The sequence below is a fragment of the Equus quagga genome, chromosome 11 (assembly GCF_021613505.1).
Source record: "Equus quagga isolate Etosha38 chromosome 11, UCLA_HA_Equagga_1.0, whole genome shotgun sequence".
Classification (NCBI taxonomy): Eukaryota; Metazoa; Chordata; class Mammalia; order Perissodactyla; family Equidae; genus Equus; species Equus quagga.
Window position 1 is genome coordinate 113336243 of NC_060277.1, and position 69912 is coordinate 113406154.

At 55.3% G+C, this 69912-nt stretch overlaps 1 protein-coding gene and 3 long non-coding RNA genes across 7 annotated transcripts; 1 reads left to right on the plus strand and 3 right to left on the minus strand.

Moving 5' to 3' along the window:
- Positions 1 to 11342: 11342 nt before the first annotated feature.
- Positions 11343 to 12551, minus strand: LOC124246401 (uncharacterized). Its single transcript, XR_006890492.1, has 3 exons — positions 12282 to 12551; positions 11852 to 11906; positions 11343 to 11592 (listed from the first exon to the last, which is right to left on the minus strand). It is a non-coding gene; the product is annotated as an uncharacterized LOC124246401 (long non-coding RNA).
- A 12294-nt stretch (positions 12552 to 24845) lies between these two features.
- Positions 24846 to 31505, minus strand: LOC124246400 (uncharacterized). The gene is made up of 4 exons (XR_006890491.1): positions 30925 to 31505; positions 30345 to 30465; positions 29712 to 29798; positions 24846 to 29600 (listed from the first exon to the last, which is right to left on the minus strand). It is a non-coding gene; the product is annotated as an uncharacterized LOC124246400 (long non-coding RNA).
- Positions 31506 to 33009: 1504 nt separating this feature from the next.
- ENPP7 (ectonucleotide pyrophosphatase/phosphodiesterase 7) lies at positions 33010 to 41818 on the plus strand. 4 transcript variants are annotated; one of them, XM_046676803.1, is made up of 8 exons: positions 33016 to 33058; positions 33754 to 34043; positions 34456 to 34635; positions 35328 to 35473; positions 36754 to 37380; positions 38088 to 38307; positions 38941 to 39039; positions 41316 to 41445. In XM_046676803.1, exons 1-7 carry the CDS (start codon positions 33054 to 33056, stop codon positions 39021 to 39023), a joined length of 1551 nt encoding a protein of 516 aa, XP_046532759.1. In that variant the 5' UTR covers positions 33016 to 33053; the 3' UTR covers positions 39024 to 39039; positions 41316 to 41445. The 4 variants fall into 4 exon arrangements, with proteins under 4 accessions (XP_046532761.1, XP_046532760.1, XP_046532759.1 ...); XM_046676804.1 differs by lacking the exon at positions 38941 to 39039 and having other exon boundaries at positions 33015 to 33058; positions 41316 to 41818; XM_046676807.1 differs by lacking the exon at positions 34456 to 34635 and having other exon boundaries at positions 33039 to 33058.
- Positions 41819 to 65672: 23854 nt separating this feature from the next.
- LOC124247379 (uncharacterized) lies at positions 65673 to 69536 on the minus strand. Its single transcript, XR_006890711.1, has 3 exons — positions 69471 to 69536; positions 68034 to 68285; positions 65673 to 66697 (listed from the first exon to the last, which is right to left on the minus strand). It is a non-coding gene; the product is annotated as an uncharacterized LOC124247379 (long non-coding RNA).
- Between the last annotated feature and the right edge of the window lie 376 nt (positions 69537 to 69912).

Sequence of the window (69912 nt, forward strand, 5' to 3'; positions counted from 1 at the left end):
TCCAGCAGACTCAAGGCCAAGCCCTTGTAAGTCAGGAAGCTGCTGAGAAAGGAGAAGAAGCAGAGGGACAGAGAGAAACAGAAAACAAGGGAACAAGACATCTCCAGAGAAGCTCTGGGAAGGGCCGACCAGCACGTGAGAGGATCCCCACTAGTCACTAGGAAAAAGCAATTCAAAGCCGCAAGGAGATACCACTTCATGCCCACCAGGGTCGATATGACGAGGGGGAAAAAAAGGAAATAACAAGCGTCAGTGAGGATGCAGAGAAACCGGAGCCCTCACGCACTGCTGGTGGGAATGCAGATGGTGCAGCCGCTGGGGAAAATAGTTTGGTGGGTCCTCAAAAAGTTAAACACAGAATTACCATATGACCCAGAAATTCCACTCCTAGGCATATACTCAAAATAATTGAACAGGTATTCAAACAGAAACTTGTACACAAATGTTCACAGCAGCATTATTCATGATTGCCAAAAGATGGAAACAATCACGGTGTCCATCAACAGAGAAACGGAGAAGCAAAATGTGCTCTATCCATACAATGGAGTATTAGGCAGCCATGAAAAGAAACAAAGCACTGACACGCTACAATGTGGATGAACCTCGAAAACATCAGGCTAAGTGAAAGAAGCCAGACACAGAGGGCCACATATTGTACAACTGCACTTACATGAAATGTCCAGAATGGTCAGATCCAAGGAGACAGAAAGCAGATCAGTGGTTGTCAGGGGCTGAGGGAGGGAGGAACGGCAGTTAGCAACTACTAATAGGTACGGGGTTTCCTTTTGGGGGGATGAAAATGTTCTGGAAATAGAGGTGGTGGTTGCACAACATTGTGAACATACGAAAAGCCACCGAACTGTTCACCTTAAAACGGTAAATTTTGTTATGTGAGTTTCATCTCAATAAAAAAATAATCCATCAGTGTATCAAATTTAAATACCTCATTCTGGATAGTGCCTATTAAAATTATGTTGACTTCAATCTTTTATTATTAGGAAGAGAAATTGCTCTCAGGTGGAAAAATAAAGTGAGCTGCCTCCGCCCCAGAGCCTTGGGGAGAAGAGCGGTCACAGACCAGGCGAAGGAGGGCAGGCTCGCCACCAGCGCAGGGCTGGCCCTCCCGGGCGTGGCGTGACCTACCTTCTCTCGCACCTGTCCGAGGGAGCCCTGGTTACTGGCAGCCATTTCTCAGCATTCAATCACAGTGACAATCGCTATCACTGTCACCCCTTCTTAAGAAACTCCCGGGGGGCCACGTGTGGCTGGGAGCCTCTCCAGTGACTGACCTGTGGGAGAACTGTCCATGAGAGGCACCTGCGGGCGTCTCCACGGGGTGGCCGAGGTGGGATGCCAAGGGAGGGCTCCCAGGGGAAGAGGCGAGGTAGGGGAGAACGAGGTGAGGCAGGGGAAAGGCTGAGCAAGGCCATGGTCAGCCGGAGGCCAGCCTCAGCCTGATCCCACGGGACCACAGAGCTGGTCCCAGCCCGGGGCCAGCACTGTGCACCTGCTGTTGCCTGGCTGGGACAAGAGTGAGCAGCACTAGGGTGGGGATGGGGGTCGGAATTCTCCCTAGCGGCGGGGGTGCTGCTGTGAGTTGGCAGAGCCGAGGAGGGGTGACTCCGATCTGGGTGGGGCATCAGCAGCATCCGGTCCAGCGGGGGACCCTTCTGATCGGCCCTCTCTCCCTCCCCCCTCCTTCGCCTCCCACCCATCAGCCTTGAAACCAGAGGACAGCAGGAGGAAGCTCAGCACAGTCCTCTGCTGGGCCTGAGAGCCAAACCTGAGCCCAGCTCTGCCCAGGCCCTGGGGCAGCCCCTCTGAAGTGGTGACGTCATCAGTGCTCAGGGGCTGCCCAGAACCCTTCGGAAGGCACCTTGATCGTGACAGGTTTAGTGGTGCGAATATGCATGATGATAATTAAAGGGCAGCCCGTCAAGGCTGCAGCGACTTCTTGTGTTTTGCTGCACGTGGAGTTCATCTCACAGCTAATATTTAAACGGGTAGGGCAGAAAGCAAGCGCATCCGTTTTTCCCCTCCAAACAGACCTTGACCTCATCTGGTGACACGAGCTCGGCAAGGGGCTTGGGTTACAGGCCCCGCCGTGACCCACTGTGACCCGGGAACGGCCGCCGTGAGCAGCTTGCAATTCTCGTAATTCATCACGGCCACTTTAGCTCACTGTCCTCTGGGATTTGCTGTGGTGATGGCGTCTCCCCTCGTGTCAACCATGCACACATCAGACCCCAGTGACCAAGTCACCGAGACAATAAGGCCCAGCAGGAGGGGGTGCAGGGCGTCCATGCAGGCTGAGGCAGCAGGCCAGGCAGCCTGGGCGGGGGCCAGCAGATGGGAGGCTGCTTGGGGTGCCAGGGGCAGACAGAAGGTTCCGGAGCAGTCCTCCCTCCCGGTTGTGCCTGCCTCCTCGGGCTGCGCGGGGCTGTGCGGGGCTCATTCCCGTTAATGAGGCCTAATTAACATGTTGATGGGGATGTGCGCTGTTTAAATTTGGAAGCTTTTTACTGTGTCAGTGGTTGTTTTGGTTGGATCAATGATGCTGAGGTTGGAACACGAGCCTGGGGAAACCGGTGGTAAGAGAAGCTGCTCTGCTTCCTGCCCCACCTCCCAGCCCTTTCCTCTTGTTTCCACGCTGTTCCTGCCGGGTGGGCCTCCTGCCCCAGCCCCTGTCCTCAGGCAGCCCTCCAACCCCAAAGACTTGCCCGGGGCACCATCCGATTGCATCCTCTGCTCTTCTCCCCACCCAACTCCGGTCCACAGGCCACCAGCCGAGTCCCAAGCCCGTCCCGCTCTCCTCCAGGCAGCTCATCGACCGGCTCCTGCCTCCGTGTTCACTGCCCTTTAGCGGGGCATCTGGAAGGAAGGCCCCAGGGGACCACTCGGAGTTGCCGAGGGCTGAGTCATGAGAACCAAGTAAAAGCCTGGACCCCTCTAGGGGTCAAGCTCCTCCTTGACACATCCCAGGTGTTTGACGGGGGCACAGTGGGCCCCTGTGGTCACCCCAGAGAAAATATTCATTTCCCAAGAACTATGGCAATTCAGGAGCAAGCTCGAATAAAAAGGTGTGATAAGGGGAGAGGAACCACGGAGGCAGAGTGTCTTCTCTGACGCCATCCCAGGCTTTCACAGCCTGCTTCCAAAGTGCCTTTCCTACTCTCCCCTCCTCGAACCCTCTCCAGCCTTCCTGCCCGCACACACACTCAGAGTCCAGATCTTCTTACTCTGCCCTCCACACCATCCCCCCTCTCCCCACCTCCTCACCACGCCCTCATCCTTCTCCCTGCATCAACCTCTCAGAACTCCAGCCCTCCTCTGGATCCAGTGCACCTGTCAGCTAGCTGACCGAATGCTGCATAACAAACTACCTCCCCCACCAGTTGGTGGCTTCCAAAGTATTCATCCTCACCCTGACCCGTCCGCAGGCAGACCGCCGTCTGCAGGCCGAAGAGGGGATCACAGGGCGGCTCTGCCTCAGGCCGTGTGTCGCAGGAGCCAGACTCCAGACTGAGCTGGGCTCAGGTCCGGTTCACACATGTTTATCCGAAGCCCAGGCTGAAGGGGCTCTGCTCGCGGCATCTCACGGGAGGACAGGATCCAAGCACGGGCTCTGCTCGTGCCCTGTCCACTGCCCCCCACTGGCCAACACAGGCCACCCCACCAAGCAGGTGTCCATGGGGAAGGGACACACGCTCTGCCCGCAGTGGGAGGGAGAGGCTGTGAATCGGTGCTAACAGCACCCCAGTTCTCTCCCCACTGCAGTCCTGCTGCCCCGAAGCTTCCCGGCTCCTGACCCGCCGGTCCTCCTCTCCCTCCTCCCCCCCCCCCCCCCCCCCCCACAGGCCTCCTCTGGCCCTGGCTCAGTGACGAGCTGTAAGCGTGTCCTGTGTCCTCCCTGGATTGCAAACGCCCTGCGGTTGGGCCACCTCTCGAGACCCTATTTACCCTGAACAGCCCAGCGCGTGGTTCCTGGCGCACGGTCGGTGCTCCGTAAACACTTTATAAATGACCGAATGAGTCAAGTTGTCCCTTTGAATAAAAGGAAAACTCCCCACCTGTAGGGCTTCCTCTTGTTCTCTCCACGGGGCGAGGAGCCTCCCCTGCCCTCTGGGAGGCCTCTGTGTGCTGGCCACACCCTGGGCCCCCCAGGGCAGAGACAGCTGGCTGGGGTCTTCTCCGGCCACCTAGTGTGAGCGTGGCAGGGTGCCCAGGCTCTGCACAGACTCCCGCCCTGTCGTTAGAGCTGACCAGACTCCTCCGTCCCCGTTGTTATTGCCAATGTCCCGCCCGCGGCTCAGTGCAGACCGGCTTTCCCAACGTGCAGAGACCTATACTCTCTAAAGGGGCAAACTGCCCAAACCAAAAAGTCCCAATTAAAACCCAGAAATGAGGTGGTTCTTATAACTCTTCTGCTGGTGAGACTGTGGTTTGCATGTCCCTGGCAGAGCCATCCGGAGGCAGGCAGGCCCCTGTCGCTGACCTAACACATCATGGGGCACGGAAGGTTGGTCAGACTCGCGCCAGCCATGGGCAGTGGGGCTGTGGGGTGGGGGCAGAGAAGGGCGCCGGGCTATAAGCGTTAAAGCAAGTGGAGGAAATTCCTGAGGGTGCTGTTGACACAGAACGGGCACTGAAGAAACACTTCTTGGATAGATGGACGGGTGATGGATGGATGGATGGATGGATGGATGGATGGACAGATGGATAAGGCATTGCTTCTACCGCACTGCGATGAAGTGAACCCGGGGGAACCACCATCATGGTTTGCCCAGCACGGAGGGGTTTCCTGGCATCCAGGAAACTCAGGAAAATTCTAGGCAAATCAGGATGAGCTGGTTGTTTTCTATGAACAAGAAGAGCCTTCCGCCCCTTCTGCGACGCTCTCCCGTGCCGGGCCTGAGGGAGAGGGGCGGAAACCAGGGCTGCAGTGGTGGCAGGCAGCCCAGGGACGGGCCTCAGCCACAGGCAAACGTCCCCGTGGAGGGAAGGACCAGTTCCTGGGGGGACAGACCATTCCTTCGGTGACTCCTGCTGATGCCACCAGCGAGCTGCTCCCGAGGGGAAACAGCGGGACCCCTGGGAGGCCAGGGAGCAGGCTCTGATTGGCCCCTTGATGCTAAGAACTTCTGTCCTGAGACGGGGTGGGCTCGTTTCTGGGGCAGCAGAGAGGCAGGGGACCAGGATGGCCTCCAGATCTGTGGCTTCTGCCTGGCAGGCGCTCGGAGAGGTCAGCTGGCCAGACCTCACCTTCAGTTCCAAAGCCATGGGGCTCACAACGGCCTTCCCATGAATGAATGAACCCCAAGCACAGGAGAGGAACTTTTCTGGGGCTTCTAAAGCTCGGATCTGAAGCTGAATAGACTTGTGCTTTTAAGCAGAGATCTGAAACCTGTGAGTCATAAAGGAAAGAGGCAGAGAGAGAGCGCTGAAATTCGAGGACAAGATTCAAACAGAAGGAGGAGAGAGAGGGTGGAGGGAGGGAAGGCGCGAGGGAGAAAGATGAGAAGGAGAAGGAAAGAAAAAACGCACTTCCCATAGGGTCACGCCTTCCCATTCAGGAAACAAACATGCAGTGAGAGCTGGCCAGGCAATCACAGTCACACTGACCCAGTGCCACCAGCCGTGGACCACGTGCCCCCAGGCAGAGCACAGTGTCAGCCTTCTGCTCTGAGCCGCCCCCCACGCTGATGGAAACCTGGTGGTGAGAGTCCACGTGCAGATGGGCCACAAAGGGCGGACTCTTCTGGAAACCGCCCTTGGATGCCCAGTTATCCGTATTTCAAAATGAAACTGGACACCTGCCCCACACCACATGTGAATCAAACAACTTCAAAGTTTTTCAAAGAAACTGCAAAAGGTTTAAGATCTTGTGGCCAGCAAGAAAGTCTTTTTAAAAAAATTAAGACATTTTAACCACATTAAAATTTTAAACTTTACTCAAAAAAGAAATTTAAAAAGTGGGAAAATGAGCCACGAACCAGGAGGTGTCTGTGCCGTGCGTAAGTGACGGATGAGTCCTACCCAGAACGCATTAGGACTCACAAAAACCAATTTTTAAAAAATATGTAAGACAATAGGAAAATGGACAAAAGACAAAAAAGGCGTTTCATAAGAGGAAATGTGAATGGCCATAAAAATGTGAAGTTGTATTCAGCCTCATTAGTAATCAGAGACACGGAAATGGAAATTAAAACCACAATGAGATACCATTCTATAGACAGGTCATCAAACAATTTAAATGCAATAGTATGGAGCATTGGCGAGGATGTGGATCAATGATGAATCAGACACTGGTGGACGTGAGCAAGCTACAATCACTCTGAAAACAATTTGGCCTCATCTCCTGAAGCTCAAAACATGCCTCCTCGAGACCCAGAAATTCCCCTTCTTAACAAGTGTTCTAGAGAATTCTTGCCCGTGGGACCAGGAGATGTGCATGTTTACAGCACCACTGCTTGAAATCATTAAAGACGCATCCACTAGCTGGAGAAGGGAGCATCGTCGTGCACTCACACAGCGGGAGTCCACACGACACTGAACAGTCGACCACATTCACGCGTGGATCTCAGAACCCACACCGGAGAGCTAAAAAGATGACCACCCGGTGCAGAAGAGTCGCACAGCATAATTCTGTTCAAATAAAGTCAGAAATATACAGCTAACAATATGCTGTTCAGAGACAGACACAGAGGAGTTAAAACCTCTGTAAAGAAGAGCCGAGGATGAACAATTCAAAACACAGAAGAGAGCTCCTGTGTGGGGACAGGGAGTAAAACCAGGAGGGGCAGCAGGACCAAAGGCCTCAGGGCCAGCCGTGGGTCCACGGGCACATGGTGCTTATTTATTATTTACACTTCGTGTCCATGCATATTTCATGATGCAGAAAGGAACAAATGGAAAGGCAAGAGGCTAATGCGATGGGACAGAGGGAATGAAGGGAAGAGTGGACGTGGGCTGCAGACCTGCTCTCAGAGCCAGGAAGTGGACGCCAACCCGCTCATGGGGGATGTGCCCCCAACCCCGTGGGACATTCTGTTCACTGAATGTGCGGACGCCCACGGAGGTGACAGATCTCTTAGTCTGACTGTCCTCCTGCCTAGAGGTTCAGGTCACATGAGACGCGCTGCTCTCCCCTGGGCTGACCTGGCTGGATGGGGATGTCTGGTCCCACTGCTAGTGGAAGATGCTCATCTGGCCACTGGCCGACTTCCCCCTGGGGGGCCGGACTCGCCCTTCCTCACCAGCACCTTCCGTGCTCCCCTCCTCTCCTCATTCCCACCTATCCCACAGCCTCAGGGTGGGGCTCCCTGCCGCCCTCTGCTGGTCGGTGGAGAGGAGCAGCTGCCCCAGGTCCTCAGGGCCACGCCTCTCTCCCTGCCCAGCTTTCTCCTCGGCTTGGCCCCCTCCAGCAGAGGGCGAGGGGCAGGCGGCAGTGCTGTCCAGTCTTCTTTGGGCAAACCCTGTTCAGTGCACCTCTGCCCCTGCCCCAGGAGGGACAGCCCAGAACCCCACTCGGCACCCACAAGTACAGCAGCACGGGCCAGCTGCCCTCTGGCCGCAGGAGGAGGGTGCCGTGGGACCAGGTTTCCCTCTGCCCCATTTGGACAGCCGTCCTGAGAGGCGCTTCACCGGCTCCCTGGGGTGGTCCTGAGAGCCGGGCCCTCAGCCCCGTGGCTGGGCTCCACCTCCCTCCCTGCCCGCCCTAGGACATCCCCAGAGGAGATCCCGCCTCTGGGACCCCGGCTGACCCCTCCACCACACCCAGGGCCCTTGGTGCCGCCGGTCCTTCAGCACCTGCCCCGCAATCCAGAAGCTCGGCTGCCCTTGGTCACCCTGCGCTCATCAAGAGACCGATTTGGACTGCGGGACATTTACAGAGTTTTATGGAGTATTGCACAAAAATGCTGTGAAATTGGGTTCTGGCGCTCACATCATGCTCTGCCTGTGTGTCTGCTTTATGTCCAGCACTGAGGCTAAAGGAAAGGAGCCGGGGGGGGGGGGGGGGGGGGCTGGGGCGTGAGGGCTGGAGTTCCCAGTCCGGGGAATAGGAAGGGAAGACGAGGCTCGAGGCTCGCTCGCCACCCTGGAGAAATCCAGTGACTCAGCAGCAGGCGGTTTGGGAGGGCCCGGGGCTCCCAGACTCAGGTGCACCTTTGGGCGTGCTGGCCTCTGAGGCTGGTCCCTAATGTGACCAGCGGAGCTGCTGCTCAGCAGCCAGAGAAAGGGAGGGAGGAGTTGGGGAGGAGGGGGAGGAGGAGGAAGAACGGGGAGGGGGCAGCAGAAAGGGAAGGGGGTGGGAGAGGACGGGGAGCAGCCACCCTGGTCCAAGGCCACTCTGAGGGGGCTTCATCATTCCCAACACCCCAGCCAGGTTCCTCTTCCTCACCTGCTTCATTCTTGAGGTCTCAGGGCCATGAGACCCTCAAGCGCAAATCTTCCCACATCACCCAGAGCCCCCACCCTCACACACGCATGTCCACGTGCACAGGCACGTACTCACACACACTGCCACAGCTTCTCCAACCACACAGCTTCACACGCCTCATGTCTTCCCGTCCAGGCTCCCATGAGCCCGCCCTCCGCCGCTGGGGTTTGCGGGCTGGCATTTGGAGGTGGCCCCTCGACAGAGGCCCCTCAGGGAGATCAGAGCTGGACACCACCTCAGAGGTGGGTTAGGCCAGCTCCCTTGCTGTCAGATCAGCTGGGCAATATCCAAGTGGCCAAATGACTTGCCCAAGATCACCTGGCCCGTGGGGCAGGGACTGAGTCCAGGTGCACCTCTCTAACACCCAGTGGGGAGGGGGAGACAGGGACAAGAGCATAGGAATAGGGAGCCCAGAGCTGGTCTGGGTTCCAGAGAGCAGCTGCACGCAGGGCCCCTGCGGTCACTGGAAGCAAGAAAGAGCTGTCAGCACTGGGCGCTTCCTGCCCGCCGTGCAGAGAGGGTGTCCGCTGGGACGAGCCCTCTCCAGTTGGCCACCTCCCAACCAGAAGAGCTTATTTTAAGTAAGCAGTGCTCTGGCCAACAGGCTATCAACATTTGTTTGCCTAACTCAGACGGGGAGAGAAAAAATACCGAGAGGCGAGCGCAGAACGCGGCCAACTCCCATCGGAAGGCTGGGCCATGGGCGGCCAGCCAGAAGCGCTCCGGATCAGACCTCTTCCCCTGCTCTAAATTTAACCAGCTGGAAGTCTTTTTTTAAGTTGCATCCTATTCAACCTTTTGAAATAAAGACTTGCCTCTTAATGGGAAATCTGCATTTCATTGTGAGGAAGGGGCTGGCACCCCTCCTCCTCCTGGACCACGGCCTCCTGGTTTTGGCTGCAAACCTAGGGAAGCTCACAGAAGGGGGGTCCGGGGCCCCAACTGTTGGGGCCGGTGTCCCTGGGCTGAGGGGACGTTTCCGAGATGGCGGGCACAGAGGCTTCCTCAGAGAAAGCAGGAAATTAAAAAAGCAACAGCAACAAGATGACCTGCCAAGAAAGCAAATAAGACGTTCTCCAGTTCTTGCTCACGCACGGGCTGCTGTGATCACAGAGAACCAACAGCACAGACTGGCTGGGTTCAAGCCCCCGCTGTGGTCCTGGTCACTCACAAGGTGTCTCGAGGTCTCAGGTTCTCCACCTGGAAAATGGGGCTAACAGCACCTTCCTCCTAGGGGTCAATGCAAGGATTGCATGCGTTACCATCTGTCAGGTGCAGAAAGAACCACAGACTGTGGCTAAGTAATAAATGATAAATGAAATGCGTTCTCTCCAGAAGATGGCTTGTCACGGAACCATGCGGAGGGAGAGGTCACAGGCAGAGAAGAAACGTCCACGACATTCAATTCTGTGACCCTGTGTGTGAGGCCACCGCTGTGCCAGGCGGTGGGGAACAGAACCGTGGCCTTCACCGACCTGATCATCTCGTCAGGAGATAAGGCAGACGTGATGGGTGGGCTCAAAGTGAGAGCCAGAAAGGCAGAGTGGGGAGATGTCAGGGTGGACCCAGCAATTGGGAGTGGGTGTATGGACGACGGGAGACATGAGCTGACCCCGAAGGAGCTGAGCAGGCAGAAAGGCCAGGCGTGCCAGCGTGGGGAGCACACAGGAGCGGGTCAGCTAAGGCATGGATGATGATGGTGATGGGGCCTGTGGGTCCTACTGCAGGTGATCCTGGTCCAAGCAGAGGTGACGCAAGGGGAGGGGGTGCGGGAGGAGAAAAGTGTGGGAACCCACTCAGCCAGGCTGAGGCCTCTGCCTCCCCCGACCCTCCTGGGCCCCAGGCTCCTCCGAGCTTCCTTTCCTCCTGCTCTTGTCTTTAGGCATGTAAACCAGACCCTTCCTCCCCTGAAAGAGTGGACAGGCCCGCCCAACCAGCTCTTTTCTGGGCTAGTGTGTCTAACTTCTCTCTTCCTTAGTCAGAGGGGCACATTTCCATCCTTTTTATCGGCTCGTGTCTCCTCTGACATTTTTCTCCATCTCGCCGCTGGGTGCTTCCTGGACTCCATGGGCCGCTGGTGTCTGAGTCGTCATCTCCTTTGTTTGTGCCCGTGCGTACGTGCACAGGCTGTGGCCAGGCCTGATCTGGCCCCAGGGAGGTGACAAGGGCCAGTCCTGCTGCGCTAAGTCCAAGGGCCAGTTGTGTCCCTCAGCTCCCTGGACCCAGCTCAGTGGGACTGGGACGGGCCACCAGCGTGATGGGGATGTGTGCCCACCAGAAACAAACCAGAGCAGAGCCTGTCTTTCCCTTGGAGGTGAGCTGACTGATGAGGCCATCATGGCTCCACCAGAGTCCAGACAAGCAGTGGAGATGGACGAGGCCGGAACCCCATCCACACCCCCTCACTGTCCCCAACAGTGGGACGATGCTGTCACCACTGTGCCGGTCCCGACAGCCACCCAGGTGTGAAGGAGAGGTCCTGACCCGGGCTCCTGACACGCTTACCCACTGCCCTGTCTGGTCTCTCCCCACTCCGGGCTCCAAGTGCAACCGTGACAGATAAAGTGGAGCACGGCTCTTTGCTAACACCCCAGTACTTGGTCACCAAGGAAAACGGTCCTGGTGAGACGGAACCCTGCGGGGCTGTCGGCGATCTCCCCAGCCCAGCATCCCGAGAACAAGTCAGTAATTCCAGGACCTTCCTGTCTCAGTAGCCACCTCTGCCTGAATCCCGCCTGCCCGGGACCCCGGGCCTCCTGAATGTGACTTCCCGCGGGCAGAACAATGCGGAGAAACTGATCCACTGTCCTTTTAAATGAAGACCTAGAATAGTCTATGAACCCACGTTGCTTTTTTGCTGACTGAAATGGAATTTATTTTCTGTTCATTCAAACAAAAGGAAGCCTAGGAAGAGCCGTCTGCCGTGGAGCTGTTTTCCTGCAAAGGCAGAGCTGCCGTTCTGTCTGGTGGAGCTCACCTCCTGCGGTCGGGGGCACCAGTTCCTGCTGGCCGCCAGCTGGGGCGGCTCTCGGCTCCCTGAGGCCACCCTCGGGTCTCTGCCACGTGGCCCCTCACCGCACGGCAGCGTACCTCTGCTGGGCCAGCAAGCACCAGTTCTCTAGTCTGCTACAAATCAGTCATTTCTCTCGAAGCTGCTTTCAGCAAGAGAAATACCACCAAATGTCATAATAGCCGCTGGAAAGCATGGGGAGAGAGCCAAAGGGAAGGTGGTGGCTAAAGAAGAGGCCGTGGCACCAACTTGTGTGCTGGCCAGTGAAGGGAGGGGCAGTGGCTATCCATGGGTCCAGCCCTCCCCACCACGCATCCTGCCTCCTTGGCCCCTTCCTCTCCTCTCCTCCCTCCAGGCTCTCTCTCCCCAGACTCTCTTCTTTGACTTCCATTCCTCCTCACCTGCCACCCTTTCCAGAACAGGTGTCCTTCTGAGGGTCCTCGTGGCTTCTGAGCTCTGAAAGGTGCGAGGGTGGGATGGCCAGGAAGTCAAGGCTCCAGGGCCCACTAGACACCCAAACCCTTGTGGTCTCAGACTGATCACCCGGCTTCTCAGAGTCCCAATTCTCTCCCTCTCTCCATCTGTCTCCACTCCCCACAACCCTTCTGCCCATAGCAGGGTCCCCTGGGGACAGAACCCCGTGGAAGGATAAGAAAACAACAGTGACCACAAGTCCCCCGGTCCTAGAAGCCCCACGTGCTTCCCCGTGCCCACCTGCAAGGTGTCCGGGAGACGAGGAGGACGCCCTCCCACGTCAGAGCAGAACAGCCCCCGGAGCCCCTTTCCCAAGTTGGTTTCCCCTCAGTTTGAGTTTGGGTTCCCTCTACTTACCAATCATCGGCATCACAAAAGGATGGAGGGGGGGCCTGGACCAATGAGAACAGGTTTCTATTTTCGGGCTCTCAGCAAAGCCTCGGGGATGGAGCTGCAGCTCCAGGAGAGGGAGAGAGAGAAAGATGGCAGTCCGAAAAAAACCTATGAAAAAGGAAACATTTCAATAAAAGGGATTAAAATATAAAGCAGCGACACATTTTTAGACATTTCTCATTTGTTGTCCCCAAGGCCCCTGCAGCTTCTAGAAGAGAGAGTGGGAGAGTTTGGAAGGTGCCTTTAATTGTCTGTTCAACCACCACCCCCAGCCACCCACTCCCACCCCCCTACTCGGCTGGCTTTCTCTGGCCCCCGGTGGCAGCCCGTCTGCTGGTGGAGTGGCCAGGGGACAGGGTTGACCAGGCAGGCGGCTGACACGTGCAGGGCTGTGTGGCCTTCACGGGGTTTTTACTGTATTATTTAACACCAATCCTTCAGCACGTGCCACTGCACAGTGCCTGCTCCCAGCAGAGGGAAAACAACTAAAGGAATATTTGCAAGAAGCTGAGTTCAGTAAATATTTTATGCCCATTGATGCGACTGCTAGCAACCCTAGGTGGCCCGGGGGAGGGAAGCACGCGCCACAGAACGTGCAGAGGGTGCCGAGGGGTCCCCACACGCAGCAAGCAGACCTCGCCCTGATTCTCAGCCGGCCCGGGAGGGCGTGACCCCAGGCGTCCCCAGGGAGGGGTCTGCACCCCCTCCGCCCGCTCTGGCGGCCCTTAGGAATCTACTTGGTTTCCAGGAGAGGCTGAAATAAATGTGAGGCCCCCACACCGTTGCTAAAAAGGCACATCTTCCCGTGAGCAGCTCCAGGAGTACAGTCACCATGGTTCTCAAAGTGGCATCCCCAGGAGCATCAGCCACTTAGAAATGCAGATTCTCAGGCCCCACCAGAGACCCCATGGAATCAGACAGTCTGGGGTGGGACCCAGCCACTTGTGTTTACCAAGCCCTCAGAGGACTCTGATGAAAGATTAGGCGCAAGGTCCCAGAAGCGCTCAGGTTGGTCCCAGCCATCGGCATCTGGGTCCCCTGAATTGCCGTTGTTTGCATATCTCACAGCTGGGGGAGCCCAACCGCACTCCCCAGCAGAGATGCTTCTGGAAGGGATCTTCCTTTCTGTGCAGCCTCAGAGGCCGGGGGGGGGGGCAGCTGCAGCCCTGAATCTGGGTCCCCCACGGCCCTTCCCCCTCCCAGGGCCCCAAGACCCCATCTCAGCACCTGGAATCCGGGCAGGTGGGGTGTGCAGGGGTGGGCCTTGGGGAGGGCTATGGTGGGTGCTGGGAGAACCAGAGCTGAGGGGCGGGGAGCCCCAGCTACAGTGGGAGGGAGCCGAGCACCCCCCAAGACTGCCGGCCAGGAGCTGTCCTTCACTCACCTCCTCCTTGGCCTGTTCCTTCAGGCAGCGGGTCCGGCTTTCCTAGACCAGAAGCAGCAGAGGACGCCAGAGGGAGCGCTGAGGGTGGGGGCTCCACAGGCCGCAGACAAGTGACGACCAGTCTAGAGACCGCAGCCCTGGCAAGGAGCTGACACCTGCCCAGCCTGGCCCTGGCTGCCTGGGCCACCTGGCACCATCTTCGGGGCCTCCTCCCACCCCACCCCTCCACACACACACACACACACACATGCACACTCCAGGGCTCTGTGATGGGGTGTCCCGAGGGAGGGGCCTTTCCCTGGAGCCAGGCCTTCAGAGGAGTCTCCCCCCAAGGTCAGGTGGGGGCGGAAGGTCTGCAGGTGGGAGCCCCTGAAATGACATGACCCCCTCCCTCCTTCCCTCCCCTGAGGCTTCCCCCTAGAAAGTTTTTCCACCCGGCTAGATGAGCGTGAGAGGAAGAGAAGTCCTCCTCCAGAGAGGCCTGGGGAGAGGGGACAGAGCGGGCAGGAAGGGGGGTGCTGGGCAGGGCAGGACCCGGGGCCGGGAGGCCGTGTGCGGTTGGGGACGCGGAAATTGGCAAGTACAATATCAGGCGCCATCAGGCGCGGTAAGGAGGTGCTTGATCGAGATGCTCTCTGCTGCAGATCAATGGCAGCCAGAGCCATTAGCCACGAAAATGAGCCAGAAGCGAAGGGCCTGATCGGCAATCGATCCCGGGTTAAGCAGGACACACAGGAAAGGGGCCGGCAGAGGACACCAGTGGCCAGCAAATGACATCTCAACCCCAGGCGGCGGCCAGGGAGTCTCTTGTCCCCCAACAGGGGCCTGCTGTCACCACCATGGTCTGGGCTCATGGGGCCCAAGAGAATTGCCGGATGCCGGACACGGGTCTCCAGGGGCAGACGTGCAGGCAGCAAGAAGGAAGGGGATGCGGGGGTCCCGAGGGGGCTTGGTGGCTGCAGCAGCGCTGGCCCGAGTAAGTCAAGGCAGCGGCCTCAGGGGACCGGGTGCCCAGGACAGAGGAGGAGCCCAGGAGGCAGGCTCGGACAGGCAGGGTCAGGTCACCATGGCAGGCGCGGCATGGTCACCACAGGAAGACTCGGCCCTCCTTCCCATCCAGGCCACCCTTGGCCTGAGGTTCAGAGTCCATGGGGGGGGGGGGTGTCCCGCCTTGCTGGAGGAGGCCACTCCTCCATAGTGCAGAGAAACATCCCCTCAGGGGCCATTTCCAATAAGGGAGGGACGGCAACACCCCCCCCCAAGCTTCCATTCCTGCAGGTTGGCAGACATGGGTGCCAGCTGTGACCTCGGGCAGGCTGCGTGACCCTCCCCGGTTCCTTAGAGGGATCCCGTGAGTGTTCAGCGGGTGGTGAAGGGAGGGCTCGCCAGAGCCGGGCAGGCGGCCAGTGGGTCATTACTGTCACTTGGTGTGCCTGAGGGAGGGTGCCACCTGTTTCACTTTGTTCCCAGGGAATGGCAAAGACCCTCTTGGGCTAGTGAGAGCTTCCACTTGGATTTCTGGATCTCAGCAAGAAAAACGTGTCACCCACATTTCACCGGGCAGGAAACAGGGGTGGAGGGCTTGGGCAAGGCAAAAAATAAAACCAGGCCGGGGGGGGGGGGGGGGAGTGGACCTCTGAAGCTCGTCTACACTCTCCCCTCTCCATCACAGACCCCATAGGCTGGCTTGGGTCCCCTGGGCCTCTATACCCTGGACCCACTCTGTGCGCCACCCCCCAGGGTCCCTCCGGGTCCCAGGCAGCACTCAGGTCGAGGTCCCATCAGGCACCTGCCCACCGGCCTGCCTTCCTCCCCGTCCTACAGCCTGTGTGGGCTCAACCATCCCCTCCTCTGACCCCAGCCTGGACTCCTGGCGAGGGTGACCCCTCCTTACTCAGTGCCCTTCATCCCAGTGGCTGCCCCATAGATGATGACAACTGGGCACAGACACGGCTTATCATCTGCCCGTCCCAGGAGCCTCTCAGCGCCACCTGGACTGAAGCCCACCCCACGGTGGCTTCAAAGCCCCTCGTCTGCCTTGTCTGTGTTCCTGGGGTGTGCCACACGCTCTATCTGAACACCCCCGGGACCCTTGGGAAGCCCTCCAGCCCTCTGAGCACAGGCCATACCCTAGCTGCCAGGAGGGGGTTGCGAGACCCCAGATCAGCACCCGGTGGGGACACCCAGCCCTGAGCCCCAGGGACAGAGAGGACCCAGCAGGATACGAGCAGTTCTGGGCCGAAGCCACCCCTCGGCCTCATCCCAATTCAGCCCCAGGTGGACAAGAAAAGCCCCGCCAGGGGCCTGGAGCAGATGGGGCGGGCTCCGGACCCCTGCCCGGCCCACCATCTGTCCTGACAGTCGGCCCGTCTGCCCCACAGCCCCTCCTCCCGGCCCGCCATCTGGCCGCCTCCTGGCCATCCTCCTGGCTCCTCCGGGGCCCTCTGGAGCGGCCGGCAGGAGTGGGGCCCGGGCCCGGCTTCCTGGACCAGCCCCACCGGGCGCTCCTGAGGGAAAGGGACCAGAGCAGGCCTGCCAGGGTGGGGGCACCTCCAAGATGGCCACCTCGTGACCACAGGGTGGAGAGGGAGGGGCACAGGGAGGGCCTTGCACCTGGAGGTGGGGCAGCCACAGCCCTCCTCACCCGAGGCCTGAGCAGGAGGGGTCCAGCCTTGTCGGGGCGTCCTCTGCCCGGCAGCCCTCGTCCAGGCCTTTGCTCCCTGCTCAGCTTGCTCCTCCGGGCTCCCTGGGTGCTGTTCAGTGCCTTCCCCCACCCTGGGACCCCCAGGGCCTGAGAAGAAAGAAGACTCACTTCCATCCAGGGCCCCAGAGTGGGCTGGTGAGGCAGCAGGGACCTCAGAGGCCCCACCTCTGCCTCCCAGGCCATGCAGCCAAGTTCAGGGCCCATATCAGCAACCCCAAAGCCCCAGGCCATTTGCTCAGAAGGAAACCGACCCAGGCGGGGGGAGGGCCTGCCTTTGGGAGCCCACCCCGGGGACTGCGCATCATAGGGTTCCTGGGAGACAGCAGCTGAGCAGTGAGTGTCAGGCGGAGCATGTCAGCAAATGCACCCTGAGAGGCCAGGGAGATGAGGCGAGACAGACCTCAGCCCCTCCCCCCCCCCGTCCCCCAAGTGGCATGACTGCTCTGCCAGACGAAACGTCAGGTGCATGAGTTCTGCTCGGTGAGAGGTGCTGGCACCTCTCTGGGGAAGGGAGGGAACCAGTGTGCCACGCCCACGAAGTGGCTGACAGGGGTAAGGGCGGTGCACCAGAGTCTACCCGCTCTCTGCTGGAGAGTCGGTCCCTGGGGGTGCCTGGGTTCTTCTTCTGGGTCAGACATTGAGGCAGGTCCAGCGGTGCAGGGTGCCAGCCCCTGGGTTTGGTCCCCCACCTGCCCTGAGCAGTCCTGAGGACAGCACCCAGCAGGGACGCCAGCGGGGGTGGGGGAGAGGGCTGGAGGACAGGAGCCCCCAACTGCTGCTGCCCCTCCCCCTCCCCAGGGGCAAGCGGCCAATGAAGGCCTTGCCCCACACCCCACTCCGTGGGGCTCCCAGGAAGAGCCTCCCTTTACCCAGAGGATGGAGGGTGCCCTCCTGCTGACACCCCATTCAGCACGGAGCATCCTGGAACCCTAGGTCCCCTTCCACTGTGCAGGGCATTGGACCACCCCCTATTCCTTCCTGGGGTTAGAGGCGGAGCCCTAGAGCCTTGAATGCCCAGCACACCCACCAACTCGTCACCTCAGTCCAGTGACACCCAACTCTCCCCCACCCCCCGACCCCAGACTCAGTCAGATAACCAGGCAAACGCCGGTTTTCCTTGTAGGAACAGGCAGGTGGAGAAGAGCCACATCCGTGTCCCACATCAGCAGGATGGGAGGAGGGGGCCCTCGGTGGAGCCAAGCAGCTTTGTGGGTGTCACCATCACTGGCACAAACTTGCTGGAGCTGAGGACGGCACCACCAAACCCACCTCGGTGCACCCGGCCAGGCACAGGGGACCCTGTCCTCCCTCGGGTCCCCGGGCCTGGCTGGAGGCGGTGGGCAGTGGAAGTAAACGGGACACTGTGGGGGACCCAGCCGGCCGGCCAGACAGTCGCCGGCGGATCTGTGGCTGGACAGTGCCACCTTGTGGACGTATCAGAGACTACAGACGCCGGGGGTTGTTCTGGTCCTGGGATTCCCAGAGGCTGGGCCTTGCCTCCCTTCTCCCCGCTGCGCTCCGTGACTCTCAGAACCCGGGCCTCTAATGGGGTTCTGCTAGATGTGGCTGGTTATCAGAGGGCCCAACCCAGCCACTTCAAACCTGGCAGGAATATAATCCCCCCAAAGAAAGAGCTTCTCTTGGACGAGCCCCCTCCCCAACGCTGGCACGTCCATCACCCACTGTCAAAGGGAGTCACCCCTCCTCCATCACTGATGCCACGTGCACCCCGGACTGGCCATCTGTGAGGGGAAAAATCAGAAATCCCAGGCCAAAGAGGGGGCAAATCAAGCCTAAAGGAGAATAGTGCCTGCAATGGGTTGAAACACATTGAATACATAAAATAGATAAATACGTAAGAAAAGAGAAAAAAACCAAAAACCTCATTGGAAACAACTAGGGCCCCAACTCTCTACTTTGAAAACTGTTCATTAAAAGAAAAGAATGAAGGATTTCCCTTTTTAAACTGTATTTCAGGGCCACCCCCATAACTCTAGTTGATAAGGGAAGGTTTTTTTTTTCAACAGGAGAATTCTAGCTCCTCGCTGTGAAGGGATGAGGCCATGAGAGAATCACCATTTTGCAAGGTCTCCTGAAATAATAGTTTCCCACGATGGTCATGGACAGACGAGACCACTGGCGAAGGACGTTACGGAGGAGCGCTGGGCCGTCTCAGCATCACAGGTCTGCCGCCGTGGGAAACACACAGCCCACCTGGCAAAAGGATGAGCCTGAATCGAATCAAACTTCCAGGGCTAAATTTCCATTTCCAGGAAGATGGGGATAAAGCGACGCCACAGGAAGCAATCAGATCCAGAATGTGTGGGACAATCGGCGGGAAAGCTGATCTGTTTTCTGCAACAAGTCATGGCTGGGGGACAATGGGGGGAGCTGATCCGCATCAAGAGAGATTTAAGAGACACAACAGTCAAACTTACTGTGTGGACCTCGTTTGGAACCTGATGTAAACAAACCAACTGCAAAAAGATATCTTTGTGACAATCAGAGAAACGTGGTTACAGATGAGGCATTAGCTGATGCCAGGCATCTGCCGTGAATCTCGATCCTGTGCAAATAGAGCTGTATTTATGTTACAAAGTTTCCCACATTTGGAGAGTTGCATTCTGAAGTTTATAGGAACAAAATTACAGAATGTCTGTCTGCTACAGGCTTGAAAATACTTCACCGGCCGGGAACAGCAAAGAACACGAAGACAGCAGTGGATGAAGTAAGCGTGGCAGTCTTTGACAACCCCCACATGAGAGTTTATTGTGCTAGTCTATCTTTAACTGTTTTGAAAACTTTCATTATAAAACATTTTTAAAGAAAAAAAGACACAGGGGGCCTGCCCAGTGGCATAGTGGTTAAGTTAACACGCTCTGCTTCAGTGGCCCAGGGTTTGCTGGTTCGGATCCCAAGCACAGGCCTACACACCACTCATCAAGCCATCCTGTAGCAGCTTGACACCCCACATACAAAATAGAGGAAGACTGGCACAGATGTTAGCTCAGTGACAATCTTCCTCAAGCAAAAAGAGGAGGATTGGTAATAGATGTTAGCTCAGTGACAATCCTCCTCACCAAAAAAAAAAAAAGAAAAAAGACATATCCTTTCTCCTACAAACCTTACCTGGCATAATGGAAATGTTATTGCAGAAGTTGACATCCTGCATCCCTGACTCCCGTCTTCTTTCTTTGTAGGGGATATGTGTTTGGTGGGGGGGAATCTACAGCGTCATCATAGCTCTTTAATGGTTCCTGTGCCCACAAGACTACGGGGCTCCCCTAGAGGGGCTGGACACTTGGGTGGCATCCCTGCCCAGTCCCCACTAAGCTCCAGCACCCTGGACGACTCTCGTTCCCTCTCCACCCCTTGTGGGCTTTCAGATCCAAATCAATATTGTATTGGAGAAGGAACTCATCCCAGGAGCCTGTGAATGTGGCACCTTATATGGCATGAGGGACATTGCAGGTGTGGTTAAGGATCCTGAGGGACCGACGCGGTGGTGAAACGGTTGAGTTTGTGCACTGTGCTTCAGCACCCCAGGGTTCACCAGTTTGGATCCTGGGTGTGGACCTACACACCGCTCATCAAGCCATGCTGTGGCGGCGTCCCACATAGAAGAACTAGAAGGACTTACAACTGGAATATACAGCTACGTACTGGGGCTTTGGGGAGAAAAAAAAAAAGAGGAAGATTGGCAACAATGTTAGCTCATGGCCAATCTTCCTCACCAAAATGTGAAAAAAAAAAAAAAGATCCTGAGATGGAGAGACTATCCAGGTGGGCCCAATATCATCACAAGGGTCCTTATAAGAGGGAGACAGGAGGTCAGAGAAGATGTGACGCTGGAAGCAGAGCTGGAAGGATGCCACAGGCTGAGGAATGTGGCGGCCTCTAGAAGGAGGAAAAGGTGAGAAAGCAGATCCGCCCTTCAGCCTTCAAGGCTCATCTAAATGCGAGGCTCAGGGGGGCTAGAAGGGCTGACAAGATCACCCTGGTCGTTTGGGGGCGGGTGGTACATCAGGGGCGTCCCTCTGCTCCTCGCCTCCCATCCTCCCTTGGTCCCCAGCCTTGACACGTGCAGGTGTAAACCCGCGGTGGACCGGCCTTCCCTGGGCAGGCTGCACTATGTGAGACGGAGCTGTCCCCACACCCTCAGGAGCATGCGCCCCTCTGCTGACCCCACCAGGCCCAGCATGGGCAGCCCCGTGGGGACAGGGCCCACCAGCGCGTATCCTCGCATCTCTCTCTCACCCTGGCCTCATCTCCCTGCTCACTCCACACGGAGGGGCCAGTGGTGGGACCCCCTCCCCCCCGCCACAGCACCCTGAGCTCCCTGACTGGCCAGCGAGTCCACCACCGTGGTCTTATTCCCAGAGGTCCTGAAACCACGGAGAGACTGAGAACCACAGCCCCTGTCAGGCCCTCGGGCCCGGGGGCTGAGCTGGAATCTGCCTCCTTGCCTGAGCCGCTCTTGCTCCGGCTGATGCGGATTTGACGGGGCGGCATCATCTTGCCTTTCACAGAAACTGGTTTAGACGTGGGTGGCAGAAAACCTTCCCAGTCGGCAAAGCACGTTCTCCGGCCGCCAAAGGCCCTGGTCCTCTGGGCACCATCCTTGTCCTGGGAGCACAGATGCACAGCGCTCTCTGCATCCAGCTGGGCCGCGAGGTCCTGAGAGGCCACGAGCAGCCGCCTTTGATGTTTTCTCTCTCTCTGTCCCTGGCTTTTTCTTAGGCCCTGAGCTAAGCTGCCGGCTATGTCGTGGTTCCAGATTTCCGTGTACGTCCTGATCCTTCAGATGGCCCTTCAGATCCTCTCCCACCGCCCTTCACACAGTAGGTGCCAAATAAATGTCGGCTGAACAGAGCGGCCCTCAGAGATGACACGGCTGCGGGAGAGGAGGCTCACAGGAAATGCACCCAAATTCATGAGTCGCCCCGCTGTGGCCGTGTCGGGAGGTCAAGCTGTGTGGGACTCAATTCCAGCCTCTCACGAGCTTTCCTGGACCTTCCTCATGAGGGTCCTGGGACCTCGGTTCAGGGCGGACGTCCATGCTGTTTCCCTCCATCCTCCGTCAGACTCTGGCCAGGGCGGGTCACGGCGGCCTGGAGCCCAGGCTCTTGATTTCGTCTGTCTGCAGCCCCAGCCCAGCCCACACACCCCCGACACCCCACAGGTCACCCCATTTCCTGCTTCATGGAGTCCCCGACTGTCATCGATGCTGCAGACGGTGACAACGGGAGGGCCAGTGAGGATGGCCGTGGGACCACATAAAGGTTGTTACCTGCCCGAGGACCTTCATGCATGAAGGGAACATTGTCCCTGTCACCAGACGGGGGTCATGAGTTGGGAGGACCAGCCCCAGCAGCGACATGCTGGCTGTCCCTCATCCACCCAGCGTGGCCAAAGGAAGTTCCTTATCTGTCCTGACATGTCCCTCCTTCATTATCAGGGCACAAACAGCAACCAAGAGGCTGCAAAATAGATGGTTCTGGAGACAGCAAGTCCTCTGAGTCTCACGGGAAAGGTCCTCTGACAACAGCCCCGACAAACAGTAATGTCATCTGTCACCTTCCTGTCACCCACAGTGTCCCATCCCGCTCTCCACCTTTGCACCTCCTAGAGCCACCACCCCCCAACCAAGGTGGTCAGACACACGGAGGAGCCAGTGGTGGGACCAGAGAGAGACCCAGACACTGCCCGTGGCTCAGCCCCCTGACAGCTGCAGCCCCGTCTCCCCCTGCCTGGCGGAGCTCAGCCGCTGGAGCAAGAGGGGAAAACCGCTTATAAGGACACACCCAGGAGAAACCCTCCAGGGAAGTTCCGGGCCTCCGTCCTGAGTGCCCCTGGGGCCACGGGTGGCAGCAGAGGACCAAGGCACGTGGAGTCCCAGGAGGATAACAGCCAAAAAGACTTATACCCGAAACAACTAGGGGACAATGACAAAGCAAGCTCAAAGTAAAAACCTCATAGACCAGCTATGTGGGGACAGAAGGCTCTGAAGGATGCTGTGACTTTGCTGGGGGGGGGGGGCATCAGGCAGTGGGTTCCTCCGTGGGGGAGGGGTCAGCCAAAGACCAGACAAAGGGTGACCAGACCTGGCCAGCCAGGGCCACAAAAGGGAGGGTCTTGGGTGCCCCTCGGAGTCACTGGGGAGGTCCTGGTGGGAAAGGAGGACTGTCTCCTGAGGTCCCCTTGCTCCATCCCCCTCTGTCTCCTGCTCAGAAGCAAATGTGACTTCCTGCCCCAACCATCAGAGGATGCTGCTGACCCCACCCCCAAGACCTCGTCTCCTGGGGGCAGTGGCTCTGACCATGGCGCTGACCCCCCCAGGAGGAGGCGGAGGGGAGACACCCATGCAGGCTCTTGCTGCTGTACAACGATGTCCTGACACTGAGCCCCTCGGTGGACACAGGAGTGCTTCACTCATCGTCCTTGCAATGGCCTCCCGGGGCTGCAGGACAGGCCAGAGGAGGCCTCAGGGCTGAAGGGACATCGCAGGCTGCAGGGTCTCCGGGTAGAGGGAGAGCTGGTCCCCCAGCTCCCCAGGGCAGGACTGGGCTAGCGTGACCCAGGTCCCGGGCCATCAGTGCCCACCACCGCCCCCTCGAGGTTCTCAGGGCAGCAGCCCAGCGGTGAAGGGAGGGACCCATCGCAGCAGGTGCCTTCGTGCCAGTCCAGAGCCGGCAGACAGCGGCCCATGTGACAAGCCGTGGGTGCCGTGGGGCATCCCCCAGACGTGCAAGGAGGGCTCAGACAGAGCCACACGCACCCCAGTGCACCCCAGCTGCCCTCCAAGCCTCCGGAGACGGCTCCTCGGGCCCCTGAGTGGAGGCTCCCAGAGGCAGGGGCATGCTGAGTCTGGGCGTCTGGCCGGCCAGCCGGTCACCGGCTCTCCAAGGTGACAGACCTCACTGTCCGAGCGCCTCAGTCAGGCAGGACCTGTGAGCTAATTCTCCTTTAATGGGCAGCTGGTGTCACTGAATAAATAATGGAGGGATGTGCGCGTGAGGAGCATGGTCTGGAATAGGTAACAGAAGGTGAGAGGAGGCCGGGAGAAGGTGAGAGCAAGGAGACAGGAGCGAAACTTGAACAGCGGGGGGAGTGGAGAGAGGCAGCGGAAGGGAAGTGGCCCCGGAGGCAGAGGAGGCAGAAGGTGCCGAGCGATGAACAGAGGTCTGTGAGGTGAGGACACCAGGGGTTCAAGAAGCGACCCCAAAGAACAAATGGCTTTGCTCAGAAACAGCCACAAGAGCATCATCCAGGGTCCCCAGGTGAAACCACGGCCCCTCCAGCCTGCCTGGGGGCCACGGCGCAGCCCCAACACCAGCTGGGCAGAGAGTCAGTCAGTGGACGACAGGTGAGGAGAGCTGGGGTTCCGCCACTCCCATCCTGGCTGAAATCCAGGGCCGTGAAAAGGAAGGAAATCCTGACACCAAACCTTCAGGACATTACACTAAGTGAAATAAGCCAGTCACGAAAAGACAAATACTGGATGATTCCACTTATACGAGGTCCCTAGAATTGTGGGGTCCCTAGAGACAGAAGGGTGGGCGCCAGGGGCTGGGGAGGGGAATGGGAGTTAGTGTTTAATGGGGACAGAGTCTCAGTTTTGCAAAATGAAAAGAGTTTTGAAGACTGGACGTACAACAATGCGAATGTAAATTTTACGTTATATGTATTTTGCTATAAGTAAAAATTAAAAAATAAAAAGATGCTGGAATCCTGGGATCTTTCAGAGATGGCAAGAATGTTAGCGGTGATTCAGCACCAGGTTTAGGGACTTCTGGATTCTGTCTTGGAGGTAGAGAGACAATACTCTAAAACATGGGAAACCCCAGGTAGGCCACAGCTCTGTGTCGGGGGCTAGCAGACAAGGATAAGAGAGATGGGGTCCCTGACTCTGGCAGAGGGCAGATCCACAAACTGAAGGCCCAGTAACAAAACCTCTATCCCCCCTCATTTTAAAAATAATTCAAAGTCTCCCTTCCACTGTATGGATACACCGCACTTTGTTATCCGTCCATCCGTCGATGGACACTTGAGTTGCTTCCACCTTTGGGCCACTGTGAATAACGCTGCTATGCACATGCGTACACGTGTATCTCTTTGAGACCTTGCTTTCAAGTCCTTGGGGTGCACCCCCAGAAGTGGGGATTGCTGGATCATATGAGAATTCTATTCCAATTTTTTGAGGAACCTCCATACTGTTTTCCAGAGCAGCCAAACCATTTTCCATTCCCACCAGCAGTGCACAAGGGTTCCAACTTCACATCCTCGCCAGCGCCCGCTGTCTCCTGTTTTCCAATGCAGCATCCTGACGGGTGTGCGGTGCCACAGCTCCTTCCGCGGAAGTCGGCACAGAGAAACGGGGATGAAACTGTGTCTGCAGAGGCTTCCCGGGGCAGGGAGACTGCTCTGTGTGACACTGGAATGGTGGACACGTCAGAAATGTGTCCAGACCCACAGAACGTACAACTCCGAGAGTGAACCTAACGTAAACTGTGGACTCTGCGTGACACGATGTGTCGGTGTAGTTTCATCGATTGTAACAAACGACCCCTCTGGCGGAGGATGTTGACAGTCGGGGAGGCTGTGCAGGTGTGGGGCAGGGGGCACACGGGAAATATGCGTGCCTTCTCCGCAATTTTGCCATGAACCCAAAACTGCTCTAAAAAGTAAAGTCTTTTTTTTTAATGTGCCCTCCATGAGTCAGGCAGACTGAGGAGGAGAGGAAAGCAAGAATGGGGCAGAGAAGGTCGTGTTCCTCAACCTCACGATCCAAGGGCCTGGCTCTACAGGTGATTTACCTACAGGCATAGACAAGCACCACATGTCTGGGGGCACTTAGCCAAATCCTGGGGGTGGGCCCCCAAAAGCCGATGTCCACATCCTGGTTCCCAGAACCTGTGAATGTGACCTTAATTGGAAAAAAGGTCTTTGCGGATGTAATTAAGGATCTCAGACAAAATCATCCCAGAGTATCTGGGTGGGCCCTAAATCCAATGACGAGTTCTTATAAGAGACCGAAGAGGAGAGACACAGAGAGAAGAGGAGAGGCCACGTGACCACAGAGCAGAGACTGGAGGGCTGGGCCACAAGCCCCAGGATGCCTGGAGCCCCAGGCGCGCACCCCACAGAGGCCAGATTCCTGGAGGAAGGGCCAGGCTCTGAGAGGGCCGACTCCCTCCGCTGGCCCAGGACCTGTCCCCATCAGCTTGCTGTCACCAAAGCCATTATCACAGTTAGGAGCCGGCCCTGGGCTCTTCTGGGGCAGAGGGGGCAACCAACGAGTCAGCCCTGGTCCCTCATTCAGGGAGCCAAGCTGCCTCCCCTCTTTCTCCCCTCCCTCATTCATTCATTCACTCACTCATTCATTTCTCTCTCCATAAACATGTCTGCTGCCTCCCACGAATCTAGATATGGATACAGTATAGAGTGTCCTTCAGGGGCCCACAGCCTGGCGCGGGGGCAGCAGACCCACAACTTACAATCAAAGAGACAGTGACAAGCAGTTCAGCAGGAGAATCACAGGCGGGACCCTCAGAGGTTCCCGCTCCGCCTGGGGCGATGGGGAAAGCTCCCCAGCTCGGGGCCTAGGGGCCGGCCCTTAACAGAGAGGCGGCCTTCCTAGAGGGCAGAGAAGGTTTATGAAGGAGACAGTGGCTCTGAGGAAGGACAGAGACACAGGGGCACCAGGTGACAATGACGCTGGGGGATCCGCGGGGCCAGGCGCACAGGTTCTGGAAGCCTTGCCCTGTTTTATCCTCCAAATGATGGAAGCAGGAGATGGATGGGGGCAGGCTCACTTTTACGAAACTGTGGTGGAAACTGAAATATTTTTCTAGAAAGATCCAGAAGGTCTGATGCTGGCAAATTTAGAGGCTGCATCACTGGGGGGGCTGCAATGCTGCAGCAGGTGGGCCTCCTCCTGCCCCTTCTCTCTCTCTCTCTCCCCTCTACCAGTTCCGGCTCCATCTTCCCCTTGCGCCCTGACAGTCAAGCCCGCTGAGCCCAGGACACAGGCTTCGGTCTCTACAGGCATGTCAACTGCAGGGCCGCCCCCACCGTAGCACAGACCTGCTCTTCAAAACCAACCACCATCCAGAGTCCACTCACCAGCCCTCCTACCCACTCCCATTCCAGAGTCAGAAAGAAGGTGGCCCCCAGCTCCCGGCAGCCCCCCACACACATGGAGGCCCTGCTCCCTGCACCCCAGGAGGGAGGCCCGAGGCGAGGGGAGAGGCTGAGGGAGGCGAGCGCCCTGTGTCCCAGGAGAGTACCACTAACCCACAGCACATAATCCTGTTAAAATATTAATCCTCATTTAGCCGGGAGGCGAGGTGGCCACTGAGATAAAGCCCCTGAGAAGTAACAAAAGGCACAGTGATTGATAAAGTGGATCTCGTGCTAATAAAACCCTGCTGTCACGAAGGGCGGGTCAGGCCCCAGTAATCGGGAACAGCCATCAGCAGGCAGGTCCCAGCCTCAGCGGGCAGGCGTGACCGCCCCCCAGGGCACTGAAGGGTGCTCGTGGTGGAGTCTGCTAATCTCTCCAGGAGAGGGAGGAGGAGCTAAGAGAAGGAGCTTCCTCCAGCACCGCTGCACCTCAGTGGCCCTTGGGGAAGGAATCGCCATCCTTAGGCCATTGTCTCCCTCCTAGGGAACACCGCCATGGTCCCAAAGATTGTGGCCCTCCTGGCAGCAAATTCAGTGAGCCAAGGCCTGTCTGCATGTGGCCCCTGGTGGCCTCCCACTGCTCCCCAGACACTTGTCCTAGGCTGGACAGCTGAGGCCCCCAGGAACATGAGGATGAAGCACCCCTTCCAAGCCAGGGATTCATGTGGGCCTCCTCCCAAGATGGCAGACACAACAAGAGCCGGCACCCTGGACTCTGACTGTTTTGGGAGGGGTCGTCCGTCATGTCCCCAAGTAAAACTGCTCTTTGTTCAGTTCCCTCCTGACGGCGACTTTCTGCTCCAGCTAAGGGCATAACCAGGCTGCCCTTCATTTCAGCATCCCCAAAAGCAGAGTGCGCTGGCAACACCCCTTCCCCCTGAAGGGCACAGACTGGCCGTTGGGAGAGACCCATCTAGACACAACTTTGCCCATCACTACGGGAGGGTGGACTCCTGACCTCCGTGACCCCTCCAATAGAGGGGCCGGCCCATGGCTGGAGGGCCCCCACCCCCATGCCCACTTGCCTCCCCAGGGCCTTTGGGGCTCCCCGGCAGGTGGCACCAGCCCACGGCTGCACTGGGGCCAGAGAGGGAGAGAGGGACTCCCGCTGTTAAGACATCACTCCAACTGCCGCCTAGAGATGAAGGAGAAGCAAGGAGATGGGTCAGGAGGCCACTGCACTGGTCCAGACCCAGCGAATTTCACCCACGTATTCTTCCATTCACCATTCGAGACTCACTTATTAAATGCCTACTGTGTGCCGGGCACTGTGCCAGGAGATGCGGATAAAGTGTCGCTCAGATTCTAGTATGGGAGACACAGAAACAAGCGCAATGTGATTCATTCACGCCAGGTGATGAAGGAGAAACAGGTGGCACTGGCCCGTGAGGCTGACCTTACGGGGGACAATGCCGCCAGCAGAGACCGGGCACAGAGCTGGGCAGGCCGGTTCCTCCCATGAGCCCCAGGCATGGCCAGCGGCACAGGGTGATTTCCACCCGTCCACCTGTCAAAGCCACCCCATCCCCAGGCCAAGGAGGCCTCTGAGTCAGGTCCTGCAGGACGCCAAAGACCCTCTGAGCAAGAAAAGCAGCCAGTAAACAACCGCACGCTTCCCTGTACATCCTCTAGGAGCGGCCCACCGTGGGTGTGGGTTTGCCCACAAACGCTGCGCCCGGAGGAGCACGGCAGCCCTGTCTCTAATCTGAGCATCCCCCTGGCTCAGCTGGGGACCCCTGGGCTTCGAGAAGAGCTGGGATGACAAGTTTAAAAATGTTTTTCCAATACCCCCTTAGCAAGGGGCACACCGAGCACCCGGCTCTTGGTCTCTAATATCACCCCCCCATGAAAGCAGCCATGGCTTCCTGAGAAACGCCTGATTCCAGGACTGGCGTAGGCAACACCTGGGGCGAGCCCACAGCATCCCATAGCGCCGGAAAGCTGGGAAACGAGACGATGGGGAGGTCAAAGGGACACCACGGCCAACTGAAAGAGGTCCCAGTGGCCAAGGCCGGCACAATTTGAGGAACAAAATAAATGAAGTAGCGTTGGGTTGTGATGCAAAGTGTAAAAATAAATACCCATGAGTCCATAGTGATGTGAATTATTGCACAAATTAATAAACAGGAAGAAGAGACAAATCTCCTGCATAAGATTCCAGATAATCTGTGTGGCTCCTCCCAAGGAAGTGGCACACGACCCCCGCTCCTTAAGTGCGGACAGCACACGGTGACCTTCCCTCCAAAGGGGGAGTGTGGAAAAGGAGAGTGGGAGAGTCTCCTGCCGGAGGAGACAGCTGGCAGACACTGTCTGGGCGGGTGACCAAGGTCAACATCGGCAGTGATAAGCATGTTGACAGCATGTACCCTTGATATGACGTCATGAGAAGGGCACTCAATCTCTGTGCTCTTCCTCCCAAAAACCCATAACCCTAGTCTAGTCAAGAGAAAAACATCAGATAAACCCCAATTGAGGGACATTCCTCAAAATGCTGGCCAAGCGCTCCTCAAAATGGTCAGTCATCAAAAGCAAGGGAAGTCCAAGAAACTGTCACATCCAAGAGGGACGTCAGGAGATGTGATGACTCCATAGAATGTGGGATCCCGGAACAGAGAAAGGACACCGGGCAAGCACTCAGGAAGACTGAATCAAATATGGACATGAGTAATAATGACTTAGCAGTCTTGGCTCATTGACTGTGCAGACACGCCCGGTAGTGGAAGACGTCAATAACGGGGAAACTGGGCGTGGGAGATATGCGAACGCTCCACCATCTTTGCAATTTTTCTGTAATCCTAAATTGTTGTAAAATAAAAAGTTGATTCAAAAAAATGTTTTGTCTAACCAGACAGTAAGATAGATATTTGCATAAAATTTCCCTCTAAATTTATTCATCCAACAAATACGCGTTGAGCGCCAACTCTGGGCTGGCGATGTGCCAGGCTCTGAGGACACAGCCATGCAACCTGCGGCAGCCCTGCCTTCAGGAAGCCTCCAGTCTATCGTGCACCTGAAGAACGACCAGCACACAAGAGAGTGGAGAAAGTCACGAATGACAAATATAAATGATAAAAGTCTATGAAAAAATATATTCCCAAAGTATATATTCAAAAGTACATACACTGCGAAATACATAAAGAACTGATAAAGCCGGAAGATTCGACGACCATTCTGACCACTTGATCAGTGTTCAGGGACGATGGACAGTCTGCATGTGGGAAGAGGAGATGAGAAACTGTGACGTGGAGCCTCTCCCAGCCTCTCGGGCTTGATACCTTAAGACATCGCTACACACCTATTACATCACCCAAAAGAAATTAAAAAATAAAACCCAGTGAAGATAGTCAGAGAGAAGTGATAGCAGGTCAACTCACGGTGGGCGGTACCAGCACGTAACAGCTTCAGCCACTCCTGACAGCAGCCTGACTGTAAGAACCAGGCAGCCTTTCTATCCCTTAACCAGTAACCCCTCTCTACTGTAGCCCAAGGCAATAATGTGAGTGTAATGAAAAGAAAAAAGTCAGGGATACCAAGATATTCACAGCTGCACTCGTTTTTAAAGAAAAAGTCAACAGCCCCCAAACCCAACAACTGGGGTATCCTACACGCCTGGTAAAGCAATGACATCTACAAGTGGTTCAAAGTTGGGGTTCTGGAGCCTGGGTTCAAGTCTCAGCTCCCCCACTCACTGAGTGAACTTAAACCTCTGCCTCAGTTTCCCCACACGAAAATTGAGGATATTACTAACTCCTACCTTCAAGAACGACCTCAAAGCTTGAACGAGATCGTGGATAAAGCCCAGTGCCTGGTCTAGGGAAATGCGCTGTTGCTGTCAGCTACAGGCAACTCTCACACACTCTTCTCGTTGAAGCACCCTAGGGGACCAGGGAAGAAGATGGAAACGATGAGGGGTGAGCTAAGCAGCTCCCTGCGAGAAAATGTGAGGCACAGAGCCCAAAAAAGGGGGGAGGGGTTACCCCAAGCCTGGCTGAGATGTCCTGAGAAGGACTTGCCATCTCCAGGCCAGACCCAGGCAGGCGGGAGAGGGGGAGCTGGACCCGGCATTTCCACACCCCCGACGGGGCCAGCAGGAGAAAACGCAGAGGGAGAACACAATCAGCGACTCCTCCCTCACCGGAACCCTCACCCACCCGCCAGCAAGACCAGTCCCGGCCCCAAGCACACCCCGGGTCTGTGCCCCCTGCCCCGCCTGGGCCGCGCCCCTGGACGACTGCGTGCCCCGCGCCTGTTCCCACCTCCCCTCCTGCCCACGCGGCAGCCGGCACATCCTGTCACCCCCAGCTTAACCCAGCAGTGCCTCCCAGGGCCGTTACTCTATTATCGCCTTAGATTACGTCCCGCTGAGAGTGACCGAAAATCCAAATAGCGCAAACAGAAGCAAGGCAGTGCGCCTAATTCTCCCCGCAAGGACACAGTGGGGGTTGAGCCGTCCGGGCCGCTCTCGGGGCCCAGGCTCCTTCCGCCCACACCCGCCCTCCGATGGGGAGAGCCCCGAGCTTGAGGCATCAAGGGGAGGAAGACAAAAAAGAAGACGGCAGAGCTGGCCGTGGGAAGAGGCTGGGGCTGTCACATGAAGTTTTCCTTTCGTCCCATTGGCCAGTACATAGTCACATGGTCAAACCTCGCTGCAGGGAATGCTGGGAAATGTAGTCTTCATTCTTGGCGGCCATTTTGTTTTGGGAACGGGTTTTAGGCGACAACTAGCTTAAAATCCGGACTCGTCCGTGGCCGCCTAGTAGCCTCGATGTCGAGCACGCCCCCTGCACCCCACTGCCCTCGGGACCCCGGCACTTCCTCACTGTCCTCCTGTCTGAACCCAGCCTAGGTGTCCTGTGATGCCAGACCCTCGCGGTCCCGCCCCAACACTAGTGTGAATGCTGACCGCTCTTCTCCCAAGTCACCTGCGCTTGTCCCCGTGGCATGCGCCACAATCGGTGCCCGCTCACACTCAGGAATGTGGCTCACTCGCCGCAGCTCCGAGGGAAGGCGCCGCGCCGCTGGTCTCCTTGCACCCCAGCTCCGCCCGAAGCCGCACGTGCAGGCCCGGCACGTGGCTGCTTGTAGGAATCCACGGCTCTCGGACTTCAGCTGCAGGAGAATCACGAAGGACGGTAGCCGTGCGTGGATGCCTCCCCAGGGTGCGTTCCAGTGGGTTGGGGGGTGGGGGGGGGGGGCCAGAATCTGCACCCTAATTCCCCGGGTCACAGACACACTGGGATGCCATGCGAGCGCGCCGCGAATGAAGGGTGAGAGTATCTGCAGCCACAGCCGCGCAGATGCCACAAGCAGGAGCACCGAAGACAAGTTGGTAGCTGAAAACTTAAATCGGGACACACCACCTACCTGACACCTCCAACCGGGGTGCCCCAAGTGGAATGCTTGATTTCCCTGCTCCCGGGCCACATCCCCTCTGACCTCCAGTGGTGCGGGACACCGTCACCCACAGCTGCACAGGCCAGAAACCCTGCAGCAAGTCCTTTCAGCAAAACCTCCAAACTCGCTCTATATCTATCACCCCCACACCCATCCATCCTAGTTGGAGCCAACACCATCTCCTGCCAGATACAAGCTGTCACATCCCTGCGGAGCATCCAACACCCATTCCTTCCTCAATAACCGTCCTCAGCCTGCAAATGGAGTGGCGATTTTTGAAGCTCGATCAGTGGATGGCATTCCCTTGGGTCAAACCCTCCCACGGCTCCCCCTGCACAGGGTAGGAATGCCAGATTCCACCCCATAGCCCCCCAGGCCCCACACCAGGCCCACGCCCCTGGCTCTCCACCCCCAGGGTCACTCCCTGGACGTCACCCTCTCAGGAGGCCCTCATTGCCCCCACCCTGAGCCAGGCTCCATCTCGGCTCCCTGCTTCATTTCTTCCTGGCAACTCTCATTACTCTACTGTCTTACTTGCTTATTCATTTTATTTTCTGTATCCTCGACCAGAGTGGAGGAACCCAGGAACACTGTCATCTCTTCACTCCACTGCTGTGTCCAGAACCTAGAATGGTGCCTGGCACACAGAACACACTTCACAGGTACCGAGAGAGACAGGGCCAGAGAGAGAGAGACAGGGCTAGAGAGAGAGAGAGACAGGGCTGGAGAGAGAGAGACAGGGCTGGAGAGAGAGAGAGAGAGACAGGGCTGGAGAGAGAGAGAGAGAGACAGGGCTGGAGAGAGAGAGAGAGAAACAGGGCTGGAGAGAAAGAGGGCTGGAGAGAGAGAGAGACAGGGCTGGAGAGAGAGAGAGACATTGCTAGAGAGAGAGAGACAGGGCCAGAGAGAGAGACAGGGCTAGAGAGAGAGAGAGCTGGCGAGAGAGAGAGAGAGACAGGGCTAGAGAGAGAGAGAGAGGGCTGGAGAGAGGCAGACAGGGCTGGAAAGAGAAAGAGATGGACACACTGAGCTCAGGGATCCGTCCCCCACCCTCCCCCACTCTGTGAACATGAGGTAACAAGGGAGCACCTCTCTGACCGCCCCAGGGACCAAGTCCATCGGACGGGCCGCCCACACTTGTCCTCTCTGAGGTCCTGGGGCCTGAGAATGAGGGCAGGGCGGCACTCCCCTGGCCAGCAGGGTGGTGCTTTGCCTGCCCCGGCCCAGGGCCCCTTAACACAGGCGAGGAGGGAAGGAGGTGCTGGCCGAGGCCGGGGCTCCCTGTGGACAAGGCCAGCCTTGGGCTGAGCTGCTGGCCCTCAGCTCCCATACGCTGGGAAGCCCACCCCACAGCCCTGAGACCCATGTACCCCTGAGGCCTCCCTGAATTATGGGTGGAGGGGACCCACCCGGGTGCTCTGGGGATCAGAGTGAGCAGGGCTCAGGGACCCAGAGTTGCTACGAGAGTGGGGGTGAGGGGCACAGGCTGTCCTGATGGAGCGGGCCCCCCCGAGCCTCTCTGAGTGCTCTGGGACTGGTCCCCATCCTCCCCTAGGAGGACACACGTGCACGGGGGGAGGCACATTCAGCCCAGAGGGCTCCGGTGGCAATGAAGGTGGACACTGCGTGAGAGCTGGGCCCAGGGTGGTGTGGACACAGGCCACCAGGGCCTCTTTCTGAGACACGGGTGTGTGCACAGTCTCGTTTTCAAAGATGCAAGGGATAAGATCGGCCCGGTGACCCTGGGACTTTGTTCTGCTCGTCGACAGGAGCCAGCAGGGCACTTGTCTGTCTGGAGAAGCCATCATGAGACGCTCAGCCATCCTCCTCATCGTGGCTCTCGCCACCCTCCTGGCTCCGGGGGCTGGGGCACCCGTGCATGGGCAGGGCCCCCGGAACAGGCTACTCCTCGTGTCCTTTGACGGCTTCCGCTGGGACTATGACCAGGACGTGCACACCCCCAACCTGGACGCCATGGCGAGACATGGGGTGAAAGCTCGCTACATGACCCCAGCCTTCGTCACCCTGACCAGCCCCTGCCACTTCACCCTGGTCACTGGTGAGTGTCGGCCTCTGGGAAGGAGGGGCGGGGTGGTGCCCGGGGCGGGGGGGTTGAGAAACCAGGGAAACCAAGAGAAGGAACCTCAGTGCATGCACAGAGCCCTGTCCCATGGGGCTCCGATGGGGACAAAGGTGAGACAAAGTGGGGACACTCTTACTGGGGAGATGTGGTTCAGCCAAGGGGATCATGAGCAATGCTCACCATTGGTGGCACCTGATAGAAGGCAAATAAAAACGCCCAGTGGTCTCATTTTAAATGGTGACCACAACCAGGGCAGCAACCCAGGAGGGCTTCTGGAGGAGGTGAGTGTAGCCGGGCTTCGGAAAGGCAGGAGAGATGAGCCTGAGGCCCCTGGTCTGTCCTCTGCCTGCCCCCCAGCCACCCCTGAAACCACCGTCGCTCTGTTTAGGCTGGAAGTCCAAAATCCAGTGTCAGAAAAACCAAGCTCTCTCTAGAGGTGCCAAGGGACCCTTTCTGCCTCTGCCAGCTTCTGGGGGCCCCAGGCGTTCCTTGCTTGTGGCCGCATCCCTCCAATGTCTGCCTCCCTCGTCGTGCGGCTGTCTCCCCGACGTGCGTCTCTCCTTTTCTTGTAAGGACACTTGTCAGTAGATTTGGGGCCCACCCTAGTCCAGAATGCCCTCATCTTCACCTAACTAGCTACATCTGCAAAGAGCCTATTTCCAAACAAAGTCACATTCTGAGGCTCCAGGTGGACACGACTTTGGGGGGACGCTATTCGGTACAGACAGCTCAGACTTACACCAGCATTTCTGTGACCACGCCCCCGCCACACACGTCCAGGTCTGCCTTCTGCCCCACCTGTTTCCTTAACATATCACAGATGCGGAGGCAGAGGGAAGGGACGCACTCTTCAACGTCCCTCCTCTGGTGCCTTCTGAGCTCATATCCATCTGTTTCTCATGGAAAAAATAAGTTTTAAAAAATATCTCCTGGATGGAGCACCACTTGGTTCATTTAAATTCCTTCCTAAGATTCTATTTTATGGCTGCACCATAATTTGTTTAATTAGTTTCCTCCTGATAGCCATCTAGGGCGCTCCCAACCTTTTGCTAAAACCAATGAGGCTGCAATGTCCTCCCATGTGCGTTTTCGCGCCTGCGCGCACGGTCAGCAGCAGGATAAACTGCTGAGAGGGGGAGTGGGCTCGCTGGCTCGGAGAACGTGTGCCTGTGACCCTGAACCTGGGCTCCCACCGGCAGCGTGTGAGGGAGCCCCAGTTTCCTGCCCTCCCACCTCCCTCTGCTGCCGCCTCCCCTGCAGGCAAATACATCGAGAACCACGGAGTGGTCCACAACATGTACTACAACACCAGCAGCAAAGTGAAGCTGCCCTACCACACCACGCTGGGCATCCAGAGGTGGTGGGACAACGGCAGCGTGCCCATCTGGATCACGGCCCAGAGGCAGGTAAAGCTGCCGCCACAGGCACACGATGATGGTCGGGGGGGGGGGGGGGGGCCACGTGACACCCATGGCAGGCCCATTCCCTGCTCTGGGAGCCCCAGCGCTCCCAGCATAGATAGGGTGTTAAGTGGAGTCCGTGGGAGGTGGGTGCTGGGTGCTGATAAGGGTCCACCAGCGGGCTACACAGCCCTCCGGGGCCTCCCTGGACCCCTGGGAACAGGAGGCCCCTCTCCATTCCTCCCAATCGGAGGGAAACTGCACCCTTGGACCCTTTGGCACTAGGGGATGGGGGGAGGTGGCATCGCACAGAGAAAATAACATGACTCAACAAAAAGTCATGTCCCAATCACACGGCTTTATCCTTCCCTCCTCCTGCATGCCTCTCGGGAGCTGGGCGGCTACATTTAAAGGGACAAAGATGCAGTAAGAGGGGGGTGGAGCCCAGGAACCCCACCCTTGTGCAGTGCTCTGGGGGCTTCCCTGGGGGTGTGCAAATGTTGACCAGAAAGTGGACAGAGTCAAATGGAGGTTTTCGAGGTGAGCCCGGATGCACTTGGGGGCCCACACCCACCTTACGGGCAGGGGGTGCACTCAAGTCTGAGACCCCCCTCTCCCGGGAAGGAGCCCCCCCCGGATGCCAGCCCACGTGCAGAAGGCCAAGCTGAGAACTTGGCATCTGACAGTGCTCATTCTAAACGGAAGAATGGCCTGAGGGAATGGACAGGCAGACGGGTGCGGCGTGCACGGACAGAGAGTTGGAAGGACAGATGGATCTGTAAATAAAGCAGCAGTCCATTTACGGGAAGACAGACAGATGGCCAGGTGGAAGGCTGGACGGGCAGGACGTGGGTGGAGGAGCTGAGGGACACTGGTCTGGACGGAATACAGCGGGGAGAGGCGGCTGCAGGCCGGGGGTGGGGCTGGGGGTGGCTAGGGGGAAGGCTCTTGGGGCAGCTCCGCCTGGGGGCAGGGATCTCGGGCCACAGTGACAATGCTGGCACTACACATCTGGAGACACTTTCCTATCCATTATCTCATTAGTGCTGAGTCCACAGGGCACCTGCTCCCATCTATAAAATCCGTATCAGCCCCAGCGACATAAAGTAAGAGCTGTGAAAGGCCTTTCAGAAAATACAAAGGCTCGTGGCCACAGTCAGGAGTGGGGGTGAGCGAGTAGGCCGACGGAGGAGCCGGCAGGCCGTGGGGCAAATGTGTCAGCAGGCAGGGGACAAGCAGGGGCAGTCGGAGGGGTCCCGCGGCTTTAATGCCACCTCCTCTGGCAGGGCTTAAAGACCGGCTCCTTCTTCTACCCCGGCGGGAACGTCACCTACCAAGGCATGGCCGTGACGCTGAGCCGCAAGGAAGGCGTTCTGCACAACTACAAAGACGAGGAGGAGTGGAGGGCCAACATTGACACGGTGATGACGTGGTTCACAGAGGAGGGCCTGCACCTGGTCACACTCTACTTTGGGGAGCCGGACTCCACGGGCCACAAGTACGGCCCCGAGTCCCAGGAGAGGAAGGAGATGGTGATGCAGGTGGACAGGACCGTGGGCTACCTCCGGGACAGCATCAGGGACAGTGGCCTCCAGCACAGCCTCAATCTGATCGTCACGTCCGACCACGGCATGACCGCTGTCCGCAGGGCAGCTGACGACCTGGTGGAGCTCCACAAGTTCCCCAACTTCACCTTCAAGGACGTCGAGTTCGAGCTCCTAGACTACGGACCAAACGGGATGCTGCTCCCCAAGGAAGGCGTGCTGGAGAAGGTGTACGAGGCCCTGAAGGATGCCCACCCCAGACTCCACGTCTACAAGAAGGAGTCCTTCCCCAAGTCTCTCCGCTACGCCAATAACCGCAGGGTCACCCCCCTGCTCATGTACAGTGACCCCGGCTACGTCATCCACGGGGTGAGCTGCCCACAGAACGCACGGCTCAGGGGCAGGCTGCTGGGTCTCTTTCCATTTCTGTAAAAACTACGCCCTATTTCTAGCTAGTCCCCAATTGGAGGGGCGTTGGCCACCGGTGGGGAACACCCATCACTATGCAATAGGAGTGTGTGTGTGAACGTGTGTGTATGAGTGTGCACAACCCTTGTGCTTGTGTGTGCACATGTGTGCATCATGCACGCAGAGGCTTGTGCGTGCATGTGTGTGCTCATGTGTGCACATACATGTGTGTAGAGTGTGGGAAGATCAGGCATAAGAGTGGCGCAGGAGAGGCGAGTGCGAGGAGCCCCATCTCCCGTGGGCCGAGAGCCAAGGGGGTGCTCAAGGGGAAGCAAGGTGCCACACAGGGAGGGGGTCCGGGGGGTGGGAAGCTCTGATGTGCGCAGGCGTCCAGCAGCGGCGGAGAGGCCGAGTGTGGTCTTGGGCTGACAGCTGCGCCCCATTTACTTGGGGTCTCCATTTATGGCACAGGGTCTCTGGGCTCTCTCTTTGGGCCACTGATCTTTCGGGGCTCAGAATTCAGAGAAACTGAGGCTTGAATCCCTCCTGCCCCCACATTGAACTCCGCCCGGGGGTCCTCTGCCAGGGCAGGGGTGCTGCAGGGGGTGCAGGTTGGGGGGTGCTGGGAGTTGCGGCGAGGACTCGGGACCCTCCCTCCCTCCTCGCAGAGAGTGAATGTGCAGTTCAACAACGGGGAGCACGGCTTCGACAACGAGGTCATGGACATGAAGACCATCTTCCGGGCCGTGGGCCCCGACTTCAAGAGCGGCCTGGAGGTGGAGCCCTTCGAGAGCGTCCACGTGTACGAGCTCATGTGCCAGCTGCTGGGCATCGTGCCCGAGGCCAATGACGGGCTCCTCAGCACCCTGCTGCCCACGCTGCGCTCAGGTGGGGCACTGCCCACCGCCTTCCCATCCCGCCGCCAGGCCACTGCCGGTGGCGTGGGGCCTCCTTCCCTCCCCCTATCCCTGGCTTCTGGGAACGTCTTGAGTCCCTGACAATCCCACGACACCTGACACCATCAGTACCCTTTGTGCACCTGGGCAGTGCAGGAGGGAGAGCAGGCGGACATGAGCACCTTGTCTAAGACGGGGGACTAAGTGGGGATCTGCCCGGGGACGGGCCCTCCGGTGAAGTCCACCACGGGGCTCCTGGTCCCACGGAACCCGCTCTCCCACTGGGCCACGTGAGGGCTCCTTCCTGGAGACTTCCTCTGTCGGCCTCCCCCACACACCCGCACCGCCACCCTGACCCCTCTGAGGGCAAAGGTCACCAGGGAGCTGACAAGGTGGTGGACCCCCGTGGGGGCCTGGCTGGAGGTGGGCAGACCCTGCTAGGCAGGGGCTGGCTGGGCCGTGTTGGCCAAGAGCAGGGCGGCCAGTGCAGCCGGGGCAGGTGAATAATGGGGGATGGTGAGAGATGAAGGCGGGGACAGTGGGGGCACCTGGCCCACCGTTGAGGAATTGGGGTGAGTAGACACTCCCATCTCCCTTGCTCACTGGAGCCTCTGACCTTCCTTAGGCTCTGCCTTCCTGCCAAGTAGCCGGCCCCCCTTGGTGATGGGATTGCTGGTGGCCGCGATTCTTCTGGCCAAGGTCGCATAATGCCCCACCACTCAAGGTCAGAGGCCCAGGAGGTGGAGGGGAGGGTGGGACCAGGCTCCTTGCTGCTCCAGCCTGACGCCCCCACTATCGACCTGGGCCCCTGCCCCGCCGCCCAGGGGGCTCGGTCCTGGGGACCCCAAGCAGGCCCCTGCCAGCCTCTCTACTCCAGGCTTGGAGCAGGTCTTTCCCAGCAGGCAGACTGGAACCCCCCGCCAGCCTCCTCCCCTCCTGCCTGCCAGGTCTGTGCTCCACCAGCGACAAGGGAGAACTCGGAAGCTGTCGGGGGTCCGGTTTGAGGCGAGAGCTGCAGGGGTGTGGTTTCTGGAATGCACGGGAGCCAGCTCTGAGGACTCAGGCTGCTGAGTGACAGCCCCCTTGCTCCTGCCCTGTGGTGTCGCAGCCTTCTGGCCAGAGCAGAAGCAAGTCATTCGTTCGTGCATTCTAAAACTACATGGTGGGAGCCCCCCGGTGTCAGGCTCTGGCCTGAGCTCTGGGGACACACAGTGACCCAGACAGCCCAGGCCCTGCAGCCCAGAGGCCAGGGAGGGCAGACAATACGAAGAGAACAGGTCGTTGCCCAGGACAGCTCCGCCGTGGTAATGGCAGAGAGAAGACTGGGCTGCGGAGAGGGGCAGGACTGCCGTTTGGGCCGGCGGGCGGGGAATGGCCTCTCCGAGGAGGCGGATATGGGGTGAGACCTGAATGAGGAGGGCAAGCCAGCTATACCGGGCCCTGGCGGGCAAGAGCCAGGCAGGGAAGAGCAGGTGAGAGGCCCCAGGAAGGACCAGCTTCTCCTATTGCTGGAAGAGAAAGCAGGCCAGTGTGCCTGGAAGCTGGTGTGCACGGATGGGTCCACGAGGAGCTGGCTATGCAGGGATGGGCCTGGTCCGATGTGGGTGATTGAATGAACGGGCCAACCACCAGGCGGGAGCAGAGGAACGGGAGCAGGTACCACCAGTTAGCGGGTCACTTGGGGGGATGGCAGGACATCTCGGTGGCAGAGTGGAGATGGTGCAAAATGGACAGATGCAAGATATCTTTATGGGGCCTGACTTTCAAGATTTGTGGATTGAGGGTGAGTAGGGGGTGAAGAAAATAGAGAAATGAAGGTTGAGTCTGAGGTTCAGAGCCTGAGCTGCCTGGGGAAGGACAGAGCCGCCGGCTGAGATGAGAGGAGGTTGGGGACAGCACAGACGGGGAAGAGACGGGTCACCACATTGCTCACTGAGGAGGAGGGGCCGGTGAGGTGGGAGGGAGGCCAGAAGAGTGGAGGTGCGTGGTGGGGTGGGAGGCACGCACCGCCAAATGGCAGAGCTGGACAGGACCAGGAAGATCCTTTCAGCCAACCCCCCTTACACAGTCGAGGATGCTGGAGCCTGAGAAGTTAGCCGGCTGGTCCTAGGGCTCCAAAAGTGACAGAGCTGTGTCCAACACCAGTTTTTAAATTCCTTGTCCGGGGTACTTTCGACTGCATGGCTAGCTCATGTGCTTGGGGGGATCCAGCCCTTGAAGGGCGTCTTCTGGCAGAAGGCAGGGATGTCCCCCCGAGAGGGACAGCTACAGTGATGTGCTGGCAAAACCACTCTCCAGACAAGAAAAAAAAAAAAAAAACCCCAATGTGTGGCTTTTGCCTACGTCTGTGGCGTAAATGCCCCCCGTGCAGAATCGGCTTTCACACTGGTCCCTGCCGGCCAGCCCCGCGCTGAGCCGTGATGCTCCGCTCCACAGCTGGGTTCTCATCACAGCCTGGAATCCAGTTTGGAACTGGGGCTGCTGTCTTGTGGGCCAGCATCTTCACTCCAAAGGCAGTGCCGGAAGTCCTTGCCTCAAGTCAAAGGGACGTGGCAGCCCTTTGCTGAGACCTCCTTTCCCAGACGGGAGCAGGGAGAGCGTCAGGGGAAACCGAGGCACTCTCAGGCTCTCCTCCCTTCTGGGCCTGCATCGTGCATGGCCAGGCCTCCCAGGAAAGGCATGACCCCTAGCCAGGCCTAGGAAAGCGCCCCCCTCCGCCTCCTCTACCAGCCCCGGGGGCAAGGGTCTAAAGACCCCCAATCTTTCCCCACTCCCATGCCCCCACCTTCAGCCACCCTCTGCCGCCTGGGTCCAGCTGAGGGTCAGGAAATCCCACGGGGGCCCTTCTCAGTCACAGCCTGACACGAGCGTCTGCCCGCTCCCTGCCCAGCCGTTTCCCACCCTCCCCGCTCCGCACACCTCTGCTTCCGCCCCTGCACCAGACCGGCCCTCGCTCTGCCTGTCGCCTCTTCCCAACCCAGTCCATCCTTGTTCTTCCAGGCCCACCTCTTCCAGGAAGCCTCCAGAAGCTGCCCACAAGGCCCTGAAGCCGCCTCTCACTGTGACGGTCTACTGGACGCTGATGGGCCTCCTCTATGGACCATGCGCCGCGTGCCTGCCTCAGCGTCCCACAGCCCCGCCCATGCTTGGTCGTTATGGTGCCGGCAATAGGCCCCTGCCCGGGTTTAGGTCTGCAAAAGCACAGGCCCGTTAAGGGGTCCACCACTCCCAGACCTATCCACCCAGACTCCTTCCATCCCCCACCGCCTCCCTCCCTCTGCAGAGCCCATCCCACTAGCGGCTCTGCCATCTGCAGCCACACCACATAGGGGTGGGGGGTGGGGGGGACACACGCAGGGCAGGCGAGCTCCCAGCCTTGAGTCCAGACTGGGGGGAGTGGCCCCCACAGGGGCTGGCCAGCTCCCACTCCTGGGCCACCGTCACCGGAGGCAGAAAGCATCAATGGGAATAAAGGACAAGCCCGGTGGTTACCGGTCACAATAGCCAACGTGGGTGCGTCCCTTTTTCTCTAAAGCCTGCTGGTTTCTGACAGTCTTATCAGCTGGCCCCGTGTGTAATCAGTTCCTGACACAGGGAACCTATCCACTCTGGTTGGGCGACAGGCCCTGGGAGGCCACCAGGGAGAGCCGGTGAAAAGGGGGGGCTTCACAGTCAAAAGAAAGAGGCGACGAGGAGGCTCTCTGTGAACTGATGGGGATCCAGAGTCACCAAGCCACAGTGTTCAGCAAAAAACGGTGAAAACACTGCAAATGGTAGACCACCCCTGGTGGGGGGAGGGGAGAGAAGAATGCCTGTGTGTGTGTGTGTTTGCATGTGTGTATGTGTGTATATGAGCATAGGTATGTATGTGTGTATATGTACATGTGTGTATGTGTAATGCATGTGTACATGTGCGTGTGTGTGTGTGTATGAAGGGGGGTCTTGTGCATCTGGACCTCAAACCCCTAGGGAACTCTCAAGATCTGGTGAGCACTGACTGGCTCCAGAGCAGGGACTGAGTGGCCCGGCCGGGAGCAGGAGGGACGCTGCCCACCACCCCGTCCCCTGGACACAGTGAATGCTGCTCCACTTCAAGGACTGTGTGTTCAAAACGCCTTTTAAGAGCATGGGCTTTGGAATCAGACTGAGTCCTGCTCCAGTCTGTCCCCATCCACAAGCTGTGGCCTTGGGGGCAATCAACCTCTCCAGCCTCGGTTTCGTCACCTGAAAAGATGGGAGAATAAAGAGATGCCCGTCTTGCTGCGATGACCCCAGGATGATGCCCGAGGCAGGTGCTCCAGAGATGGTAGCCACAGGGATGATGAAAATCCTACTGTGGGAGGGGCTGAACTTTTCAAACTCAGCTCTGGGAAATGAATCCAGCTGCAACACTGCAAGACAGTCTCTGAAGGATGAGTTTGTCAGGATCCGTCCATTCCTCACTTGTGGATCACCCCTTCCCCTCCCCGGGCATCTCCCACCTGCACCTTGAGCTCCCTCTCCAGCTCCCGGATCCATGCCAACCTGCCCTCCCGGAACTGGAGTCCACCAGCCTGAAAGGCCCCGTGGCTCCCTGGCCCCACATCCAACAGTTTTCCCGGAAGGACTGCCCAGCCCCACTGCTTGCAGCCACACCTGGATGCCCGGGCCAGCCTGCGCGCCCACACCAACTTCCGACTCTGGACAGGCCCAAATCTGGGCTTGGTCCTCTGGAGTCTGCCCCAGCTGGCTGGTGGGGACCAGGTGGGGAATCCAAGAGCATCTGAGTCAGAGAAACAGCAAGCGCGCACAGGTGCCGGCCTAACCACCACGACCCCCAGGGCTGCACAGATGCCCGGCCTCTGCTGAGAGCCCCACCCACGGCCGAGTTTGCTCAGCACGGTCTGCTTCCCGGTGGCTGGGTCACGGACTTGCTGAGAATCACTCTTGACTGGCTTTTTCAAACAGAAGAGAGAGAGAGACAAATAGTCTGAGCTGTCCCACACTAAGTATTCTGCTCCCCTAGACGTCTGGCACCACAAGAGCACCCCAAAATCGTCCCAGCGGTTGGCCGGCTCTAAAGGGGCTTCCTATGCTGGGAACACGGGGCTGGGGGCAGCTGCGTGCTGGGGGCTAAGTTTCCGTTTCTGCAGCTGTTGGAGGGGGCCTGTGGTGGGGGGACCACCCTGAGCAGCATCGCCTGCATTCACACCCAGGTCCCGAACTCCAGCGCTCGCTCACTCAACGCTCTGTGGCCTTGGGCAAGTTGCCTCAGTTTCCTGCCTCGTAGGATGGTCCCGGTGATGAAGGGAGCCAATGTTTGCCCGGCCCTCGGAAGCCCAAGTGTAGATGTTAGTAAAGGTCAGCGTGCCACGTGGTGAGAAACTCCCACCTCCCCTCTTCCTGCTACACTGCCCAGCCTTCTGGTTTCTGCAGCGGAAAGTTTCTGATGGGCGATGCTGAGTCTTCAACGCCTCCCTTCTATAGCTGAGAGCGAGGTCCCGGCTCAGAGCTCTGGGGGCGCCCCACTGGGGTGGGGTGCTACCGCACAGTTTTATTTGCATCGTATTTGTTTTCACACTCACCTTCAGTTTTGGGTGAGTGCTACCGATTTTCCATTTACATCTGTTATTTTAAACTTTTTCCTTTTAAAATTAAGTAAAAAAGAATGAGTTGATTTAAAGAAAAACGTTGACTAAATAATAGTGCAGGCAGCTGGTGGACATGACAGAGCGGAGGAAGGCGTCTGGCCAGTGTGAACTGCTGGAGGTGGCCCACACTCCTGCCCGCCTCCTCTCCCTTCCAGCCACGCAGTCACCCCAGGAAGCTTCTGGAAGGCAGCGCTCGGCCTCCCCCTGGCCAGCATCCAAGGATTCCCCCCAGGCCTCTGCATTATACACTCTTTCCCAGGTGCCCTGCACCCTTGCTGGGCACCAATCAGAGGAGTTCAAGACACTGCTGAGAACTGACGTTGCGATTCGTTGTACAAAGTTCATTTCACTGTCAGCCCAACCGAAACCGAGTCTGAGGAAGCCCCAGCGAAACAAAGCCATGCACTGCATTCTAGACCCACATGGGAACAAGAATTCACACTTACACGTCATCCACACACAACTGTCTGTCGGCCCAAAGCCTTCCTTGAATTTGGTTGGTCCAGGTGCTGGCAGTGATGGACGTGACATCCACATACAACTGGGTACTTCATGCATAGCAGGGTCCATGATTGGGACAGTGAAAGCCCCCTTTGTCAGGAGCCCCTGCCTCCTTTAGAGCCAGCCCTGCACGCTATCACCAGGAGGCGGTGCTCTTGGGCTCTGCAACAGCCCTGGACGTCTTTCTCAAGCAGCTTCTGAGATAGAGAGGAGTTAGAACCTGCTGTTCCTCCAGCTCCTCCTTCTCCTCCTCTGAAATAGACGCACTCCCCCCTAGACCAGCCTGGGGGAAGTGGTCCAGGCCTGTTTGCACTTCCTCAGGTTTCAGATGGAGCCCCAAGTGAATACCACTGGGTCAGAGAAGAGAGCTAGAACTTTCCAAACCAGGTGTGTTTTGGGATCCCGTGAGGGGGGATCACGTAGTTCCATGCTTAGCACACAGGCCTCCCAGATGAGTGGTTCTCACATTCGAGTGTGCCTCAGGATCGCTTCAGTAGATCAGATGACACGCAGGCATGGGGGTGTGCAGACACACACATTTCTGAATGTGTAAGTCTGGTGTGGGCCCAAGAATTTGCATTTCTGACTAGTTCCCTGGATTCGGATGCCACTGGCCGTGGCACCACACTGGAGAATCATCGCAGTGGAGAAAAGTTATGAATGAATGAATGAAAGAATGAATGAAAGACAACTGTTCTAGCCCAATCTTCTCATGATCAACAGGATAAGAATGGAGGCAGTGACACGCAGCCAGTCGCTCTGGGCAGAGGCAGGAGGCCAGCACGGGAATCTCCAAGTTGAACCCGGTGGGGCCTGGCCAGCCCTTCCCCTCAGAGGCCCAACTCGCTGATGCAAACACGTCTGTTCTTCCCAGAAGCCGGGGAGCTGCTGGCCCAGATCCTTCCCGCTCCACGCAAGAGGAGCCTGTGTCAAAGACAGGACCCCCCTTTGGCCCATTCTCAGTCTTCTCATTTGTCCTGAGGCCCAACAGGGGCACTTGCTGGTCATACAGCCTGACAACTGTGCCCATGAGGCTGTCCAGGCCGTCTTTCGAGCGGGGCAGGTTCATCACCCAGGAGCCTGCTCCTAAGAGCCCACTGTCTGCAGCACCGGCACACCTGACAGCAGGAAGTGCTTTGTGCATCGACTGGCTGGGAGGTGAGACAGCAGGAATCACCAGGGTCCCCAGCCCCGGGCCTACAGAGAACCCGAGTGAAGTACCCGGGTCGCCCAGGCAAGCAGCAGGGGCGGAGGAGGGCGGCGCGTCCGGACCCCCACCTGGCACCTCATCCGGAGCCTCCTCTCCCCCACGGCCGCGCGGGGCTGCAGGAGCATCTGTTGCCATGGTTACCCGCCGTGTGAGGTTCCCGCGTCGCCGGCTTTGAGCGCCACAGTCCGCGGAGCGGAGACCTGGGGGCGCAGCCGGGACGGGGACACAGAAGCCCACGCTCGCCGGACACGCTGCACACTCATCTCACACGCATGCTTCACACACCACATCCTCCCCACACATTCCAAACACACACAAAATACACGCCACACAGAAGCACGCACATACACGCGCGCACACCACACACGTTGCACACGCCGCATACACCCCACACTATACACATCACTCCACATCCCAGCCACACACACCATAAATACACGTACAACACACACACACTCGGGACCCGGACGCCGGAGGATGCGCGCTTGGAACAGGCCCCCCGCAGCGTCTACACTCGCAGGCACAGGCCGCGGTGGGGGCGCACCCGGGTCCGCGCACGCGCAGCAGGCTGGTGCGCCCCCTCCCCGCTGTGACCAGCGTGGGGCGGGTTCCTTCGCCCTCTCTGCAGCAGACCTTGAGGGGTCACTTCAGGGGCTGGCCGACCTTCCGCGCCGCGCACCCCCGGACGGGACGATCGGCGCAGCGGCCCGGGTCCCCCACCCCGCCCCGCCCGGAAGCGCCCCCGCATCCCCGAGGCCCCTGGCGCCGGCGCCGCCGCAGCAGCGGGCCAGGTGCGAGAACGGCCGGGTAGGGGCTGCCCTGGGCGCGTTCCCGGGGACGGCTTGCGAGGGGCTGAGCCTCGGGACCCCGGGCCTCGGGGACGCCTAATCCGGATCGCGCCTCCCGAAGTGGCCCCCTCCATCCCACGCGGCAGGAGGCGGGGAAGGGTGGGAACTGGGAGCCTCGGGGCTCGGAGGGCCCGGGTCACTCACACACCCAGAGCGCGGAGAAGGCGAGCCGCTAAGGCCCAGAATCCTCTCCTTCCGGAGGAAAACCTGATCCGGTCGATTTTTTTGTTTTGTTTTTGGCGATAAATCACTGTGGCTTCTGGCTTAAATCTGCGAAGAAGTTCAAAAAGTGGAGCGACATCCTCCTAACAGGACTATCCCATTACCATGTACGAATTTATGTAACAAGTTTTCTCATGCCTACACCAATGAAAATGAAAGAGAGGGCTGGAACTGACTGGGAACCGTCTCAAAGAGTGTAATATGCGCCCAAGGAGACAGGAACCGTTAGAAACCGCACAGCCTCAGCCGCCTCACTGAGAAATGCGGTCCAAAAGAATTTCACTTATATATTTATATATCACAAATGTATACCACAGTTTTAACATATTTACGTTGGTTTGAGGAATTGATTAATTGCGTTACTCATTCAATCCAGGGTGATTTTTTTCTTTAAATTCTGAGAGCCTTAGAGTCACAGGAAAGAAAGCATTTTAAATTCAAATGAGGCGCATGTTTTTGTTGCAGATACCTGTGCCTGGTGATAGTGAATTACTTTCAAACATAAAAGTGTTTTCATTAAAATAAAATTCAGTGGCGGACGTGAAACAGGACCCCAAGGTGGAGGAGAAAAGAAGGAAGAAGAATTTGCCCGTGTCTCTGGAATGGTGGGAGGCCGCGTGGCCACATTATTTACATTTCGCTAGGAATACATGAAAGAATTGCCCAAGGAAAACTGAGGCAGGCGCGTTTAGAGTAAGAAAGTTTTCCTGGCAAGAGGGCAGTGGAGGCAGACTTCAGAGGGACGGGCTCACCAAATACAAAAGACCTTCCAGGATTTGCAGGGCAGAAAATCACAAAAGCAGCAAGGTCACCACGTTCGCGTGCTGTCCCAGGTGGGCCAGCAGCCGCTTTGTCAGGTGCTTATGCTGATCCAAAAGGTCAGGACACCTGAGGGAAGAGCAAAGGTCAGGACTGAAATTCTCGTGGTTATCTGATAGGTGGAGGTTCACAGGAAATGGGCTTTTATTATTTGGGGACTCTGTGATTTTGGGTTTTCTCAGGCTTGGTTTGTTTTTGGTGGAGAAATGTGACTTGCACGGTGCTGTTGGAGGCAGGGCAAAATGTCAGGTTTTGCTTCTACCGAGGGGGGAACTGTTTTGTTTTTTAAATACCGAATTTTACAACGCATTGGCTATCGCATCCTCTGCAGCCTTGTAAACTTGACGAAAAGGCAGTAGAGGTCTACCTAAAGAGGTGCCGAAGAGGCGGGATTTTCCTATCCTTCAGAGGCCGTAGGGACAACTCGGCTTGAACCCAGCACGACTGCCTTTGGGATGGACGAGGAAACTGAGGCTTGGAGGAAGAGGCCCTTGTCCACTGTCGCAGGAGGGGCTGGTGACACGTGAGGGAGGCCCTACAAATGACCAACGGGCACATGGAGAGACGCCCAACGTCATTCGTCATCAGGGAAATGCAAATCCAAACCACAGTGAGCTGCCACTTCACCCTGTAGGATGACTACGATAAAAAAAAAAAGGGGGGCCCAGCCAGGGGCATAGTGGTGAAGTGTGCTTGGCTTCGGTGGCTCGGGTTCACAGACTCAGATCCAGGGCAAGGACCTACACCACCAGTCAAGCTAGGCTGTGGTGGCAACCCACATGCAAAATAGAGGAAGACTGGCACAGATGTTAGCTCAGGGCCAATCTTCCTCACAAAAAAAAAAAGAAAGAAAGAAAATAACAGGTGTTGGTGAGGGTGTGGACAAGTTGGAACCCTCATATATTGCTGGTGGGAATGCAAAATGGTGCAGCCACTGTGGAAAATAGTTTGGTGGGTCCTCAATAAGTTAAATATAGAATTACCATGTGACCCAGCAATTCCAGTCCTGGGTACACACACCCAAAAGAATTGAAAACAGGTGTTCAAACAAGCACTTATCCACAAAGGTTCATAGGAGCCCAGTTCACAATAACCAAAAGGTGGAAACAGCCCAAGTGTCCATTGACAGAAGAATGGATAAATGAAATGTAATGTACCCATGCAATGGAATATTACTCAACCAGGAAAAGGAATGGAGCACTGGCACACGCTACCTCAGGGATGAGCTTGACAATATCAGGCTCAGTGAAGGAAGCCAGCCAGACAAGGCCACATATGTAGGGTTCCATTAATATGAAATGTCCAGAATGGGCAAATCTACAGAGACAGAAAGCAGTTAGTGGTTGCCAGGGGCTGGGGGACAGTGGAGTGGAGTGGGTGACCGCTTAGAAAATGTTCTGGAACTAGATAGCAGTGACACTTGCACAACATTGTGAATGTACTAAATGTCACTGAATTAGACACTTAAAATGGTTAAAATGGCAAGTTTTATGTTATGTGTATTTTAGTATAATTTTTAAAAAAGCAGATTCTGGCGTCCCACACACACACACAAAAAAACCCCAGAGAGGCTGCACGGTGGCTCTGCTTCAGGCCATGAAGCGTCAACAGCAGGACCCAGTGTCTTTAGCTGGCTTCCCGCGGGGCTCTCCCGGTCCTCTGGTTGGCTGATAGATGCTGCTGTGGGGGACCCACAGGGACAGGCTGTGTGACAGGAGCCAGGAGGAGCAGCCTGGGCATGTCCCCCCTCTGAGGAGGTCGCAGCTCCCACCAGCGCCTGGCTGGAGCCCCGATTCCTCCAAGAAAGGAGCTGCGGGAAGGTGGACAAGGACACTCCACAGAGCACGAGGAAATTTCTCCTTGAGGCTTCTCCAGGCCCCAGCTGCGGGGGGGTCAGCCAAACCGCGGTGAACTGACTCCTGGGGGCTGGACGATGTGGAAGGTGATGCTTTTCCGTCACCAGATTCGAGCGATCATCAGACTGCTCTTGTTTTTTCAAACGGAGCTCACCTTAACAGATCCCTCACACCCTGTTAATAAAATATGCAGATTGAACATATTCCCCATCTGGAATTAATTAGGGAAGTGGTTCTTTCAACCGGCGGCTCCTTGGGAGAAACTCATTCTGGAGAACAAACACCAGAAAGGACCAGCCTTTTCGAACAAACCATAATGCAGAGAAAACCGCTCTGTCTGGAGTCTTGCATGAAAACTTCAGCTAAACAAGCAGGTTAGAGGCAGCGCTGGGGAATTTGTGAATGTGCAGCCCGGACGACGGGAAGGACCCCGTGTCTCTCCGGGACCGGTGGTTCCTCCCAAGCTGCACACCCGCTGTGGGGGGATCTGCCCGAAAAGGTTCTGTGTCAAGGTTTTCTTTGGTCGTTTAGTTCTTAATATGGCTACTCTTAAGACTTTATTAATGAACTGATGTCTTCTGTTTATGTCATTTTCAAAAGAGGTTTGTTCTTCTCATATGAAACCTGAGTCAGGTCAGCCCTGCAAAGAGATTCAAAGGACGGGTAAGCGAGCGAGGGGAAAGCAGTTCATCCTTGCGGAAGAACCACGGTTCCAAGAGCAAAGAGATGGCATTCGGACTTCTGATTGTTTTTAAAGACAATACGCAAAGCTAGGGTCCCGCCACCACCCACACTCACGGAATACATTAGTCATCAGCGCCCACATTTTACTCTTTCTTTTCGTTCCGTCCCACGTCCAGGTTTGCAAGTGATTAAATATGAGACCCTGGGCAAGTCACCGTGCCCTCTCTGTGCCCAGTTCCCTCTCTGTGAAAGTGGGGAGGGGGGGTCCCTGTAGTCTTCAAACTTCAGCCAGTGCCAGCCCCTCTGCTGTGACACAGACGGAGCGGGGCCTCGCTGCCCTGTGGCTCGGACCACAAAGGCCAATGAAGCCAAAAGCATTCCATATTTCGTGTTAACTGTATCTTGAAGGTCCGGGCCTGCGCCTCCCTCTTGTCCACAGATGATGTGGTGTCCTGCTGTGTTGGTGTCCCGTGGCTGCGTAACAAAGTACCACAAATGGAAGGGCTCGAAGCAAGTCGTATTCGTTCTCTCGCAGCTCTGGAGGCCAGAAGTCACATCCAGGCGTCGGCAGGGCCGTGCTCCCTCCAGAGGCCCCGGGTGGAGAGTCCTTCCTTGCCTCATCCAGCTCTGGGGGCTGCAGTGTCTCCGGGCTGGGGGCCGCTCACTCCAATCTCTGCCTCCGCCCTCGAGTGGCCTTCCCTTCTGTGTGTGGCTCTCCTCTGCTGCCTCTGAAAAGGACCTTTGTCATTGGATTTATGGCCCACTCGGTTAACCCAGGATAATCTCATCTCCAGACCCTTAATTATATCTGCAAACGCCCTTTGCCATAAAAGGCCCCATTTGAGGTACCAAGGGTCAGGACATGAACTGGCTTTTAGGGGCCGCCATGAACCCACTGCACCTGCTTACTTTGTCCGTCTGATGAGCTGGCAATGGGCCATCAGGACATCACTATCTAGATGCCTGGCTCACCCACTAATAGGGGCCAAGCCACACCCGGAGCCTGGAACACCAAAACCCTGGCCAGAGGCCCACTGGAATGCCTGGCAGGACACCTAACTGGGGGGGAAATGGGACAGGGAGCCACGGGGCTCTTCACCAGCAGACCCTTCCTGCCTTATGTTCAATATGCAGGATGGCTCCTCTTTCCCCAAACACAGAGACCTCTCCGCCTGTTGTTTATTTTCCACTTTTGATAGAGATGCAAGTCATGGAAGTATGTTGCCTTTTTCTTAACTGGACTGTAAGGAAAACAACGGCATAAGCACAGTAAAAAAGGGCCGTTGGCCTCTGGTCTCAGGGTCCCGACAACGCTGTCCGCGGCTGAGGACCAGCTTCCATCCGCTCTGCCGGCTGCTGCCACGCAGGACAGCAGCCCCGTGTGGCCAGATTGCCCTATGTTTCACAAGAAGCTGGACGCTGGGTATTCTGGGGGTGAACTCTCCCAGCTATTAGATGTTGACAACTAATTCGGTGTGCTTAAAAACCCTGCTGGATGTCTGGACACCGTGTTCATAGCCGACTCTTCCCTGTGGCTGAGGAGGGGAGCACCCGCGTGACCATCCGAGGAGGCCAGGTCAACCCCGTGGGGCCCGCCCACACCGTGAAAGATTAGTCAGCCATAAAAAGGAAGGAAATCCCGACAGTGCCACAGCGCGGACGAGCCTGGAGGACACTGTACAAAGTGAAATAAGCCCGTCTCAAAAGGACTAATAGTGTACGATTCCATTTACGTTGAGACACCTGGAGAAGTCAAATTCACAGAGACGGAAAGTAGGATGGAGGCTGTGGGGGTTGGGGGCAGGGCTGGGGAACTGCTTATTGAAGTTTGGGAAGACAAAGAGAGTTCTGGAGACGCATGGTGGTGATGGGTGCACAACTTAATGCCACTGAGTTGCATGCTTAAAAATGGTTAAGATGGGGGCCAGCCTGGTGGCGCAGCGGTTAAGTTCTCATGTTCTGCTTTGGTGGCCGGGGGTTCGCTGGTTCGGATCCTGGATGCAGACATGGCACCACTTGGCAAGCCATGCTGTGGTGGGCATCCCACACACAAAGTAGAGGAGGATGGGCATGGATGTTAGCTCAGGGCCAGTCTTCCTCAGCAAAAAGAGGAGGATTGGCAGCAGATGTTAGCTCAGGGCTAATCTTCCTCAAAAAAAAAGGTTAAGATGGTAAATTTTATTTTATCTGTCTTTTACCATAATTTAAGTTAAAAAAAAAAAAAAAGCCAGGTTGGGCTCTGCATAGGCCACACATCACATCTGGGCTCCAAATGAAGCCCATGGCTGCCAGTTTGGGGGTTGAGCAAAGCTCCTCGAGGGCAGGGACCCCATCTTATTCCCCGGCGCCCCTCCGCGCAGCCCAGGAGCTGTCTCCTAGCTGGCGCTCAGCCCTTGTGCTTTAACAACTGGCACCTGGTGTTTTGGCTTTTCAATGCGGCACCTATAATGTACACAGGATACAAAGGAATTGTGTGCCCAGAGAATTGTGTGAGCCTGTTCACAACCCACGCTGTACACACACCCACGTGCGTGCACGCGCACACAGAGGAGGTGAACTGTAAGGAGCCGCATCCGGGTACCTAATGCCCTCCGCTTAGCTCCACTAAGAAGCCCAGACATTTAGGTTGCAAGCTGCGGTGACCTCGACGTTGAAATATTTCCCTCAGATTATGTAAAAACATTTCATTTCGCAGTGGAATGAGAAAGAGGATGTTGAGGGATGCACGAAGCCAAGGAATTAATTGGAAGGATGTGGAAAGGCAACCGAGTCATCCCAAGTGGCTGTAGGGGGAGGCTTCAGCATTTTCAAGTTTAAATTGCAAAGCCTCCTGGAGGCAGGTGGGGAGGCCTCGCAGTGCGGGAAGGAGAACGGGGAAAACGCCCAGGCGGTACGTTTTGTTCAAGGTCTGCAGCTTCCCCGAGCCCTGGCCAGCGTGGCCGGGAACACCGATGTCATGGATGCCGGCGAAGGGAAGCAGCTGTTCCCATCGTCACCCAGGATCCCACCCGCCCGCCCCTTTCTCTTTAGTTCTGGAAAGGCCCCGAGGTTGTCACCGAACAAACTCACCTGTGGGGTAAACAAACATGGACAAGAACCTACAAACAGGTCAGTACGTGTGCGTTGCTCCAAAACTCGATCTTCACATTCACCATGAACCCTCCCGGCGCACCACGCCCGCCCCCACCCCCGTCCTCGCCCAGCTCCCTCCCCGTCTCCAAAATCCAGACAGAACCTCCTAGTCAGTGTTCACCGACCGTTTAGTAAGAACCTGCTATGCTGCACACTGTCATCTAGACAGAACCCCTGCCCCCACCAAGCTCCACTCTCCTGCCCTCAACCCGGGGAGACCCGTGCAGACCCTGACAGCTCCTCCATCCGCCTCTCCTGTGCACTGACTTGTTCAACAAACTGCCGGTGGGTGACATTCCATCCAGGAGATAGAGAGGTTTCAACTCACACCAACTCAAGTCACTACTGACTGCACGGAGCTTTTGGTTAAGAAGGATTCTGAGGCCCAGTCTAGACTCAGAGGGAAAGTATGCTGGGGTCAATTGAAGCCAGCCTTGGAAACGAGATGGAGAAGTGATGGTGCCTTCCGGTCCTGGGCTTATTTTGTTCTAAAATAAACTTAACTTCTAATTAAACTTCTAATTTTCTTATTGAGTGGTGGAGGCACATAAGCAAAGGAACAGTGTGGCTGGATAGTCGAATCTTGAAACTAACATCAGAACCGCCCACGTTTTGCTGTAGGTATAACATTAATTATATTCCTTCCATGCCTTTCAAATACAAGGTCCTATTTTCTTAACATACAAAAAGTGCTTACAAATATAACAGAAGAAGATGAATGGCCTAATAGAAATGGGAAAAGAATTTGAATAGAATATTCAGACAATTCTTAAAAAAGAAGCGTACTGTACCAACAACCAATGAATCCTAGAGAAAAGCTTAGCCTCACTCGTAGGTAAGCAGGAAAGCCAGAGTGAGATGCCCTTGTTCTTCTAGGGCGTCTGTCACAAAGGTGAATAAACGCCACCGCTGGCAAGGACCCGAGAAATCAGGCGTCTTGCCTAATATTGGTGGGTGTGGCGTTGGTGAAAGTTTCCGAAAGAGCAATTAGGCTCCAGCTGTGCTCTGACTCACAGATTTCGCATCTAGAACGTTGTCCTCTTGTTATCCCCGGTGAATTCGCAAAGACACTTTACGTGAAGAGTTTCTAGCAGACACTCGATGGAATACGACTCAGCAATAAAAAGTGGATGGTCTGAACCGCACAGACCAACGCTGAGTGAAACAAGCCACCCAGAAAAAAGGAGACGCGGTATGATTCTATTCATATGAAGTTCTAAAAAGGGCAAAGTAATCTATGGTATTAGAGGCCAGAATAGAGGTGGCTCCTGCGGGGCCTGAGGGGTCTTCTCCTTGGCGTCCTTCATCTCTATCTGAGCGGGAATTTCACAGATGCACACATATGTGAAAATACACTGAGTTATTTCCTTAAGATCTGTACTCTTTATTATACGCAAATAATACCTCAATTTTACAAGCTACTTTTACTGTGAGCATATGTCACTATATATACATACAGAAAACATAAGATATAAAAAATATCACAAAAGACAAGCTATAAATATATTTTTACCATGAGCAGATATTACTTTCATATATATATGGAAAACACAATATGTGAGGAAAATACAAGACCAGACTCTCAAAAGAGTATCTCGCCCCCTCGGTGTGCAAACTGGTCCCCTCACTGGGCCGGGCCTCAGGAGGAATCCACAGCGCCCCCCCAGCCGGCCCCGCTCCTCCGTCTTGCCTCCCCTTCCTGGCACTCGGCCACCAGCTTCGGGGCGAGAGACGTTTCTAAATCCTTACACTTGAGAAACTGTGAGATCAAAAGGAATGCCTGCGTGTGTTTCTAGAGGCCTCGTCCAGGGGCAGGACTCGGCCGGGGCGTAACTACATCTCCAGCCGCACGACTCTTGCCAAAGCCTGAAGGAGAGGGCTCCGGGGGGTTGCTGGGCGGCGTCCAGCCCGTCGGAGGAGGTTTCCTGGACCGACGGCAGTGGGAAGGGCAAGAGGGCTCAGGAGGAAGCCAGGCAAGGCCCCAGCTGTGAGAAGACAAAAATGACTTTTCCGGCTGTTGACTTTGCAGCTGCAAGGGCAGTCCCCAAGGGGTCGGGGAGGCGGGGTGCCCACAGCTGTGCGCCCGGGCGAATGTCACCCCCCCCCCCCCCCCCCCGGCCCGAGGATGGATAGCCAGGAAAACGGGGTCGGGACTGCGGTGGCGGTTGTGGAGTGCGTCCTGTCTCCCAGGCTGTCTCGCTGGTTAGGTAATCAGCGGGTCCACTGCTTGATCCAGGGGGAAGTGGGCCAGCAGGAGGGAAAGGAAACCAGCAGAAGCTGTCCCAGGGAAGCTCGGCTCTCGTCACGGGATGGGCTCCGGGCTCCTGCCGCGGCCCAGGTGACGGCTGTTTCTTTCCTGAGTGAAGCCACAAGCTCTCCAGGCTCGGAACAAGCTCAGGGATGGTGAGGACCGCCTGGCACTTTGTCATCCGCTGCATCCTCCAGCCGGCAGCCAGACCGTCCACATAACACTTTGGGGGCCAGGCCGGGAGCATCTCCTCTTCTCGACGGAGGGGCAGCTGAGATGCAGGGTGCTTGCAGGCCCCTGAAGACACAGCGCTGCAGAGAAGGCCAACGGCCCCCCCCCCGCCCATGCCTACTCCCTGAGACCCAAGGCCAACCAGACAGAGGCCCAGATGCTACACGAAGCTGGACACTGAAGGGACAGACAACAGAGGGAGCTGTGACATAGAAAAATTACCCGTCATGACCCATGAGAAACTTAAAATGCTCTCTGAGCCAGAGCTAGCTCATGGATTTTGACTCAAGTTTAACAAATATAATAGATTTTTAGGGGCCAGCCTCCTGGCCGAGTGGTTAAGTTTGCAAGCTCCACTTTGGCGGCCTGGGATTTGCCGATTCGGATCCTGGGCACAGACATGGCACCACTCATCAGGCCATGCTGTGACAGCGTCCCACATAGAAGAACTAGAATGACTTATAGCTAGGATATACAAGTATGTACTGGGGCTTTGGGGAGAAAAAAAAAAGAATAAGATTCGCAACGTATGTTAGGACCAATCTTCCTCACCAAAAAAAAAAAAAAAGTTGGTAGATATTTCAAATGCCAGGTTGACCAGCTGTGCCCATTTGCTCAGGATTATCCTGGTTTTAGCACTGAAAGTCCCTCATCCTGGGTGTATTCGTTTCCGAGGGCCACTGTAACAAATTACCACAATCTGGAGGGCTTTAATACAACAGAGACATATTGTCCTGAAGGCCAGAAGTCTGAAATTGGGGTGTTGGCAGGTTGGTTTGTTCTGGAGGCGCTTCCAGCCTCTGGGTTCACAGCAGCCCTCGGCCTGTGGACACATCACTCCAACCTCTGCGTCCACCATTAAATGGCCTTCTCTCTGGGTCTGTGTCTCGAGTCCCCCTCTCTTTTCTCCTATAAGGACTGTTATTGGATTTAGGGTGGGCCTAAAGCCAGAGTGATCCCGTCTCGACATCCTTGACTTAATCACACCTGCAAATAGGGTCACATTCCCACGTCCTCAGGATTAGGACTTGGACATGCAGGGGACACAGTTCTTCCCTCTACCCTGGAGACTCCTCGGTCCCAGAGAAACCGGGACAGTGGGCACCTATCCCCCTCCCACCCCCTCCCCTGCCCTTGTGCACCCAGCCCCGCGCAGAGCTTGCCCAGCAGGCAGAGAAGGTGGGGGGTCCTGACCCCACCCTGTGCTCACTTCAGGAGGTGGACACCTTGCCACTGTCGCTGGACAAGGCCCGGGCGGCTAGTCCCTGGGCATAAATCCCCGCCTCCGATTCTGGGGGTGGAGAGACAGAAGAAAGCCCCCTTACCTGGCTGTGAGCATTTGGTAGTCCCCTTCTTGGGGTGGGAGACCCGTGGCTCCCGCATCTGTGGCCTCTCTCCTAGCTCTGTTCCCCTCTCTGACATATACTGTGCCATACAGATGGTCCCCGACTTAAGACGGTTCAACTTATGGTATTTTCCAACTGTGATGGGTTTATCAGGACATAACCCCACTGTGAGTCAAGGAAGATCTGTAATCTACTCTTTCGCCTTCGACTCCACAAGTTATCTTGGGGGAGGGCATCTGAGAACATAATAATAACATCTGACATTTGCCGAGGGCCAGCTCCACACCAGGGACTTGCTCCCTCAATCCTGATGTCACCCCAAGCGGCATCGACTGCTGGTTTCCAGGGGCTGAAGGGAGCGGGGATCGGGAAGTGACATGCTAATGGGCACAGGGTTTCTTTTGGGGATGGTGGAAATGATTGCAATGATGGTTGCACAACCTTAAGAATATACTGAAATCCATTGAAGTGTACACTTTAAAATGGTGACTTTTATACATGTTTTATACGTGAAGTGTGCAAGCAAAATAAAAGGTATCTGTGGGCTGGTTCCCCCTGAGAGCAGCAGTTTTCATCCTCCACACTAAGCAGGACCCCCACCCGCACTGGGTCTCGTTGCTGACTGGACTCACTTTTTCTTGTTCCCACTGTAGGACGAAAACGTGCGGTGGAATTCCCTGATAAATACTGAGCTGCTGGTGGGCAGGCAGCAGCCAGGCTTTTTGGGAAGCCCATTAGCACTCGATACCAAGAACAGCAGAACTTACTATATCTTTTGATCCAGAAACGTACCCTAAGGCAATAAAACAAAAGTTTTACATACAAAGATGTCCATCACAGCATTACTTATACAAAGTTAAAATAACTGGAAATAATCTAAACAGCCAGCAACAGGGAGTGGTCAAATCAATCAGAGGATGTCGTCAGGGAGGACTCCGGCCTCCACCACCCGCACTGTGTCATGTGGGCAGAAGAACCGCCCCCAAAGATGTCCACGTCTTAACCTCCAGAACCTGTGAATATGTTACAGCTTCCACACGTGATGAAGTTAAAGACCTTGTGATGGGAGATGATCCTGGATTATTCAGGTGGGCCCAGTGTAATCACGGCGGTCCTCAGACGTGAAAGAGGAAGGGGGAAGGGTCAGCGTCAGAGGAGGAGATGTGAGGACGGAAGCAGAGGTCAGAGAGAAAGCGACAGAAGATGCTGCACTGCTGCAGGCAGGAAGGAGCCGCCAGCCGAGGAACGTAGACCGTCTGAAACTGACAAAGACGAGCAAACATTCTCCCCGGGAGGATCCAGAGGGGACCAGCCCGGTCGACATCTCAATTTTGGCCCGGTGAGACCCATTTCAGGCATCTCACCTCCAAAACTGTGAGATAATACATTTGTCTTGTTTTAAGCCGTTAAATTCGTGTTAATTTGTTACGGTAGCTACAGGAAACTAATACGGCAAGTTATTTGATCTCTCTAAGACTTAGTTTCTAAAGTGGATATAACAATTTCGCCTGCTTCTTGGACCAGTGGAAGGCAAGGATTAAACAAGGTCATCTCTCTAAAGTGTCCCCAGCACGCAAGTGCTCAATAATGACAATTCTCCGTGACAACCGTACAATCATGAAAAGTGATGTTTATGAAGAATTTGTCTTTACGGGGAAATGCTCACGATGTAACGTCAAATGAAGAAAGGATAAAGATTGTCTCCATATATCGTCTACGCAAAGAGCAAGGAAGAAAAACTTATATAAACATGTTCATATGGCTTTTTTTCTGGATGATCTTTATTGTATCTAAATTTTCACATATTTTCTATGGAATACGTTTTACTTTTATAATCAGTAAAAATTTGTTTTACAAATGGAGCCCCTGGCACCCCTTCCTGTGGGGGTCTCTGTCGATGGCCACAGCTGCCCACGTACAGCTGACCCCAGGGCAGCAGTTCGACCCCTTCCTCACACTATCCCCCGTCCTCTCCAGCTGGCCGGCCCTGGGAGTCTGAATCAGGCCTCTTGGCCCCCAAGCCACCCTGCTACTGGCATTCCCCCTTTGCCAGCCTGGTGGGGGCTGTCCCTGCTCTGGGCCCTCCCGCCAGCTCCCAGGGCAAGAAGTGCAGCCATCGTATCACTGACGCAGCCCAGCTCCCCGGAGTCACATGGTCAGGGTCTCCACTCATCTGCCCTGGACAGGCATCCCCGCTCTGTAACTTTCCAGAGGGCCAGCCCGCTTCACATTCAAGGTCAATTAGTAACATCAGTAGCTGGCCCTCCTGAATCCTTGAAGCCACCAGGTGAGGTCGCACGATTAGTGTGTCATGCCCACTTTGCAGGGAGGAAACTGAGGCTCCAAACACCGAGAGGAGCTCCCTAGAGCCACATGCCAGGACTCAAATCCATCTCAACTCCTGCCAAAACCCGACCTCGACCTCCAGAACGTACATTCTGCTCCCCTGGGCCGGCATTCTGCAGGCCGGTCACTTTCCATCCATGTCCCTCTGCCAGCTCTGCTCACATGGCCACAGCATTGGGCTGGGGCCCTGCCAGGTGACCCTGGGTGTCCTGCTCTCTGCCACCACAGACCACAGCTGGGCCTTCCCTCTGGGACTCTGGAAGGCCAGCTCAGATCTGTCCTCTCTAAACCCATGAGTTGTCCGTGTGGTTTTGTGGTATATGGTCGCCTGACTGGTGAGCTCCTGGCTTCTGCCTTGAAATCACCCCATTTCCTTTGCCCTCCTCACTTCCCAAAGCCACTTCCTCCATCCCGGGCCATGCTGGCGCCAGGCTGGGAGGTTCCGGGAGGCACGCGAGGGCCTCTGTCCCCAGTCTTCCCACTCCAATGGTCTCATGTCCATCATCCCACGGGGGACAGCCAGGACCCCAGGCTCAGGCTTTGTGCTCCCCAGATTGCCTTGTAACTTATTATTTTAAAGAAAATTAATACAAAATTAACACACGCTCCTAAGTGAAAAAAGCCAGACACAAAAGCCCACATATTTTATGATTCCTTTATATGAAACTTTCAAAATAGGTAAATCTACAAAAAATAGATTGGTGATTGCCAGGGGCTGGAGGTGGGGGGGGGCGTACAGGGTCTCTCTTTGGGGTGATGGGAATGCTCTGGAACCAGGTGGTGGGGATGGTTGTACAACGTTGTGAATGTACTTAATGCCACTGAGATACACACTTCAAAATGGTTAAAATGGTAAACATTATGTATACTTTACCACAATAAAGAAAATAGTGCATACACTGTGTAAACATTTCAAAAAGATAAAATGTGAAAGGAAATAAAAGATCCCACCCTTACCAGCTCCACCTTCAAGTTCACGCCCTTCCAGACGCTTTTCGGGCTTGAAGAGCCAGAAGGAGAGAGAGGCACAATTGTCAGGGTTTTTTGTTTTTTGTTTTTTGTTTTTTGTTTTGAGGAAGATTAGCCCTGAGCTAACATCTGCTGCCAATCCTCCTCTTTTTGCTGAGGAAGACTGGCCCTGAGCGAACATCCATGCCCATCTTCCTCTACTTTATGTGTGGGACGCCTGCCACAGCGTGGCTTGCCAAGGGGTGCCATGTCTGCATTCAGGATCGGAATGGGTGAACCCTGGGCCACCAAAGCGGAACATGCACACTTAACCATTGCACTACCAGGCCGCCCCCTGTCTGGCATCTTAAACGCAGCTCTGCAACTCAACCCCCATCCCAGGCACTCTTCCTGCGTGCAGACGATGGGATGTGGTACGGGACGTGTCCCCTCATGTGGATTATCATAATCTCTTCAACAGCCCCCATCCTGAGCATCAAGGTCGTTTCCCACTTTCTACTTTCTGCAGCCCTGCTGCAGTAACCTTCCTGGAGGAGGTGTTCCTAGAAACGGAACTGCAGGGTTAAAGGGTGTCTTAAATTTCAACAGACACAGACCGCTCGTCCCCTAGGTGGCCTGCACCTGTTGACGCTCCAACCCACAGCTCAGGAGCGGCCTCAGACCCACGTCCTCACCACCACCGGTCTTTAAACTCGTCTGTGCCCATTTTTTAAATTGGTGACAGTCTGATGGGTGAAAACAGCATTGATATTTTAATCTGCATTTATTAGATTATTACTGGGCTGGGGTCGTCTTTTCATGTATTTACTATCGGAACTTTTTGTTCTGCAAATTGTCTCTTTATATGTATGTGCACATTTTTCTCTTGGGCTCTATTTTTTTATTTCTATAACGAATAAAGTACTATAGGCATTAACCTCCTGTCCATTTACGTATGTTACATGTGCATTTTTCTCACTAACTTTTTATTACGAAAAATGTCAAACATACTGTAAAGTTGAAAGAAGAGCGCTGTGGACACCTGGGGGCCTCCACTGAATTCTCAGCATTTTGCCACATTTGCTTTATCGATTTGTTTTGCTGATTCGTTGGAAAGAAGTTGTAGACATGGATGACACCTCAGCATTAAACCCTTCAATATACACCCCGTGAGAACCAGGACAGTCTCCCATCTAACCGCCAAACCATTGTCACCCCAGAGAAAATGACAAATAATTCTTGGGTCTCATCTAATATCCAACGGAGATGCAAATTTCCCAGCTGTCCCCAAAATTTCTCTTTTTTGAACCAAGACCCAACCGAGCTTCAGCCCTGCGTTTGCTTTTTGACGCATCTGTATCGTTATTCATCTTTTTTATCCTAATGACTTTGCCCTTCAATGAGACCAAGTTGGGGGTTTCAGGAGAGTCCTGAATTTGGGGTTTGTCCACTTATTCTCCTGTGGGGTCACTTAACCCTTTCCAAGTTCACCCGTCTTTGCTATAAATGAGAACGGTGGCCCGCAGGCTCGATTAGACTCAGCTTAAATCTTCTCGGCAAGAATGCATCCTAGGAGCGTTATTTATCTTTTCCTTTGTTCTTGCTATTTTTTTGATGTATAGAAGTTTAAATCCGTCGAGTTTTTTCCTTTAATGGAAATGGATTTTTTATTATGCTTAGAAAAAACATTCCATGAGTAAACAAACTTATCTGTCCTATATTTTCTTCTCTGATAGCATTCTTTTTTTAATTTAACCGTTTATCCGTCTACTTTTTAAATTTTTGTTGATGTAAAGTGTACCACTTTATTATTTTTTTGCCTAAAGGATAACCAATTAGTCTGGTACCTTTTTTTTTTTTGAGGAAGATTAGCCCTGAGCTAACATCTGCCGCCAATCCTCCTCTTTTTCCTGAGGAAGACTGGCCCTGAGCTAACATCCGTGCCCATCTTCCTCTACTTTATATGTGGGACGGCTGCCACAGCATGTCCAGCCAAGCGGTGCCATGTCCACACCCGGGATCTGAACCAGCGAACCTGGGGCCGCCGAAGCGCCACCAGGCCGGCCCCAGTCTGGCACTTTTTATGGCCTAACCCATCCCTCCACACGCATGCTAATGTCATCACCGTCAGGGGCTCAAAGACCTCCCTTTGAGTTTCCTGTGCCAGCGTAACAGAGTACTAGAGACTAGGCAGCTTAAAACGACACAAATTTATTGTCATGGTTCTGGACACGGAAGTCCGAAAAGAAGGTGTCTGCAGGGCCACGCTCCCTCTGAAGGCTCCAGGGGAGACTTCCACGCCTCTTCCAGCTTCTGGGGGTTGCCAGCCTCTCCCAGTGTTGACATCTTGCGTAATTACAGTACAATATCACAACTGGGAAATTGCCATTGATACAATTCACAGACCTTATTCGTATTTCTCCAGTTTTACTAGTTTTCAGCTTTTAAGGGTATAGCTTACATACAATAAAACTTGTTGTTAGTGCGGTGTTGTTGATTCTGACTCCTAGCGCCCCGTGCACAGCAGAGCGGAAGCCCGCCTGGTCTTTCAGCGCCATCTTCCCACCTTCCAGGGCTCTATCAGACAGCGCTCCACTGCTGGGCAGAGGGTTTTCATAGCCGATTATTTTGGCAGTGGGTGACCAGGTCCTTCTTCCTAGTCTGTCTAGTCTGGAGGCTCCGCTGAAACCTGTCCGCCATGGGGGACCCTGCTGGTGTCTGAGACACCAGTGGCAGAGCTTCAGCATCCCAGCAACACACAGCCCCCACAGTGTGACAAGTGTCAGTTGGGGGGTACGGTTCCCTGACCAGGACGAGCCCAGGCCTCAGTGGTGAGAGCATCGAACCTTATCCACTAGACCACCAGGGCTGACTATACAATAAAATACGCTCATTTTAAATGGTTAGTTCTATCAGTTTGGGTAAATGTATAAAGTCATGCAACCACCACCATAATTAAACTTTAGAATCCAGAAGGTGATGGGGGAAAAGACCAGAAAGGAAGGGCCCCAGGCTTTTTACAAATGCCTTTTATATTTTTTCATTATGGAAGCAATACGCATTCATTGAGCAGACACGATTTTTAAAAATCAGCAAAAATTTAAGAAAATAACTTCCAGACACAGACGTAGTTGACAAACACGGAATCCTTTTGCATATATAGTTTTATAATCTGCTTTTTTAAAAACTTAACACATGGGCCGGCCTGGTGGTGCAGCAGTGAAGTTCGCAGTTCCGCTTCGGCGGCCCAGGGTTCATGGTTTGGATCCCGGGTGCGGACCCACCCACCGCTTGTCATGCCACGCTGTGGCAGGCATCCCACATATAAAGTAGAGGAAGATGGGCACAGATGTTTGCTCAGGGCCAGTGTTCCTCAGCAAAAAGAGGAGGATTGGCGGCAGATGTTAGCTCAGGGCTAATCTTCAAAAAAATAAATAAATAAATAACATATCTGACAGCCCAGGAAAAGTAAAAAAATTCTACAACATTTTTTATGGCCATCAGACATTCATGGTATATGGCTGTCCCACGAGAGGAAAAGGAAGTCCCCAAGATGGGGAAGAAAATTTCTGGGCCTACACCTCTGGTCCAGTTTGGGGAGTATCCTGCCAGAAAGTCCCCATGGGCCCTTCTGCAGTCACTCCTTGCCCCACCTCAGGCAGCCACCCATCCCATCTGCTTCCTGTGTTGATTCTTTTCTAGAATTTCTTCGGAATGGAAGCATATAGAACGCAGCCCTTTGTGTCCGGCTCCCTTCACTGAGCATAATGCTTTGAGACGCACCCAGGTTGTTGCGCTCGTCAGTAATCCCTTCTTTTTCTTTGCTGGGCCGGGATCCTACTTGGCTGTGCCAAAACTTGCTTATCCCTTGACCAGCTGCTGGGCACTGGGTTGCTTCCACTTTGGGGCTATTATGAATGACGCTGCTGCGAGCGTCCGTGCACGAGATTTGTGTGCACACATGTTCTCAATTCTCTCGGACAGATACCTGGAAGGATTTCCGGGTCACATGGTAAATGTATATTTAGCTTTTAAGAAACCGCCAAACTGACTCCCAGAGTAGCTGAACCATTTTGCATGCCCCCCCGGCAGTGTACGTGGGGTCCGGCTCCCCCACATCCTCATCAGCACTTGGTATTGTCAGTTTTCTCACTTGTAGGGACCCGAAAGGATGTGTGGTTTTAATTTGCATTTCCCCAATGAGCCTCGATGGGGGGCTCTTCCGAGGTGCGTGTTGGACGTTCTTAGGTCCGCTCTTGTGGCGTGTCTCCTTACATTCTTCCTCCCCACCCCTTTCTTTTTATTAGTCTCCCGTTTTATTACGTCGTGATCGGAGAATGGGGCCTGCATGGTTTCCACTTTTGGAATCTGATATTCTCTATGGGCAGAAACATCCAGTTTTACAAATGTTTGATGGGAAGTTGAAATGAAAATACAGTCTCAGGCTGACAGAAGGTGCAGAATCCCAACTCGGACCAGCTTGAGCCGCCCAGGGGATGTCTCAACCAGGGAGGCCCCGAGTGGGTCTTAATACTCTCGGCTTCTCTACATTTCTCTATTTTTCTCTATTTCTTGCTCTCCTTCTCCTTACCCCGTTTCTCTCCATGTGCTGGGCTCAGTGTCTCTTCTAACAGATGCACTTACGGAGGGCAGGGGGGCATTACGACATCCCTCCAGAGGAAGGAAGACCCCCTGCAGGGTTCAGGCAAATGCCCGGGGAGGGCTGTAGCTGCCCCAGCTTGAGTCATGGCCGTGCCCAGGCCAGGAGCTGCGTAAGCTACAGGACGGATGCCCACCCCACCCCCAACACACACAACCACATGGAGAGGGCGAAGGTCAGCACTCCAAACAGGGGTGGGTGCTCTCCTAAGAAGCGGAGGGAGGGAGCCACACACCAAATACAGCCTGTCCCCGACGCCAGACTCAACATCGAGACATCAAGAGGGTGAGTCCGGGGCTCTGAGGCCGACCTGCCCCTGCGTCTGTGATTCCTCAGAAAGATGCACTCACGTCTCCGGTGCAACTGTACCCTTCTCAGATGCTCCAGCTCCAACAGTTCTCACCTGCTGCATTTCAATGCTGCCCTTCCTGGATTAAAATTTGTGAAGAGAAAAACTTGATGGGCTGTCAACTTTATTAAGATGCAATGGCCTTCATTGTCCTGTTTCATGATTTTTTTTTTAATTAAACCAGCACCTCTTCACTTTTCTTCTTTCTCATTGTTTCTCCCTCTCTTAATCAAAAAGTCTGTTCTTCTCAAGTCTGCCCCCACCACCCACTTGTCCGAATTTGTGTCTGAGTTCAGAAACGCTGACTGTAACAGTAATACGCGCTCATCACAGAGATTTTGGAAAACACAGAGAAGTATAAGAAGGAAAGAAAAATTAACTTTAATCTCACATTCCAGTGATAGCTCTGCAGTATTTGTATTGTGTCTTTCCACTCTTTTTTCCGTGCACATATGCACAGGGATTTTCATAATATTGAGACCACACAGAACATATTTCTATAATCTGCTTTCTTCATTCAACATTACACACGGTTTCTACCCCGCCATTTAAAAGATCTTTTAAAACTTGAATTTTAAGGATTGCAAAGAATTCCCTTGTATGAACACACCACGCTCTACTGAAGTCAGCTGCCTGCTGATGGACATCGAGCTGTCTCCAATTTATTTATAAGCTCTACTGCAGTGAACACGTCGGTACATAAATAAATCTTTCTGTGCATCTCTGATTATTTTTTTATTTCCTCAGGATCTTCCCTAGGTGTGGAATTACCTAATAAAAGGGCATGAGTGATTTCCAGGATCTGGAATCACCTGGGGAAATTGCTTTCCAGAAACACTGAAGTCATTTACACTCCCACCCCCGGTGCCTGAGTGCCCATTTCCCTGCGTGCTCCCCCAAATTTTCCCAGGGCCTTTTAAACTGATTTTTAATTTAATTGAGGACTTGAGGGTTTAAAATCACAATACGCTCTGTCTTGGGATGAATTTGCCCCACGCATGTCTTCAAACTACTCATTTTTATGGGTAAGGCTGGGGTCCCAGTTCTGTGCCAGACTTTGTGGCAGATACAAGGACTCACCAATTTCATTCGTGCCCTTGGGGATCTATCCCCTGATGGGAAGGAATTTAAACCAAGAAACAATTAAGAATAACATTTACATTAAATAAACCAAGAAACCCACATTTTCTTGCCGGAGGTCATCAAGCTGGAAAGACCTGAAGGAGCTGCTTAAAGTGCGAAGGGACGTCTTGTGCACCTGCTGTAAGTTGCAGCAATTCTTCCCAGGGGGCATTTTGGCAATTCATGTCAGACTCACAAAAATGCTTGGATGTTTTCATGGGATTTTCAAACTGAAAAGAGAGATAGACTTTGATCACAGGAATCATGCTGATGAAGCTACAAGGAAACAGGCTGGCATGCACGCTGGCCTATATTGCCCCCTGGTCTATACTGCCCCCTGGTAAATACAGTCCCTCTGGTATATACTGAACCCTGGTATATACTGCCTCTTAGTATATACTGACTCCTGGTATATACTGCCCCCTGGTATATATTACCCCCTGGTAAATACTACCCTCTGGTATATACCGATCCCTGGTATATACCGCCCCCTGGTGTATACTGATCTGACACCTGGCAGAAACTGCCTCCAGGTATACTCTGCCCACTGTTATACACAGCCCTCTGGTGTATACTGCCCCCTGGCATATACTGACCCCTGCTATATACTGCCCCCTGGTAAATACTGACCCATGGTATATACGGTTTCCTGGTAAATACTACCCCCCTGGTATATACTGATCCTTGGTAAATACTGCCTCCTGGTGCACTCTGCCCACTGATATATACTTCCCCCTGGTATATATTGCCTACTGGTGTATATTGCCCCACCCATGGCATATACTGCCCTCTGCTATATACTGACCTGTGGTATATACTGACCTGTGGTATATGCTGACCCCTGGTATATTCTGCCCACTGATACATACTGCCCTGTGGTATATACAGCCCCCTGGTATATATTGCCCTCTTGGAATATATTGACCGCTGTAAAGACTGTCCCCTGGTAAATACTGACCCTTCGTACATACTGACCCCTGGTATATACTACTCTCTGGCATATACTGCCACCTGGTTATACTGCTCCCTAGTTTATATTTCCCCCTGCTAAATACTGTCCCCCTGGCATACACTGACACTTGGTAAATACTGCCGCCTGGTATATGCTAATCTCCAGTATATATTGACCCCTGTATATACTGGTATTTACTGACCCTGGTGCAGAACACCCCTGGTACATACTGTCCGCTGGTGTATGCTGTCTGGTACATACTGTCCCCTGGCACACACTGTCCCTCTGTCGTGCTGTCCCCTGGCACACAGGGCACCTGCCATCCATCTGCAGGGCCCATGGCAGTACATGAACTGCTTGTACCATCGTCTCAGCAGTGGGACCCCGGACCTGGCATCTTTCTCCTCCAGGTGAGGCTGATGTGTGTTCCGTGTGCAGTGGAAGCTTTAGGGGTGAGCCTCAATCTGCCAGCTGCCTCTCCTGCCGGTGGTCAGGTGGCCTCCAATGAGCCCGATGGATGAGCACGGCTCAGTCCCAACACTTATCCTAGAGGCTTCTAAGCCTCTCCTGCCCCAGCCCCCCCGTACCCCGAGTCCCTCCCCAGCCAGCTCCACCTTTGAGTGGCAGGCAGGACCTTCTTCACTCAGTCAACAAGTTTTCGAGTCTATGATGTCCCAGGCCAAGACTGCTCCAGACAGCGAGGCCACCGCAGTGAACCAGCCAGACCAAACTTGCTGGCCTCTCGGAGTTCAGGGCCCAGCCGCGCTGGCCACACAGCTTTACAGCGAGCCTTGCATCAGGCAGTGTGAGTCCTGCTTGGTTCTTTTTGGAGATTGTTTTGGTGGTTCCAAGTCCTTCGCATTTCCCTACAAATTTTAGAATTAGCTAGTCAATTTCTTTCTTTCTTTTAAGCACATTGAGATTTCGATTGGGATTGTGTTAAATCCTTGGGTTGATTTGGGGGGAATCGACATCGTAAAAACGGCCAATCTTCCAGCCCATAAATAGTCTTCTTTATTTAAATCTTCTTCAGTTTCTCTCAGAAACAAAGAAATCAGAATATATTGAGGGAGATCAGAGCCTAAATACTTTTATTATAGGAAAATCTTGTAAACTTTGAGTTTTAAAAAACAGATTAAACTATAAAAAAGATCAAAGTAATCCATGAGCTCACGGGGCCAGCCTGGTGGCGTAGTGGTTAAGTTCACATACTCCGCTTCGGCGGCCCAAGGTTTGTGGGTTCGGATCCTGGGCGCAGACCCACACACCATTTGTCAAGCCATGTTGTGGCAGCATCCCACATATAAAGTAGAGGAGGACTGGCACAGATGTTAGCTCAGGGACAATCTTCCTCAAGCGAGAAGAGGAAGATTAGCAACAGATGTTAGCTCAGGCCAATCTTCCTCACCAAAGAAGAAAAAAAAATAGATAACTCAGGAAACAGTACTTTATATAAACTTGTATACACACAAAGTAAAAAATTCCAAACAGTCACATGGCCATAAACTGACCATTAAAACGCTCTTCCCTTCCCCCAAAGATTATCCATGTTGTGGGTATCCTTTCGGAAAATTTGTATACACCTACCAGCACACAAATTCCTTTTGGTTGCACAACAGAAACAATATCATATACATTTGTAGACGGTTAAACAGGGGACCCCAAAAAGACGTGTCCAAGTTCTAACCCCCGGTCCCCGTAAATGTGACCTTATTTGGAAATGGGGTCTTTGTAGATGCGATTAAGTTAAAGATCTCAAGAGGAGACCGTCCTGCGCTTAGGGTGGGCCCCAAATCCCAGGACTGGTGTCCTGTAAGAGAAAGGAGAGGGAAGTTCGAGACACAGGGAAGAAGACCGAGCAAAGACAGGCAGAGGATGGAAGGGCGCCCGTGCCCAGGGCTGCCCACTATTACAGGCAACGGCCCGCAGGAGCCAAAAGAGGAAGGGTCCTTCCCCAGAGCCTTGCCAAGGAGCGCAGCCCTGCCGCATCTGCGTTCAGACTTCCAGCCTCCAGAACTGTAAGAAAATAAATTTCTGCCGTTTTAACTCACCAAGTTAGTAGTAATCGGCGTGTGGTGGCAGCTGCAGGATACACGTGCAATATTGCTCCACACTCAGATGTTTCCACGTAGTAACACACCACCTCGGAGAGCCTATGTGCCCACTTGGCTGGTTATCGTCCCTGATTGCTCAAACACTCATCTAGGAGTTTCTGTGAAGGTGTTCTGTAGCTGTGGCAACATCTGCAGTTGATTGCAAATTCAGATTATCCTGGATAATCTGGCGGGTCTGATCCCATCCGTTGAAAGACCTTGAGAACAGAACCGAGATTTCCCAGAAGAAGAAGAAATCCCACCTATAGACCACAGCCTAGCTGCCCAGAGTCCCAGCCTGCCCTTCCTGACAGCCAGCTCTATGCCTTCCAACTTGCCCAGGCAGCCCCTGCAAGAGCAAGAGCCAATTCCTTGCAGTAACTGTCTCTGTGTACTGGAA

What these genes read in the sequence shown, in the direction of transcription:
- ENPP7 (XM_046676803.1), top strand. An exon ending in CGTGCGTCTCTCCTTTTCTT is followed by an intron (nt 34,636 to 35,327) that starts GTAAGGACACTT and finishes CCTCCCCTGCAG; the next exon opens with GCAAATACATCGAGAACCAC. An exon ending in GGATCACGGCCCAGAGGCAG is followed by an intron (nt 35,474 to 36,753) that starts GTAAAGCTGCCG and finishes CTCCTCTGGCAG; the next exon opens with GGCTTAAAGACCGGCTCCTT.